The sequence below is a fragment of the Nelumbo nucifera genome, chromosome 2 (assembly GCF_055504915.1).
Source record: "Nelumbo nucifera cultivar China Antique chromosome 2, China Antique-T2T, whole genome shotgun sequence".
Lineage (NCBI taxonomy): Eukaryota > Viridiplantae > Streptophyta > Magnoliopsida > Proteales > Nelumbonaceae > Nelumbo > Nelumbo nucifera.
Genome location: NC_142650.1, coordinates 54,455,378 through 54,527,466, shown reverse-complemented (window position 1 = coordinate 54,527,466; position 72,089 = coordinate 54,455,378). Strand labels below are relative to the sequence as shown.

At 37.5% G+C, this 72,089-nt stretch overlaps 2 protein-coding genes and 1 pseudogene across 9 annotated transcripts; all 3 read right to left on the bottom strand.

Moving 5' to 3' along the window:
- Positions 1 to 20,727: 20,727 nt before the first annotated feature.
- On the bottom strand, positions 20,728 to 21,264 carry LOC104601336 (ethylene receptor 2 pseudogene; annotated as a pseudogene).
- Positions 21,265 to 26,851: 5,587 nt separating this feature from the next.
- On the bottom strand, positions 26,852 to 49,502 carry LOC104601274 (ethylene-insensitive protein 2.1-like). 5 transcript variants are annotated; one of them, XM_010264561.3, is made up of 10 exons: positions 49,184 to 49,502; positions 48,717 to 49,047; positions 47,113 to 47,938; positions 45,156 to 45,242; positions 44,870 to 44,980; positions 44,559 to 44,771; positions 35,018 to 35,209; positions 32,183 to 34,870; positions 27,505 to 31,714; positions 26,852 to 27,200 (listed from the first exon to the last, which is right to left on the bottom strand). In XM_010264561.3, the coding sequence occupies exons 3-9, from the start codon at positions 47,359 to 47,361 to the stop codon at positions 31,343 to 31,345; spliced, it is 3,912 nt and encodes a 1,303-aa protein (XP_010262863.1). In that variant the 5' UTR covers positions 47,362 to 47,938; positions 48,717 to 49,047; positions 49,184 to 49,502; the 3' UTR covers positions 26,852 to 27,200; positions 27,505 to 31,342. The 5 variants fall into 5 exon arrangements, with proteins under 5 accessions (XP_010262863.1, XP_010262864.1, XP_010262865.1 ...); XM_010264562.3 differs by having other exon boundaries at positions 48,721 to 49,047; XM_010264563.3 differs by having other exon boundaries at positions 48,717 to 49,044.
- Positions 49,503 to 53,264: 3,762 nt separating this feature from the next.
- Positions 53,265 to 55,778, bottom strand: LOC104601273 (F-box protein At1g67340-like). 4 transcript variants are annotated; one of them, XR_016082865.1, is made up of 4 exons: positions 55,675 to 55,755; positions 55,177 to 55,573; positions 54,802 to 54,964; positions 53,265 to 54,690 (listed from the first exon to the last, which is right to left on the bottom strand). XR_016082865.1 is itself a non-coding variant. In XM_019198401.2 (4 exons), exons 2-4 carry the CDS (start codon positions 55,468 to 55,470, stop codon positions 54,424 to 54,426), a joined length of 513 nt encoding a protein of 170 aa, XP_019053946.1. In that variant the 5' UTR covers positions 55,471 to 55,573; positions 55,675 to 55,755; the 3' UTR covers positions 53,267 to 54,423. The 4 variants fall into 4 exon arrangements, 2 of the variants coding, with proteins under 2 accessions (XP_019053946.1, XP_088755055.1); XR_016082866.1 differs by having other exon boundaries at positions 53,266 to 54,690; positions 55,408 to 55,573; XM_019198401.2 differs by having other exon boundaries at positions 53,267 to 54,690; positions 55,388 to 55,573.
- Positions 55,779 to 72,089: the final 16,311 nt, after the last annotated feature.

The window sequence follows — 72,089 nt, the reverse complement described above, 5'->3', positions numbered from 1 at the left end:
CCCTCAAAATAGGAAGTGTGGAATCAAACTCATTGACGCACAGACCTTTCATGATATGGCCAGTGGGCCTCACGTGAGCCCTACCATCCCTTAGCGTCGATTACCTTGTAATGTGGCCAATTGCATTTATGTAATTTAAAAAAAAAAAAAAAGTATCGATCCACTCATGGTTGCTGATTGCCCCTTCGACTCAGTGGGGCTGATTAGGGCATCCTTATATTGTCCTATTTTAGTTCAATGAAACAACTAAAATAAATAATAGCCCCTCCCCCACCCCCCTAAATTGCATCTTGACCGTAGATTTAACATCAATCCACGTTTAAGATTCATCTTTCCTGTATATAGGGCTAAAAAATTCTGACTTGGACAGATCAGTCATTCTTCCAATAAATAATGGCATCTTTATGAGAGAGAGAGAGAGAGAGAGAGAGGGCCCTCTGATAATGGCTGGAATTAAACTAAGAAGCCTATTCGATTTGTCTTTTATGCTGTGTTTGGTTTCAGTACAAATAAATTCATACTGATGCAAAATCATGACAGTGTAAATCATTTGAGTGTAAATTCTGACCTATTTTTATTTTAAATTTTAATTTATTTTATTTGATTGTAGTACAAATGAAATAAATTAAGTTATTCAGCAAAATAAAATAAAATCTAAAACAAAAATAAACAAGAATTTACATTTTTTTATATTTTCACTTCCATTCATTTGTATTAATACAAATAAATTTATACTGCAATCAAATACAACGCATCAAGCTCAGTTTAGAAGGAGTACAAATACAAATATTAGACATAGCCTTAAATATTTATTATTTTATTATTTTATTCAAAGCAAAATAATAAGCCATTCAGTTCAGCAACTTCAGCTGTTATTGCACGGCTCGATTCTGCCGAAATTGATTATGTGACCATCGATCAATGTGCCGCACCTTGTATTGGACTCTTCAACTAATGCTCTCATTTGCCACGTGATCAGATAGGTTGCTACCTGATCCACAAGAACGTGTGAAGAAGCTATTGTCCAATTAAATAAAATGTCAAGTTTAAGTAGCGCAAGTCCATTAGTGACTAACGAAGAAAATTAAAACAAATTAAACTGTTTTTATTATTATTGTTATTGTTATTATTTTTGAAAGATTTGACTGAGAGAGAGAGCATCCAGATTGAGACCAGATGAGGGAGTCAATTAATTAAACGAAAAAACAAAGTAGAATAAGATATGAATAGGTGTTGTTGAGCTAACACGGATTGATGCTTACTCCTACCGACCCCCTCGTTGTGAACTTGTGATTCAGGGTAGGTAGAAAAACGGCTGGTCTGGTCAGGAGTCAGGACTCAGGACTCAAAAGCTACGAGACTTTTCAAGAAATATTTCGTGGGGCACGAGGTGGTTTCTATTTGTTAATTATCAAGTTAGTTTTGCTATGACTTAAAACCATTGATGGATTGACCACCTACCTATTCGTCAACCGTGTTTGGGTGAACCGTCATTGGCCCTGGATGGTTGGACCATGCGGCGCATGAACTATTCAGGTACTCGGTTCCATTTCACTCTTTAACTTGTTATTTGACAAAAAAACTGTTGATTCGATCAACAATTTACTAGCTCGGGTGGTTGAATAATCGATTTATTCAACCTAAACAACGGTTTTGGCTGTTATTTTGTTTTAATTATTTTTTAATTTATAATAGATCATCCATTTGAACCAGACGATTAAACCATTAATCCAAAAACTAATAACCAAAATGGTTCTGATTCTAGATAGGTTTTTAAAACATTGGTTTGGGAGTGCATTTGCATCTATATATGCATTTAAAGAAATCCTTTTTTTTTTTTGAAAAAGGCACTTTTTTGGTATTTGAATAGATGTTTTTCACAATATACATTTTAAAATGAGACTCAATTTGAGAAAAATATAAATACAAATATATACAGTAAAATATATATAAAATAATATAAAATATAAAAATTTGTGTTTGTACACCTTCCAAACTGAGCCTAAATAATTTTTTATTAGTTTTCACTTCTTCAATGTAAGAAGGTACAAAAAAATTGGAGATATATCCCAACGTGTGTACGTAAATGAAAACAAGTGATGGCAAGAAAGAACCAAATACACGTGGCTGTCCACAGCCCACAGAAATATCTACTGAAAGATTGAATGGATTTGACCCCTAGGAATGACAATTTCCACCCAATGGAATGGTTTTCCTTTTGTTGAGAAAATAAAAAAAAAAAAAAAGAATTTTGGGATGGGGATGTGGGATTTTAAAACCTGTACGGACATAAATAGGTACAAGTTTTAGGTTAATCCAACCCTCCCTAATCTGTATATTGAATTTACTAAAATGCCTCTAATATTTAAAATAATTAAAAATTATTTTAATTATTGGATGTTTATTTTGATTTTTTTATAAACTTATGTTATTTTGATTGTTTATTTGTTTATTGCTAAATTGTTATTAAGTTTAGTAACTTTATTAATTCTTACTAATTTAAGTTTTTTAGTAATTTTACTAATTTTATTAGATATGGGTTCTGGACCAGAGCTATCAATCTAATCCACCTCACCCTCAAATGTGATGAGCGTATGGCCAGGGAGAAATGTTTTAAAAAATCAACCCAAAACCAAAATTGCTTTTGGCCATTGGTTTTCAAGTTAACGGTTTGATTGTTCAGCTTGAACAAACAATTCATTTCAATTTTAAAAATAAAAATAACTAAAATAAAAACGGTCAAAAATCATTGTTCGGATTGAAGAGGCCAACAGTTTCACTGCCCAGGTCAGCGAGTTGTGACCAAGTCAACAGTTTCCTTGTCAAAGAACTGGTTAAGGGTGAAACAGAACCAATTGCATACCTGGAGGGTTCTTAGGCCAAATGGTCTAACCGTCTAGGTCGATGATGGTTTAAAAACACTACCGGGAGAATTGTGCATTTCCATGTGTAAAGAGAGTTTGGGTTTTAAAAGTCCAACCCATTTTAGATTTTGAATAGAATAGAGGTTGCAAAGTTTGTGGAGGTGGGGACGGTTTGGAATTTACAAAACACTTATGGAATATGTCCCATTGCTAACCTTACCCCGTTTTAATGCTTCTTTTTTAGTGCTCATTGGAAAAAGTTTTTAAAAGATTCGAAAAGCACCCAAAAAAACATACTTTTGAGCATTTGGTAAAAAATATATATCCAATAAGTGTTTTTTCAAGAGAATAAACCTATTTTGGTGAACTTTTAATAAGCATTTTTTAAAATTAAAAACACTTATTGTGTTTCTGACCCATCTTGGCCTGCCACCTAATTATCAAAATACCTATATAGCCCCCATTTGAATAAAAACACTTTTTTCACCAAACACTCATAAACTACTTATTTAATAAGCACTTAGTTAGTTAAACAATAATCACTCTCAAACATTACCTTAATTAGTTGTCCATAACCTAGTAGTCAAGCTCAATATAATCGCACTACACCCTTTAATTTTACTTTAGATCTCCTGCCCACAAAAACTCAATCCACGCTTATCCACGAAACACTACCTCTTTGAATTAAATTTTGAAAACATCAAACATCTCCCTGTATGTAATAACATATAAGAGGATGGGATGTTTCGCATGTGTGGTTGCGATGCTACATGAGGCGTGGGTAAGGTAGTCGTGAGGCGCAAGATTAAGCCCATAACAAAAAAAAAAAAAAATTAGTAATTAATTTTCCTCGAATAAAAGAGTTCACATCTCCGCCCCCACAAAGTATCCGCGGGGCTCGTTGTGGGGCGGAGATGTGATCTCCGAATAAAATAAACCTGTAGAAGGTAAGAAAGAAATTATTGGTGAGTCTAGCCGCCAGTCCATTATAAATCCGACTCGGTCCCTGTCCTCCTGGGCCCGGCTTTCTTTTAAGACCACGCCCACTGCTTTTTCAAAACAGTGACTCGGTTTTTTTTAAGGACGACCCAATTTCAATCATCCCACGAGAAGTTGGAGACAACAGCTGAGGAGGCCACCAAGTATGTATACGAACTTGTTTGGTATTACAGTTTTACTCAAAGAGATTAAATTAATGCCAAAACAAACACTCTCCATCTCCTTTCCCACAGCTTTTTTCTTGGCTGTTTTTTGTAGTTTTATGTGGAATTTCTTTCACCAACCCACTTCAACAACCAAAGAAAAAAACAAGTTTCTTCTTTTATCTGCCCATCAATATTCAATACCAAACTTGTATCTAATTTTAGGTGCAGAAAACTTTGGGCGATCTCCACCAATGAAGTGGGAAGATTCTTATACTTTGCTGATATTTATGTTATTCCAAAAATATGGTCAGATTTTATTAAATTAATCATCTTCTAATGTTTTAAATTAATTTAAATGCTAATGAGCTAATAATTGAGATGGTCAGTTGGCATCCCTCCAAAATGGGAAGCAAGATATCAAACCCATGGGCCTGCATGTTACACTGCAGATGCTGGCCGGCCCACCCGGCACTTATTTTTATGACAAAGTGGTTGATAGTAATAATTATATGTAATTTACAAGTAATGCAAGGGGACTTCACATGAAAGGCCCACAGCATAATCCAATCATGTATTGGGAATATCTCTTCATCATAAGAAAATATGAAGGCATTGTTTCTCTAAATTAGGTAAACAAAAGTTTATTCTGTACCTTGGCATTGTTCTTTATGCCACCCTCGTGGACGTTTTTCTGTTTTTGGGATAAAATAATAAGGGTTATTTATTAAAACATCCCCCGTAGTTTAATGGTTTAACTAAAACCTATCCTATAGTTTATAACTGAATTATTTAATCGATCTTTCATTAGATTGAAATAAAAAGTGACAATTTTGACTTTAACATCTGTTATGATGACCAGTTTAATATAAATGGGAATATCATTCTTGCCCCTAGTAAAACATGGGCAACAACTCTTTTCAATCAATTTTATTTTATATTTGAAAAAGGAAGACATGCTGTGGCAAACTAATAACCTAGGATGCATTCTTCTGTCTTCTTCTTCATTTTATCGAAACCAAACATGTTGTGGTAGATCTGAAAATCAAACATTGGTTAATTTTAAAAGCTCATTATAAATTGTTAGGGCTACTATCGAAATAAGATTCTATAGATTCATGCCTTCCAACATTTTCCACTCAATATAGGTGGTCAAGTTACTATTTTCAGACAACAATATAAAAGATTCTTGATAGAAGGTCAATTAAGTAAATCGGTTGCATGGGACTTTTAGTAAAACTTAAACTATAGCATGGGTTTTAATAAATCCAAGAAATGATACGGATTGCTTTAGCAAATGACCCATAAAATAATTAGTTGCATCGTCATTTTAGCACAGATGAGCAAAAGTTATGTTTGTCTATGCCTCTTTATCTTTACCATATATTGTCAATATTTACCTTGGCTTTATCATTATCATGCAAAAAATCTAATCCATTTATTATCCCCTCTTTCTCTCTCTCTCTCTCTTAATCTGACACATTAGAAAGCAAAGAAGAAAACCACTTTTATGATTTATACAGTACCAAAATTAAAGTTAGCCATCAGTAACAAAACATCTTCCAAACAAAGCAGCTAATCACAAGGGAGGGGGCCACAACTATTTGTCGTAATACAAGAAGAACTGGCCAGGAATTAAGGGGGTGTTGGACAACGTGGATGATTTTCGAAAACAAAACAGGCGATGTTGTAAAACCCCCCTAAATGCACTATATAGTTTTCAATCCTAAAAATATACAATTTCAACTGTTTGATTGGGTGGAATCAGAATTCAATTCCGATTCTTGATGAAATGACATTTTCCCATTTGAGGAATGACCATTCCCTCCTCACCCCATAGGAGTTGGGAGTGAAAATCTCATTCTAACTGATTCCAATTCCAATTCCCATCTGAACCAAACAGGCGGGAAAATAAGGCATTTCGTTTCCAATTCTAACTGCAAACAAACAGACCCAATATGTTTTTACTGATGTGGCAGTTGTTTTTGGAGAAAAAAAAAAAAAAAAACATATTGTGGGACACCCCCTAAAATATCCACTCTAATGCCTAGATTAAACCCAAACAATCTCACAATCAATGCATGGGCCATAGATTCATCACTAGAAGGCTATAATCACAAGATTTCCATGGGAAAGCCTTGATCTTGGGCATTACTCTGAACTACCATAAGTGCTTCCAAAGGATTTTTAGCTTCATCAGCAATACATCCACTAGCTGAGGATCCACAACAATCTTTCTCTTCAACTGCCAAAAGTAATAAGCAATTCTAACAGAAAGAATTTGCAAAAGTTGCTTTAAAACCATATCATGCTATCATTTTGCTTACTATAAGCATATAGATTCTTTTAACTTCCTTGGCTATGCCTTGACGAAATAAGCTAGCTGTTAAAGAAGACTGCTATTCCAAATATGATCATGGTGATTGATGAAACCACTAACTGAGATCACTAGACAAGGAGATGGTTTATCAATCTGGACTTTTAACTCTTGGGATTGTGGGAATCCGGGGATCATGTCAAATTTTTATCTTTTCTCCATTACCGACTTGCCACATAATACCTACCTTTCAATAATAGGTGTCTCCCCAAGCTTTCCCACCCCTAAGAGGCTGTTTTTGGGCTCTTTGTATGAAGCACATCCTCCTTTGGACAATATTTTGCCTTCAAAACCATAGCCAGGCCCAACAATGTAATAGGCGATTCAATGGAAGGGCGTTTTGGTTATTGATGGGATTTGGTCCAATTTGATCTGGTCCATTGTGGATTCATTACATATGGATCAGGTCCAATCCAATCTGATGAATTAGATTATTTTGGACCAGTCCAATTCATTGTCTGAATTCTCCAATTTGTTCAAATTGGTTCCAACCCAAACCTGGTCTATTGACACCCCTACCTCTTTTTGCCATTTTGCATTTTTCAGGCCCGTTAAAGATGATGAATTTTCTAATAAGTCTCGAACAAAATTACAAAGTTGTGTTTTAAGAAGCTTGAGGATTTGTGCTTTTAAAACCCAAACCGCATAACGCCAATTTTAGACTTTGTACTTCTTGGCTAACTTTAAATTAACTTTTTTTCAAAAGAAATACTTATCAAAGGCTTAAAACACTTTTTATCACAGCAGCCCAAAGCTCAAAAGCAGAAGTTTATCCAAACATAATATATCTATACTATATATAAAAGTGTGAATGTAGTGTGGAAGTTTTTTTGGACTAAAATTATCCTCTATTGTATAAAAGTCATTTCATTATAGCTTTAATGGCTATTAAAATGCCCATATTTGTGTATTTAATCCATCTCTAATAGTAAGGGTTGAAAATATAATTTCAATTATTACTTTCCACCTCATTTAATCTCCTCTAATTAAATTAAGTCTTATACTTAAGGTATTAAATCCCATATATATATATATATATATATATATATATATATATATATATATATATATATATATATATATATCACGAGCCAAGCTCTATTAGAATTATAATAAATAATAAAAATTAATAAAATATAAACATAAAAAATAAAAAATACATATGTTTTGCAAAAAAAGCATTCAGGCACATGTGTAATATCATATATTTACCATATTAAACAAAAAGTAGGTGTAAAATATCAAAATTAATTTTACACATAAAAATACCAAAAAAAACTATAGTAAAAATTGAACACATCTATAATTCTATATTTACACTATTGTAAAAAGTATGAATAAAATTGTGGAAGTTTCCTTTGACAAAAATACTCATTTTTGAATTTAGTCCCTATTTAATTGTGAGGTTTAAGTTGTAAATTGAACTACTACTTTTCACCACATTCAATTTACTTTATTTAAATCTTACATTTTTTTTTATAAATGAACAAAAGAATACACCAAAAGAATAAAATTTACAAAATGAAGAATCTAGCCAAACAGGTAGACATGTAAATGATGCTTAAAACTTCACAACCCAATCCGATTATCACATATTTGGATGAGATGTTTATATAATCAGATTTGGATTTTACAATCTACATCCGATTAATGATAGAAAATATAAAATATAAAAACAAAAAAAAATCATAAAGGTTTATAGAAAATTTTAGATATATTATTATTATCATTACCCTCTACTTCTTTGTTTGAAAAATGGTATAAAAGCCATTTTATTGCATCTTTATGCTTGTTTTAATGGTTATTAAAATGCTCATAATTGTGTATTTAATCCATCTCTAATGGTAAGGGTTGAAAATGTAAATTCAATTATTACATCGCACCTCATTTAATCCCCTCTCATTAAGTCTTATACTTAAATTATTAACTCCTATTTTCTCTTATTAAATTAGATCTATGACAATGTTTTTAACAATATAAACTCATATGTTTAATTCGAGTAGTGGTTAAGCAATTCAACCCTCCAAATCAAATTGATCAACCTACGAAGTCATTGTTAGGTAATAAAATTTTTAAAATAGAAATAAAGATAGAAATTTACAAAAATGTACACATTTATGATATTTTTATTAATCAAATTAAAAAAATAAGTGTAACAAAGAAGAATTATTTTAATTGGTAATGAAAATGAAATACATAATTTATAACCGACTAAAAAAGAAATTGTTTTATTGTTTTGCAAAGATCAATAGTTCAAAATTTGGGTCAAACATGTTAAACCTTTAATGTCATAAATAAAAAATAAAAGTTAATAAAATATGAAAATGAAAAAATACATAAATTTTGCAAAAAAAACATTTAGGCACATGTATAATATCATATATTTATCATATTAAACAAAAAGTAAGTGTGACATATTAAAATTATTTTTACACACAAAAATACAAAAAAAATGCTAAAAAAAAGTGAATAGATCTATAATTCTATGTTTACACTACTATTAATAATACAAATAAGACTGTTGAACTTTCTTTTGATTAAAATATTCATTTTTGAATTTAGTCCCTATTTAATTATGAGGCTTAAATTGTAAATTGAACTACCACTTTTCACTCCATTCAATTCCCTATATTTAAATCTTACATTTTTTTGATAAATGAAAAAAAAAAGATACACCAAAAAGATTAAATATTACAAAAAAGAAAAATCTAGCCAAGCAAGTAGGCCTATCAATGATACTTGAAACTTCACAACTCCGTCCGATTATCACATATTTGTATGAAGTGTTATATGTAATTTGATTTGGATCTGCAATCCCCATCCAATTAATAATAAAAAATAAAAAAATAAAAGAAAATAAAAAATGCATAAAGTTTATAAAAATATTGGATATATTATTACTATCATTATCATCATCTAGAAGTACCATGTTCAAAGCAAATGCACACTTACTAGTATAAATAAATAAATAAATAAATAGAAAGAGATTTGATGTAAGAGATGTCTGATGACGATGAGTACTTAGAGTTAGTTTTCTTGATTCCAGGCTCAATATTTTGTTAGAAAAGATATACAAATCACATTCTTACACATAGATTAGTTATCCGCCCTAGGATTACATCATTAAACAGATTCCAAATAAATGGTTGATGGCATTCTTTAAGATTCTTTACCGTCCTGAGTAGACCTGTTCATGAGCCAAGTAGCTTGACGGCCCGACCCGGCCTGGCCCGTTATTTTTTGGGCTTGGGCAAAACTTTAGGCCCGTGGGCTCGAGCTCGAGCTTTCTCAAATAAGCCCGACCCGATACTATTACATATAATAAAAAAGCATTTATGTTATATATATAATAAATACTTATTTCTTAAATTATTGATAAATATTAATTTACTATTAGGAAATACAAATTAATTTATTAATTTATTAAACTATTACTAAAATAATATAATATTAGTTTATAAAAATACACTGAAAATAAGACATTTTGTATACAAGTCAGGCTTTGGGCTTTATATAAGGGTCGGGCTCAGACTCATGATCTAAATCTAGGGGTGGATTCGAGTCGAGCCGAGCCGAATAGTATGAGGCTCGAGCTCGGTTCGAGCTAATATATTATAATATATATATATTATTTTCTATATATTATATATTATAATATATATATATATTTTCGAGCCGGCTCACGAGTCGAGCTCTATTAGGCTCAAGCTCGGCTCGTTTATTAATCGAATCTATAATCTGGGCTCAAACTCGAGCTCAAACTCGGTTGAAGCTGAACCAAGCCGAGCTCGAGTAGCTCGTAAAGGATTCGACTCATGGCCACCCCTATCTAAATCTTATGGTTAGACCGGACTCTAACCCACATTTTCTATTGATAAAGAGGCAAAGCCTGGTCCGACCCAGCCATGAACACGTCTAATACTGAAAAAACCAAGAAGAAGAATTAGTCAAAGATTAAAAATTCAGAATTAGATAACAATGGTAGGTATGAAAGTCAAAGATTTGGTAGTAGGTTAGGAAGTCGTCATCCATTCGTGCATGCGCACTCAACCTAATCCTCTCAGAAGCTAATAAAGAGTTAATTGTGGTTTTCGTTAATTGTGACAACCTAGTTTTTTAATTAAGACTTGAGAATGTTCGGTTCCAAGTTCCAACCATTAGTAGTAGGTTTGCATGTCAACCTTATCTAACTTGTGTGGGTTATATTCATATCTTGGTCTTTCTTGATTATCCACTTCTAATGTGAAGTAGTTGAGCTTACATTAAAATTATTAAAACTTGATTTAGACCTATTTTTTGGTATTACATTATTAGACATTGTATGGGGATTAAGAGGTTGACGGACGGGGGATTAAGAAATGGGGAACGGAGCAGGGTGCTTATGAAATACATTAATCCTATTACATAGAGCTTGCAGTTCTACGAGGTATCTAGCCTGCGTCGGGGTATCAAGCCTGCGTCGGGGTCGGGGATGACAATTTTTTCCATCCCTGCTAGTCGAGTGATCATCTCAGCTATTGGGTCAGTGGCCCTTAATTATATTTAAATCATGGTATGACATTTTTTTTCATTCATCCCTGCTAGGTATCTAGCCTGCATCGGGGTCGGGGATGGAGATTGCCTCAAGGAGGCCGGGATAAGGATGGGTAGTGAAGTCTTTGCCCCAACCTGATCCCAATTATATATATTGAATACTTTATCTATAGTAAAATATATTTAAAATGTTATTTATATTTTAAAATTTTTCTTTATTTTAAGTAAATTTATTTTCAAAAAATTAATTAAAATATTCTGGGAGTCCGGTCCCTATGAGGAATCCATCTCCATTGGGGATTAGGGATGGGGGATGATTTTCATCCCCAAAAGGGGTCAAGGTCAAGAATGGGGAATATGATCCCCACTCTGAACCCACTTTGTTCTAATTCCTATTTAAATCACATAGAGCTAGAGCTGTAATGTGGGTAATGCTGCCTGCAAACTAACACTACCCATGGGCCATACTAGACCTAATTCCTACAGCGACTGAGTCATGCCATGCCATGCCAAGTTGGAGTATATATATATATATTAAAATTAGGCAATCCATGTCAGTATGTCTCTCCTTTAAGGGAAGCTATTTATTTATTTTCTTTATTTTTTTGTATGTTTTTCTTATTTTCTTTTGTTTTAAAATATAAAACAATAATCATTGTTTATCTTGATTAGATTAATAAAGCTGCACATTATTAGAGAGAGACCTTTGAGTTTTCTAGAGCCTCTTATTTTAATGCATATCATTATTACATTTAAAAAAGACATTTAAGAGAGAGAGACCTTTGGGTTTTCAAATGCCTCTTATTTTAATGCATATTATTGTTACATTTAAAAGAGAGAGAGAGAGAGAGAATAGTAATAATATGAATCAAGGTTTTTAAAACCGAATTGGTCAGAGGTTTGGTTCCTAAGTTGAACGGTCCAACCGTTCGAATCGAACGGATGGCCCATTCTGACAAAATTTTTAAAAAAGTGGCCAAAACCGTTGGGCGGTTCAAATGGTTTAACCCCCCGGGTCAGCAGTTTGTTGACCAAATCAACGGTTTTTGGCGAACTAATGGTTCTGGGGTAAAACGAAACCGATCACCTAACCGGCTCTTGGTTTTTCCAGTTTGGTCCGGTTTTGAAAACCATGATATAAAACAAATAATATAAGTAGGTTGAGATTAAACAATCAAAAAAATATTAATTTAAAAATCCACTAAACTTTCACTAAAAGTAAATATAAACAAAACATAGTAAATATTAAAAATGTGTTTAAATTCCCCTTAAAAATCCAATTTAATAAACGCTAATAAAAATAAGAAATTTAAATATAAAAATTTTAATTGATAATTTTAATAATCTTATTAGATAACTTATGAGTTAAGACCTTAATAAATGCTAATAAAAAATATTAATTGATAGTTTTAAAATACCAACATTTAATTAAAAATCCAAAAAAATCTAAAAAACATAAACATAATTAAAATACTAAAAATAATTATAAAATATTGAAAATTAACAATATTTTATATTAATAAGGGTATTTGTTGAAAATAATTAAAAGTACAACTAATAGTATTTTATTATTAAAAAATAACCAAGCCAGAAATTATTGAAAAATATTCAAAAATTAGTTGTATTTTTTATTAAATGTGGTATTTATTTAGTTATTTAACTTATTTTAGTGAAAGCAATTGCAAATTAATTTTGTAGTAACTAATATGCAAAAATAAATGATGAAAATACTGCAAATTATTGAAAAATACTCATGCAAAAATTACTGAATAATAATGAAGAAACAAAAAATTAATTAAAAATATGAAAATTCTGAAAAACCTAAAGCTTAATTAAAATACTAAAAATAATTAAAGAAATCAAATTAATTGTATTTTATTGCAAAAATACTGAATAATAATGAAAAAAAATAATGTATTTTAATTATTAATAGTAATATAATTAACAATAATTATTTTTAAACTATAATTAACAGTAATTATAATTTAAGCTATAAATAGTAGAAAATTACATTTAATTACCAAAAAGTTATATTTAATTAATAGAAAATTACATTTAATTAGTTTTAGCCAAGAAATTAGCAATATTTCTGAAATATGATAATTTCTAGAAAATAGCTAACAATATTTTAATAATTAATGCTAAAAAGTAATAAGTCGTTTATAACTTAACCTAACCCAATTAAATCTATAAATTTATAGGCTCAAGCAACTATTTTTTTTTAAGTTAGGTTTAGCTGAGATATGCATCATGCCCACACATTATCAATGATATTAATCATATCCAAAGTCTAATTGGGTATCAAACTTTTGGAGTCTAATGATGGCTTTAGCGGATCGGGCCCAAGTTAAAAAAACCCCTAATAAGCTCAAGTTGGAAATTATATGCATATATGGTAAATATTATTATATAATATTTAAATAATAAATTTTATATTAATATATATATATATATATGTTATATATTTTTTTTTATTTTAGACTAGAATTAAATATAAATTTAAATTTGTAAAAAATCATAGTTTTATAATTAACACAAGCCTCTTTATCAACAGAAAATGTGCAAGTCCGAGCCCAACCCTTATATAAAGCCCAAAGCTCAAGCCCATGTCTTATTTTTAATGTACTTTTATAAACTAATATTATATTAATTTGGTAATAATTTAATAAATTAATAAACCAATTTATATTTCCTAATAGTAAATTGATATTTATTAATAATTTAAGAAGCATAAGTACTTGTTTATATAGCAGGTTGGGCTTATTTGAGGCCTAAAATTTTGTCCAAGCCTGAAAAATAACGAGTCAGGCCAGGCCGGGCCATTGGACTACCTAGCCCATGAATAGGTCTAATTGTATATATAAACAATTGTATACATCAAAAATCATATGAAATAAAAATTTAAACATACTTTTCATTTTTTTTTTAAATGGACCTCTCATAGCTTGGCCCAGTCTGTGGCCTGGCTTGACCCAGCATGACCCGATTTACACCTCTACTTGAACCCGCCCAATATTGGACACAAGGCGGGAAAATTCGAGGATTTCCCATCCTTGATGAGGAGTGGGGTGTTTTGCCCCTGAACTTGCTCGACATTGAGGAGTGGTTGCCTTGCCTTGAACCCACCTAACACTGGGGATGGGGCAGGGATGGGGTAGAATATCTTGACTATGGGGCAGGGACAGGGATGGGGTTCCCTACCCTGAACCCACCCCGTTGTCAGTCATATATAATTGTTAATTACTAGTGAAATTAATAAAAATGTTAGTTTTTGTAGTTATTTTTATTTATTTAAAGTTAATCAAAATTACTATAAATTATTAATAATAATTAATAATTAAAATTACTATAAAATTATTAATAAAACTAAATTTATTAAAAAATATTTATTCATATTAAATTAACAATAATTATTTTTTTATAAATCAACATTAAATGAAAATACAATTATTAAAATTTTAGATATTAACAATAAATTTGAATACTTATTGTTAATTAACAACAATTTTAATTATTAATTTAATATTAAATAAAATTATTAAATCTTTCAGATTTTCATCTACATCGGAAAGGTCCCCGCTAATTATATACATTAAATTAAATTCGAAGGAAATAAAATCCCGCTAGCCGCTACAGTGCGGGCGGCAAAAATGGACCGTCACGACCCGCGTTACCTACTTTAGCTTGGTTATGGATTGATCATTGATCATTGATGGAAGAGGAACAGGAATAGGAAAAAGTGTGCTACAAATTTTAACAATGTTAGTTAATAAAATTTATCTGCCCAAACCAAAATTTCTTTAAATTCTTATTCTTTCCATTTGCTATTTGATACATGTATAGTTTATCAAGAATCGGGCGTGCCCAATTCAGCTCCAAGGCACCATTGCTTGGTTCAATCATAAAATCAAAACCTTTTTTTTTATGATATAAAATCAAAATCTTGGGTTGATAAGTGTAAGGATGCGGATTCGAGTTTACTTGCTGATTGGTAATTGCATTGTCTGGACTTGTAATTTGAGCATTACGGGTGCAATTTACGTGGGTTTGGGTTAGGATTTTAGTAAATTTCCAACGAATTCGAATTGAAAGTTCGGGTACGATGCAGTGTAAAATTTTTAAATCGAATAGCCGGCTTGCAGCCCTATTAAATCTCGGGTCTGATTCACCCCCTCTCGAGACTCTAGATAGTTGGAACTAATTTTGGATAATAATTCTTCATGATTGAACGTAAAATTGTTTTATCACAAGAAAAACCTATGATACCGAAAAGGCTTTGACCAGTTACAACCTTCTATGAATTCTGGTGAAAGCCCAATTGATTGGTTCCTAGTGTTACAATGCGGGTTGATTGGTTGGAATTTTTTTCCATATCATCTCTTTCTATCATCATAGTCGAACCCTCTATGATGTTTTCATGGTATTTAAATACAATTGAACTATTATAATGTGGAAAAAAAAGTCTCTCAAAAAACTGTTTGTCGGTAAATAACTTGGTGTACTGCGTTCATGGTTTTTAAAAATGAATCGGAAATAGAACCGGTCAGGGGACCGGTTAAGTGGTTCAACTGTCCGGGTCAAATAAAAATAAAAAATATATTAAAATTAAATAAAAAACAGAAAAAAATACAGGAAATAAAACTAAATAAAAAATAGGATAAATTATAAAGACCCCTCTGTATTTTGTTTTGCGACAAAGACTCCCTGTACTATGTCCGTGAGACAAAAATCCCCTTCCGTTAACTTTCTGTTGAAATTCGCAGTTGCAATATTTTTTAATCCCCACATTACCCTTGTAATAAGAAAAACATTGTTCATGTTGGATCAGAGGCATCACGCGCCCAAACCCCCTCCAAGCAGTGGCCCCTTACTGTTTTCTCCACCTGTTGGGCCTATTGAGGTATCTCTCCATTTGTTCGGTTCTTCTCATTGATCGGGAAATGGGGAGAGCGACAAGATGGCTGAGGGGCTTGTTAGGGTTGAAGAAAGATAAGGACCATAAAGACAATTCCAACGCCGACGACCGGAAAGATAAGAGAAGGTGGAGTTTTGGGAAGTCTGGGAGGGATGCGGTGTCTATGAGCCAGATCCCAGCTATTATCCCGCCCAATGTACCTTCGGTAGATGCTGCCTGGCTGAGGTCTTATTATAGCCTTACCAAGAAGGAGCAGAACAAGCACGCAATTGTTGTGGTTGCGGCGACGGCTGCCGCAGCTGATGCTGTCGTTGCTGCTGCGCAGGCGGCGGCGGCCGTTGTAAGGCTCACGAGCCAGGGCAAAGGGATGACGTTTGGTGGAAGGCGGGAAAACTTGGCCGCGTGAGTGGGTTTTTGATATATTTTGAGATTTTCCCCTTATCTTTCGATACTTATAATGGGAATTGTTTGCTCTCTCGACTGAGGATTTAGTTTTACTGATCTTATTCTGCTTCATTATTGCTCAGCTGAATCAGGGGCAAGCAATGGTTATTAGTATTTAGGTACACTCTTCTTTGTTTGAATTTGTAAATTGCCCAGTTTGGAAGTTCTCATCTTCTTTGACTTTAATTCCGAGTTTGGAAGTTGTTTATTCAAATTTGGGATGATTGATTTCTGATGAGGGCGGATTTGGCCCTCCAATAATGATATTGTGACATATGACACATCCGAACAACTAGGTGACACTCGGAACTATTTTGGCAACAACTTGTCTTAGCCAAGTTGATGGTGTCCCACCTGGCGGCATGGCCCACGTGCGAACTGGTGGCCAGGCCCAGGCGTGAACTAGCAGCCTGGCAAAGGCGCAACCTGGCGGCCTGGCCCTGGCGCGAACTGGCAGCCTGGCACAGGCGCGAACTTCAGCCTGGTACAGGCGCGAGCTGGAAGCCTGGCACATGCGCGACCTGGCGGCCTGGCCCTGACGCGAACTGGCAGCCTGGCATAGGCGCGAGCTGGCAGCCTGGCACTAGCACGACCTGGCGGCCTGGCCCTGGCGTGACCTGGCGGCCTGGCACAAGCTTCGACCTGGCAACCTGCGAGACGTGCTCGGCGACAAATTCGGCATGCATATCCAAACATTCCCACAATCCTTGGAAGTTGGCCCACGTGCCGAACAATCCGGAGGGTGGTCAATGTGCATGGCGGTTACCTCAGGGAATCTCAAACCACTTAGACAACTTCTCAGAAATCTCGGATATGGTGCGTGAAGCCCCACGCCAAACAATGCCTATAAAGGCACCAACCCCAATGACATGAGGGGGCAAGTAAGCATATTCTAGCTCTCATACTTTGTGATTTTTAGCTCGCAGTCTATTATGAGAGTATTGACATAAGCATCGGAGTGACCTCGCCGGGTTAGCCACCGCGGGTCCTTTGACATTGGTTCCTCGCATATCTCTAAAGAACTACGAAGCTCAACAATCAATCCAGTTCGCCACCAGCCAGCTCGGCACCCAATAGGCAGTTTGGCCCTCTGGTCAGCTTGGCACCAAATAGGCAGCTCGACACTCTAGTCAGCTCGTCACCTAACCTGCCTAGCTCGGCCCAGTCAGTTCGGCACCTAACCTGCCCAGCTCGGCCCAGTTAACTCGGCACCTAATCTACCCCCAGCTCGGCCTGGTCAGCTCGGCACCCAATAGGCAGCTTGGCCCTCTGGTCAACTTGGCACCAAATAGGCAGCTCGGCACTCTGGTCAGCTCGTCACCTAACCTGCCTAGCTCGGCCCAGTTAGTTCGGCACCTAACCTGCCCAGCTCAGCCCAGTTAACTCGGCACCTAATCTACCCCCAGCTCGGCCTGGTCAGCTCGGCATCCAGGTCCTCATCCAGCAAAAGTTCACTTCGGCCTCTGAGTCATCGACCACTTGGAAGCAAACCAAATGACAAGGTACTTAGCACAAAAAAATTGATACATCACCAAAAAATTGATTCATCAATTTCCTTTTCGTGTATTACTTTCGTTGCTCACTTGGTTGCAAACTCGTAACTAATCCGACCATATTCGACTGATCTTCATTCCTTTATTTTGTTAAAGCACTCATGGCTAATTCTATAGTTATTTTTCTCCTTGCCTACTTCAGTAATTAGATTTCATCAGAGTTCATCATTTCTTTCTGTTCGAAATTGTTTCAGGCAAGAAAGGCTCTTCGAGCTTTAAAGGGTCTAGTTAAGTTACAGGCACTTGTTAGAGGTTATATCGTTAGTAAGAGCTAGGAGAGAGAAAGAATGAGAGAGGATGGTGAGCAGGGGTCGATTCGAGCCGAGCCGAGCCGAGCTGAATAGTGTTAGGTTCGAGCTTGGCTCAACACTATTCTACAAGGCTCGAGCTTAGCTCGAGTCAAAAGTTCATAAGCTCGAGCTTGGCTCGGCTCGACTCGTTTTATATTTTACAAAAATATTTTATTATATATTTTATAAATATTTTATAAAAATAAAAATCATATATAATTTTTTTATTTTATATTTAAAATATTAAGAATTATAATAATTAATAATTATAATATTTTTATTATATATATTTTGTTCTATAATTATATATATATATATATATATATATATATATTCGAGCTGGCTCGCGAGCCAAGTTCTAATAGGCTCAAGCTCGAGCTCAGCTGAAACTAAGCCGAACCGAGCTCGAGCAGCTCATGAAAAGCTCGGCTCGTTGCCACTCCTAACAGTGGAGGGGAAAAGAAGAGAATAAAGGAAAAACAATAGGTTTTAAGAGAAAAAGGGCAAAAAAAGAAAATAGGAAAAGTTTAGTGGAGTATTTTGGTAATTTAATGCATTTTGTCATCTGACTTAATAGTCAAGGGGGGTCTTTGCCACAAAACAAAGTACGGGGGGGTCTTTATCACAGACCCTATAGTACAGGGAGGTCTTTGTAATTTACCCTAAAAAATAATACATTACAAAACACATAGAAAATATAAAAATAAAATACAGAAATTTTCTAAAAAATATAGAAAAAACACAAAAAAAAATTCAGAAAATACAGAAAAATAAAACTATCTAAATACAAAAATAACAAATTACATAACAAATAGAAAATACAAAAAAAAAGTACAAAAAATACTGAAAAAATATAAAAACAATTAATCTCGTGACCATACTAATACACCTCGCGCATATTAGCATAGCTTCTTAGATACAATTGCTTTTCAACCAGCGAGTAGTGAAAACTAAAAACTAAAAAGGAGTGAAGGAAGGTTAATGATTAACGAATGAAACTCAACACAACTCCAAGTGTTTTTCAACCTCCGACTGCAAATTCCCCGCCTGCTGTTGCAAATTTGTCGAATAGCCATTGCAAACTCGCCACCCGCCGCCACAAATTCGCCTGCCACAACTGTTACTATTGGAGTCTGGAAGTGCTGCAAAATACGATGGCCGCCGCTACGAACTCGTCGTTGCCGATCGCCACTAATCGCAGTCAGTAGCTGTGTCACCATCGGACGCCGTAAGTGCTGGCCGTCGCAGGTGGTCAATTGGGTGTGAGGGCTGAGAGGAGGGAAGGGTTAGAATGAAAATGGGGTTCTAACCCTAAAAGGCCTAAACATTCGATTTGGGATAGGGATATTGAAGTTATTTTGTTTTTTGTTTTTTTTTTATTTTATTTAAAACAGTAAAAATAGAAAGATAACCCGTGAATCGCTGCCTGGATCAAATGGTTTAGCGGTTCAACCCCAGGTCAGTGGTTTTCTGATTTTTTCAACATTTTTAAAGAATTTCTAATTTATAGTATAACCGGACCCGGGGGCTGACTAGTTACCGATTTTTCTTGTCCGACCCGGTTTTGAAAACCATGATTGCGTTAAGTACCACCAAACCGCACCATGGCAAAGAAACATCCGTGAGACAATGTTATCCGGGTTGGGCTTAGACCAGACAGAAAACGGAAACTAATAAAAGTTATCCTAATCCCAATATCCATTATAATGGCTTATAATGGGATTCCGTCAGATACAAGAGTTCAAATCAGGGCCCCCACAAGGGAAACTGAAACATTTGTCCTCAATACTAGGAGAATATTTGTTTTGTGGAAAAAATAGATGCAAGAAAGTATTCTAAAATAGAAGACTAAAGAATGATCACCCCATACTAAGTATGGGGCCAGTATTTTGATCGATTTTGTGTGATACCCATTATTTATATTATATTGTAAATTTAGGTTAGCTTTTTTTTTTTTTTTTAATTTCTGGACTTGTTATTTGATTTAAAAGATTAAATCAAATTTTATTTGTTAATAATAACCCATTTTTAGGTAACTATCATTTAAAGTTCATGCTTTTTTCTCTTGAAATTGAGTGGGCTATATCTAAAAATAATGCTTCTATTTGAGAGTGGAAATAACCATTTTTTTATTTTATTTATTAAAAAAAAGGAAAATTCTCGACATATATTTTGAGTGCTAATTTAATATCCAAACTTTAGGTTGTGCCAATTTAATACCCTAACTTTTATTTTGCCACAATCTAGTACCTATACTCCTCATGTGGTATTTAAGATTTTTGAAAATATCAAAATTACCGTACTGTTCATTATCTTCTGAAAGAGAATCCAAAGAGCTCGCCGCTGGATGCGTCGGATCCCGTATAACAAGCAAACTTTTTACCAAAAAGTTCATGTGGGCGCAAAATGCTCTCCTGTTCTATTGTTGCGTAGCAATAGAAGCCTGCTCAATTGCTCATGCTGCTTCGGCGGCGCTTTTTCGCATTCTCTTCGCTCTGGACAGGAGCGCTAATGGACACGGGGAGGGAGCAGGCGAAGCGTGTCGTTCGTAATGGAAGCACATGTTTTGATAATATCTGCAAGAAAAAACTAATCAGCAACCACCTTAATTATCTCCGATTCATTGTCACTCCAAATTCTAATATCAGATGCTGGAAGAACAAAACTAGTAGTGCATAACATTGCTGTATTAACTCAGGTGTTCCTCCTTTGAAGTTTGACACCCGCAACATGGGCATCCGTATTGCAGCCACCGCACCCGGCTCACTAGAACCACCGCTGCTTGCAAGACCGAGAGCTGAGCCCGGCATCAAGATCTTCACTTCCTTGTAATCCTTAATCTCCCTTATATCTGGATCATTTATGAGGACGGTAGGACGAGAACTCCTCCCTATCAACTCGTGGGTCAAGTTCATCTCTGTTCTGATCTCATTGGGTATACAAGATGGTATTAGATAGCTCAACCAGAGTGGTATTAGATAGCTCAAGATGGTATTTGAAGTTTGACACCCGCAACAGTTCCGCAGTCCCAAAGTATTAGATAGCTCAACCAGAGTGGTATACAAGATGGTATGCCTATCCAATGACTTCCGAATCTCTTGCGTCAGCATTCGGACATGGTGGCCAGCTTCCTTCTGTCTGATCATCCTATCAACCTCTCTGTCAAGCTCCCAAACCTTCTTCTTCAAGAAAAGCTCTCTCACAACCTTAACTTTAAGGGTGATCGCAGTTGAAAAAAAAAAGGATAATAAGAAATGAAGAGAACAGTAGGAGAATCTGATATTATCGGTTCATCTGCTCTGCTATGAACTACAGAAAGAACCCAGAACCCAAAACCGCTTTTCTCCTCCTCCTCTGCTGGGTTTCAGCGGCCTACACGGCGCAACATGGCCGGTTTTATGTCCAGAGAACCAGGCTGGTGGAGAGTGGTGTTCACGACACTGGTTTTGTAGGTTGTGCTCCGACACTGGGTTTGGTTTTCTTGGAGGAAGGAGGTGGAGGAGGAGGGGGAGGGGTCTTGAGTCTTCTTATCGTTGTTGTCTCTGTTTCTGCTGCTCTTATTGGAGATTGGTGGTTTCTATGTTCTATACGTTGCATGATTGGATACGGCGGCAGGTGGCGAAGCTACTACTGAAAACCGTCAAAATCAATCAGTGTTTTAAAAGCTTAAAGGTTGGCTCGTGAAGAAGAGGAAAGAAAGAAAGAAAGATCCGAAGGTGTTTACATTGAAATCGTACTGCTTTTAGTTGCCTTGCATTTCTGGTGTTGGTATCTGGGCTTTTAAAGGTCGGTATTAGTGGTCCTTCTTGACATTCTTTTTGTTAGTGGTGTCGTGAGTTGTAGAGATCTCGTGCTCTTCAACTCCGCTATCATACGCAAACACTGAAGATGGAAAAATATATATATCTTGCAAGTAGATAAACAGAATTTAACAAAAGAGGAAAAACAGAGGAAGCAGAAATTTACAATTTTGGTCTTTGAAGGCTTTGGGATTCTGGGTATTTTAGATCTTGAGACCTGGCAAATGGGTTTCTTTTAACTTTGGTTTTTCCCTTTTTTTTTTTTTTCCTTTTCGGGGTTTCATTGATTTCCTTACCGCTGTAGCCTATTTTTCAATCCCGATCGAACTCCTTTACTTCGTTAGCTGCTCCAACGTCCCATTCAAATGGGTCCTGGTTCAGTTCATCGCCTTTATAGTCCTTTGTGGGATTCGTACCCAGAAAAAGAGATATTATTATTTATCTTTTCTTTTCTTTTTTTTGTCGTAAATGAGCATTTTTCTTATTCTGTCATGGCTCAACGAATAGTGATAACTGATAATTCTGAACAGTGCATTCAGAGACGGTGAACAGTGTTGCCTTCTCGTTTCGAGATGTCCATTGCCTTGAGGGGGAGTTGCGTACAGTGAAAGGCAGTTTTATAGCCGGCCATCAATTTTGATATCGTTGCGTACGTCGATTGCTCTTTTGAAAGTACAAGTTTTGGGATTCATTTGATAAAGAAAATTAGATCAAATTTAAGGGGCATTTGTGTTTTTTTCCATGTTACCGTCCGGTATCGCAAAATAAAAATTCGAATATTAGATTATCGCAAGTTCGAGTATTAAATTGACACTTGGCCTAAAATATAAGGTAACTATCCGAAATTTTCCCTAAAAAAATGATGCTATTTGTATAAAGGAGAAGCCCTCTGGTCGAATCAAACAGGGCAAAATAAATACCCAATGCACAAAACAGGATGCAAAATCATAACATCATGATATTTCATATCGAGTCATAACATCATGATGGGAAGTAAAATCAAAGGGCAAAATAAAATAAAAATTATTAATTTTAATAATTACTATTTATTATCATAATTAATATTTATTATAAGATAAATTATTATACTGTTCTGTATACTATATTGTAATTTAATCATTCAATTTACACTAGACCATCCGTTTCGTCTACCTTATCAAACATTAAAAGCTTTTTTTATTAAAATTTACGATGGAGGTAGGACCATAAATATTCAAGATTCAAGATTGTCATTCTCTGACTCTAATATTAGAACTTAGAAGATATCTCAACCACCCTCTCATAGTTTCTTAACCCATATTTGTTATAACTATTACTGTAATATTTTCTATGGAAAGAATTCAATAAGAAGTTATCAACAAAGTAATAACTTGGGTAAAACTTTTTCAAGTTACTGATTTGTTAGAAAGCACAAAGGCTAATAAAACTTCTCTTCAAGTTGTGAGCGCCCAAAATTGCCACATATTAATAAGTTTCATTTCATAAGCACTCAAGACCATTGTCGTCATTGTAATGGCTGGAGTTAATGGCATTAAGAAAAAAACGAAAATTAAAAAAACAGAAAGAAAGAATTATGCTTGGACAACCTAGCCTTTAAAATACAAATATAGATTTGGGATTTAATGAGACAAGGAACATGTTACAAACATTGATTATTGAGGGTGGCAAAGAGAGAGAGGGCGAGAGAGACCTAAGAGGGTTTTATTTGAGAAGTGGACGGATTTTATTAGAGACAATTAAGGCTAGAGAGAGTTTTATTTTGACTTCTCATATTTTTGATGATTTGATTTAAAAATAACTGACCACATGTAAGAAATGAGAGGAGAAGGAGGTTTGTGTGGTGAAAGCTGCAATGATCAAAATTTTGCAAGGTATCAGCTTGTATCGTATCGGTGCATCATCGATACATGAAATCCTTGTTGTTTTGGGGTTTACCCTATTTTAGGGGGTAGGCATTCCTTATACTGACCCCTGATTATATTACAAAGTCAAGAGTAGAAAGTAACCAAGAGGATTGTGAAGAGAAGGAATAATAAAAATAAGTAACCAAGAGAAGGCAAGACTAGAAAGTAGGTTAATAGGAACCCAACAAAGAGAAGGAACAATAAAAATAAGGATAAATTTCTTAAACTACCCCTACTGTTTAGCTAATTGACTAACTATACCCTTACTGTTAATCTATTGTCTTGCACCACCCCTACTTTTTCTAACAATTGGCATCGTCGTTAAGTGCTAATGGAAAAAATGAAATGTCAAATTTTCCCTCCACTATTCCTTGATTTCTGTCTCCACTTCCATTTTCCATTTCCATCTCCATCTTCCACTCTTTTAATGAACCCTAGATGTGAAATGCTGAGGGTTTTCTGTCTCGTCTCTGTTCCGTCTTCCACTCTTTGATAAATCCTCAGTTGCGAAATGTTATCCCCCAAACACAAAGCCTGGGATGTCTCAAAATTATAGATCGCTAGCTTGTTTATGCCAAAACTTTCAAAGTCGAATTTTCTCTTCAACATATTTGATTATTTGGATGGTATTGAATTGTATAGAGGTTTGACACGGCGACAATCTATGAAATCTATGAGAGGAAATCGAAAGTTGAAGATTGGAATAAGAGTAGAATCTAAGAAGCATGAAAATGCAAATCATGATCGAGAAGAGATGGTGCCGATCATGTAGATTGTAATTGGCTCGATAGTGTACCGTACACTGAGTTCCTGCTGGTGCTGATCCCACCATTTAGATCTATTTTGGTCAAAGAAGTATCGCTCGCTCCTCTATTGCTTCCGATTACTATCTACTCCTGCCATTTAGATCTACTTTCGTCGGAGATCTTTCTCCTCCTCCCTCCTCAACACCCCTATACAATAGTGTACCGTACACAGAGTTCCCGCCGACACCAATCATGTAGATAATAATCGGATTGATAGGGTTGTCATCTAGATCTACTCTCATTGGAGAAGTATCACTCGCTCCTCTGTTGCTTCTAGTTACTATCAACTCCCGTCGTAGGGTTCTGTTGCAGGACTTCACATGGAGCCTCTATTGTTGTTGCTTTCTCATAGAGGGAATAAAATCAAGACCATGAAATACAATCATGGTTACCAAATTATTTTAATAAACTTTTTGATTTTGATAACTACTTTCTTAGGAGCCTCTACACCTCCTAGCCCTGCTTCAAGACTTCCCCACTATCTCCCTGTCAACAAACACCTTCGTTCATAATGATGACACCATTGTCTACCTTTTAAATTCTAGAGGATGACTTCAGGTCTCTCGTGCCACACTTCCAATACCCCTCACCATTTGGATTCCGCAAGACTACCCTATTGTTCCTCTGATTGTCTTCCTCTCACCGACTTCCGATCACCCAATTGTTCTCAACCACCCTTTTGTCTATCCATTTGGTTTAACACATTCCCTTACCTCAACAATTGGAACCGCTCTCGCTCCAACCTCTCTGACCTTGCATACAACCTTGTCCAAATCTTCACCTAGGTTCAGTAACCCCTTTGTTGCCTCTAAGGTAGAGCTTTGACATTGGAAGTTGACGAGCTGTAAAGTTGGTTGAAAGCTTACCACTTCAATTCTACTGTTGCAGCTCAGAGAGGGCAAACAAACGAAAAGGGCATTTTGGACCATAAAAGGGTAAATTAGAAATTTTTTATAAGTATAACAATCACGTGATGTCACATGTGAACTTTTTATGACAGAGCATTAATGGTAAAGGATGTTTTAGGCAATTGTGTCAAAAACACTAGGGGTGGTGCAAGACAATAATTAAATAGTAAGGATATAATAAGTCAGTTAACTAAATAATAGGGGTTATTTAAGAAATTTATTCTAAAAATAAATTTTGATACATCTCTAAATACAAATGGTATGTGCTCAAATGGATGCATAGTTAGGAACCAAAAGGATTTTTGAGTTGCTCATGGAGAAATGTTGTACATCCCTAGAAAACTTTACTTGATGCGAAGACCCACCATGGAGATCTGAAGACTGAAGACTAAATCAAAGAGTGTCAAAGGCTAAAAGAAGAGAATAGGTTACAGGTGACAGATTCTCATATTTGGAGGGAAGGCAACCAGTTCGTAGCTTGGCTCACTAACAGGTAGGGATCTGCTACCAACAAAATGCTCCCAACAGGCCACTGCAGTGCAGTGACTGTAACAGCTAGTTGGGACTAGACCTATTTACGAACCAAGCTTCGGGTCTGACTTATACTGTGTTGGGTTCGGGTTTCAGACTGGGCCTCATTCAAGTTTTGGTAAAAATCAAGCCCGAGCCCAGCCCATAAACAGCAGAACTGAACTCCACGGGTGCTCAATGAATCTTCATTGCAACAACCTGTGGGATCAATCCTATATTTGTGCTAATTGGGTCTGTTGGAGTAGAACTGTTCCAATTTGGATTCGCTCCTCACGTAGCGATACTCACACTAATTTTACTGCAAACTGTGCATCGTAAACATCTCACGTATTATGTTGTTCCCAATCCACAGCTGAATGTGTTGAAGGTTGGTATGAGGAGCAGATCCGGATTCAAACTTTTTTGCCAGGTGTTTATTTTTTTTTGAAACATTGGTATGTTGACTCGTATTTGAGTAACCTGGTTTAACGAGAAGCAGATCTCAACTCCCAATAGGGTGGGCTATTCTTGGGGTATGCAGAATTGGCCCATAATATTGACAGTCTATTGATGATTTTGCCATGTTAACGTGGCAAATAGCTGAGATGGTCACTCAATGTTCCTCCACAAACAAAGACACAGGATCAAACCCGCATCCTGGTAAGGTCAGCAGATCTCACTTTGCCCTATTGTATTCCTAACCTTTAAGTCCTATTTGTTTGTCGGGACAACTTTTATTGGAAAACACAAGCTCCCTTACTCAAATACATACAAAGGAATGGAGCCTTAAAGTCCAGAAGCAAGCTACGAGTAAAGAAATACTGAAATACCCAAACAATCCCTACAAAAGTACAAATGCTTATAATACAACCATCACGGTAAACTCGTGTAATACAGCACAGTATACACTATAAACCTCTAAGCTTGTGGTTTTTCATGGTCATGGGCCTGCGGTGGCACCGGAAGAACAGGTGGAGGCCCATAATACTGTGGTGGAGCAGGCCTTGCCAGAGTCTGACCCCGGGCCCTTCCAAGAAGGTAACAAGCAATGGCTAGTATCAAGATGAATAGAATCACTGGTAACGATATTACCACCACGAATCCCATCTTTCAATTTCCCTTGATCCCCACTTGATTAATTTGAACGCCTTCCCCTGAATTAATCGACACCGAATGAATGATCAAAAAACTGATTTTCTCACAGTAAGCAACAAAGAAAGTAGCTTCAACGATTAATTGAGCGAGTATTGGAACTTCTGACTGAATAACCCCATGAACCCAGAAACTACCCAATCATACGTTGAAGAAGAAGTTGTTTAATTTCAAGATCAACCAGGATAGAACAGAGATCCACTCCACGCAGTCACAGAAAATTGAAAGAAAAGTTTCTCCGTCGTCACAGAAAAATCATAAACCATCCACCCACCACTAATTCAAGAAAAGAGGAATACCACGTACCTCTTCCGTCCCCAACTGAGATTGACCTTCAGAACTTGATCGGAATTCGGAAAGACCTGAAACAGTTGTCGAGCGAGCGAGCAAACGGGTGATCTGGTGTGAGAGAGAGAGCGAAAGCGAACATATTAGATGAGGACGAGCGACGTGTCATGTTCAAGCTCAACCAACACTCCATCGAGGAAACTCGCTTGCGTCCTAACATTTTATTGGCCCACGTCGTTTCTTATATCATATCAGATTAACGAATGACGTTAATTTTCAAACACCATTATTTATTAGGTTGTTAATCGACTAAGACTATAACCATGGGCCTTGGTTTTGCCGACTAATCAGGCAGTTTGCTGATTTAGCCTGTAAAAAAGAAAACCCACAAAAACCGTCATTTTAATGAGACCCAAAAATGAATTTAGGGTCCGTTTGGTTTGTAGTCAAAATCGAAATTGTCTATTCTTATAATTTATTTGGGTCAAAATGATAATAAGAAATGAAATCTGTAGGAATAGGAGGGGCAGAGAATGGTCATTCCCTCAAATGAAAGAATATCATTCCAACAGGAAGGAGAATGGAATTTTAATTCCGCCCAACCAAACAGTTGGAATCGGAATGGCCCATTTTCCGAACCCTATTCTAGTGAACCAAACGGAGCTTCGGATCTCCTGCCCATATGACGCTACAGTTATACATTGGGAACATCTCCTGTTCTCAATGTACAGCTGTAGCCTATAGTGAGGCGTGGGTTTTCAGAGTCCGACCATTTGGACTAGACCTGTTCATGGGTCGGGTGGCCCGACGGGCCGGCCCAGCCCGGCCCCCGGACGGACTTGGGCATGTGTTTTAGCCCGCGGGCTTGACCTCGGGCCTAAAAGCCCGAACCCGACTATTTTACGGGCCAGGCTCGGGATTTGTTAAAAAAGCCCGGCCCGAGCTGGGCCCGAGCCCGGCCCGGCCTGACTTTTCCTAAACTACCTAACCCTAACCCTAAATATTTAAAATTTTTCTTTTCATTCTCCTTTCTCACTCTCACTCTCAGAAGTGGCGGCTCTCATTTCTCCCTCTCAACTCTTAGAACCGGTGAACCCAACTACACTTGTGAACTCAGTCACCGACGGCCGACTCCACTAGAACTAGTCATCTCTCTCTTTGGCGGCGGTGATCTCTCTCTCTCTCTCTCTCTCTCTCTAGCTGGCACCGTTTTCATCTTCTTTCTTCTCATTATCAGTTCTCTCTCCAACCAGTGCCACCAGAACCCAGGCGCACCATTTTCATTTTGCGAACTCAGGCACCGGTGACTAGCACCACCAGATCTAGATCGTCTCTCTCGCGGTGAGCTCTCTTTCTCTCTCTCTCTCTCTAACCGGCATTGTTTTCATCTTCTATTTTCTCACTTTCTGGGTTTCTATTCTCACTCTCAGACTCCCGGGAATCGGCGAACTCAACAGCACCATTCTCTCAATCCTCAGAGGGCACCGGCGCTCAGACTCCCAAGTCGGGCTTCGGGCTTTTTATGAGGGCTGGGCTCGGGCCCAAGTTTTAGGTCCATTGGTCGGGCTGGGCTCGGGCTCGGGCCTGAAAAGTTTATGTTAATAAAGAGTAAAAGCCTGGCCCGAGCCCAACCCGGCCCGGCCCGGCCCATGAACAGGTCTAATTTGGACCAGGCTGAGTCTTACAACACTGCTTTTACCCATTTCTACCGACTTTTCAAAACCTCCAAAAGATTCCCTTGTTAGAAAATTTTTGTTGTCTAAATCTAAAACCCCCATTTTGGGTTGTCCAGTAGCTACAGCATTAATTATTTTTAATGACCAAACTAACCGGGTTGCTGTTAAATGGTGGTAAAAAAATAAGTAAAAAAAAAAATTGTCCTCCAACCCAAAGGTCCCAACCACATTTGGTTGAGGAGATAAGCCCCCAAGTCTTAAATGCAGGGATAATAAATTTCATCATCGCACACCCGGATTTTCTACACTGGCTTTGGTGTGGGATGTGGTGCACTTCCAATCAAATTCAATAATGTCGCACGTCACATGCCTCCCCATCTCACATGTGTGGATTAAGTAAAACGATAAATTTGGGGTGTTGTGCCTCCAAAATTTATTTTTTAAAACTTAAAAAAAGAAAAAAAAGAAAAAGTGAAAAAAGGGGATTTTGACTATGGACTACACAAAACAAAACAGGAAACTCAAGCCATGGGGTTTCTTTCCAAACCCTAGATGAACAGTCGGTCAAGGGGCAAAATTTGTTTTTTAAGATTCTTCACTGTTTTGTTTTGTTTTCTTCTTATTTTGGTGTCATTTACAAGAGATTTGCAGACTTCTCTTTCTTCTTCAGATTTCAGCCAAAGGCAAAAGCCATTTACGAGAAACCATTTGATTTCATCTGTGTTTCTTCTTCTTTTTCCTGCAAGAGTATTCTGCAACATCAAGCTACAGAAAAGTTCTCTTTGCATATTACTGAGTTGCTGCATCAATTTAGGAATTTTCCTTTAGTTTGTTCTTGTTATTAGGGCTAAAATGCGAGAGAGCAATGAGTTAGTTTCTCTCTGTTTGAGGTGACTAAAACTTTTAAAAGAACTTTCGTGGAAAGAAAGCATAAGCTGTCTTTGCAAAACTCACACCCTTGCAAAATGATTTCTAACACTTGGATCTATTTGCAAAACAATTTCCTAAAACAAAACAATGAATAACAAACCCTATTTCCTACAAACTGATTTCCACCACTTGACCGAAGAACGATCTGTTCTGCAAATCAGTTGTTAATGGTGTCTTCTTTGGGTTGAGTTTCTCCTGTGAGATGAGGAGACGTGAAGTGTGACGTGATTGAATCTAATTAGAAGTGCATAACATCCCACACTAAAACGAGTGCAGGAAATCTGGGTTCCAATTTTGATTCATGGCAAACTTAAATGCAGGAACAACATAGTAAACTTACAATTTACAAAGACCCAACCCAAAAAGTCAGATTGGATTAGGGATAGGGTTGGGGCCTTCGGTTCCGATTTGCACGCTTACCTGGCCCATAATCACTACCATTATACCATATGAAATACTGGCAAAACAAAATCCATCCCCATAAATTATCAAGAAAAGAAAAAATCTCACCCAACTTCGGTGGACGTTCCAACTTTTATATACCTATGAAACCTCTTTTACTTACACATCCAACTTCTATATACGAGAGAGCATCATCCGACTCTTGCAACAACTAGAGAGTATTTAATAATACTAACAAAGTAACAGTATATAACTGCGTACTACGAAAGAAAATCATTAAAATCCGTTTATAAAGCTCAGCTATTATGAGTTATGACAAATGAACGTCCAACTCACTTCACAAACAAAGATTATGCAAATTTGCAGCAGATTAAAGCATCAGTAGTATCAGAAGCTTGATTGGAAGTACTCGTTTTCCAGAAGCAATGCGACGAACAAACTGCTTTCGGTCGATTGAAGTTATGACCAAACGAACTAACCCCAACAAGATCTTTTTTTTTTTCTTTTTTTTTTCACTTTCCATGTAACTGTGATTGACATATCACCATCTGGTAAATAAAAGAAAAAAAATGGTGACAAAAACTACAGTCACAGCGGAAACAACAGCTACATAATACGCTTTTCACCTTTTTTCTACCCATTTTTTCGCTGCAATCACAGTTCCAGTAACTTTTGGTATACGTATACATAGTATACATGGAAATGAAATTTGCAGCGAAGACTTGTACATACATCGACACAACCAAGCAACGGTGATGCACTGTCTGGCAGGAGCCTCATGAAACCAATTTTCAAAAGCAAACAGCCCAATCTCCCTGATGCAAGTTTGCTCAAAAAACATTGGAACACTACGAGGCATATGATGCAAGTATAGGAACTTTACGTGAAGCAGAACCACCTTCCACTGCCCCAACGGGTTTGTTGGAAAGCCTACGCTTGTAGCGCTTGAGGACTGAAGCCAGATTCTCCTTACCTTTGGGGAAAGCCACATCGCCTGCTGCAGTGCCCGTTCGACCCTTACGGCAGGAAACTGCTGTCTCAACATCCCTGATTAAATCAAGAAGCATGGATGCACTGGTGCATTTCCCCCTTCCTGGTTTTCCAGACGGGGCATTACAAAGTGGTGGGCTTGACCTTCTTGCATGTGCCGCCAGTACTTGGAGACAGAAACAGGGAGGCAAGGGAGTCCTAGGCTTGGAAAATGCCATATCGAGAACTCCCTGTTGGGGAAAAGTGACAATAAGAAACTTCCAATGTTCCAATTGTAATCATTATCAGCAGAAAATAAATAAATGCAATCTCCAACAAAAGTGCATTAGGGGAGCCACCACTCAATAAGATCTCCTATGCCAAATTCAACTTGGCCTGAACAATACAATCACTTTTTTTTTTGTGGCAGATCTTATTAGAACAGTTGGCCCTAACCTATTGCAGGGTTGTTGGAACATGTCTTCGAAAGACGGTCCATTTTGCCATCAGTTGGCAGCTTGGTAATTTCATCTTCTTCCACCAGTGACAATTTTTAATAATTTAGATTTTGCTATCTTTGAGTTCTCTTAAATTTATAAATGTCTTAGGGATAGGGTTGATCATCTTAAAATGTCAAATAAGGATCCTTTCTAGAGTTAAATATATGGTCATTGAGTATTTTCTTTTTTACACAGCAAGTCATTAATAACTAGACATACCTGAAGGCGATTAAGAACGTAAGTATATTTTCCCCAAAGCTCTGGCCGGCTTTCCATCAATGACAACTCCAGTATTCGATGAATGCACCACACTCCAAAGCTCACTATCAGATCCACTCGCCAAACACAACCCTCCCCACAATGTGGAACTGAGGAAACAAGAAACCGGGAAAGACTGGCATCCTCATTCTTGAGCCCTGGACTGATCTTCTTGTCAGTAGATAGATACTGAGACTCACCCATGTAAACTATTTGATTAACCTCTCTACTTTCAGCTTCATAAAAGAAGCTCTCCCTAGTGGCAACACGGCCAACCAGATCCTCATCAACCCCGTTATTCTGCCTAAATAACCAATCAGATCCCTCCAACTTCAAGAGCTTCGCAACACAACATCTGAACGACTGAAGCAGCTTAGCCTCCAAGTCTACTTGAGAAGGCGTTTCTCGCATAACCAAATTCTGTCGGGTTCCGGTTCCATCTCCCACACACCGAGTTCGACCTGCAACTCCAAATAATTGTTCAGAAGGCTGTCTAGACCAGAGTGAGGTGTCTGAATTTGGAGTCAACTGTACAGAGAGGGCTTCTCTGTACAACTTACTAGGAGAGAGTTCATCAAACGGCAAAGGAACTTCTGCCCTGGATCCAGTATTTGAATATAGGGATTGTTCATATGCTGTGTTTCCAATAGGAGTGCCCCACTGAGCACTCCTATCAGACAAATATGAATCCCGAAGAGGAACTGCAAGGCCAGAAATGTCAGGTAAGCTGTGGTACTTCTTTGTTGACCCAGGATTTTCGACAGGCCCATAAGAACAGGAATCATAGTAAGGTCTTTCAGCTTGTAATGTGCTATTTCTAGATGCCACTGGGTTATGCATGGTGGATGAATTTAAGGAGGTAATCTCATTTTGTAGTTTTTGACCCAGAGCATAAGTGGTTGAGTCTCTGTAGTTGGTAGGGACAAAAGATGAGGTTTTAGGGGTCAGTGGGTCCAATGAAGTGCTCAAAGCATCGGCATTTCTGTCTAAAGCCATCTTAGCAAGATAGGATGCCATCTGATAACCATGCACTGTTGTAGGCTGATAATCCCAGCCATCAGAAGACTGTGGCAGTCGCAAACTAGAGTACCTCCTCTCACTGGCATCAGCAACACTGCAGCTGGAACTTTGTGCATATGCATCCAACAACTGCATGTGAGTAGACCACGATGCAGAAGAACCTGTTTGAAGCCCATAAGACAATCCTACATTGCTTGGCATCCGCTGTTTCTTTGGGGAATCATATATACTAGAGTTTATCAGAAAATCAGATCCTCTTTCTGCTACCAAAGGAAAGAATCCAGAAGATTGATTCCCAGTAGGGTCTATTTTTTGTGAAACAGAAGGTTTGGGATCCACTCCCAACAAAACATCTAATTTCTTGGACTTTGCTTCTTGAGTTATCTGCCCATGAAAATCATACAACTGACCCCAGAACTCATCAAGAATAGCAGCTAATTGACGTCTGGCAGCACGACCCAGCCCAGATAATCTTGAAAGACTTCCACCACCACTGGTACCTTCATCAGTTTTCCCACTAAGACTCCTAAAAGATCCTGAACCCTCAGAGGTTGAAGTGAGTGCACCTGCAAAAACAGATCTAGATGATTCTTCTGGTGCCCATGTTTCCCCCTCGTCATCATCCTTGTCAGTTTGCAGGTCTCCTTTCACCCCCTCAGTCTTTCCAACTGGATCAACAAGTTCAATCTTCTGTACAGAATCAGAATCAAGAGATCCATTATCAGAAACCTCATTACCTAAATTTGCAACTGGAACCGACTCAGTTGTGGACACTGATTCTTCTGATTGGCGTTTTGGGGAGCTAGGAGCTTCAGTGGTAGCAGTAGTATGTTTCTCCTCACTCAAAGTAGCAGGAGCTTCTTGGTCAGAATCCATAATTGTTTCAGGCAAGTCAACATCAAACTCAGCAGCTAGACCATCAGAACAACTCTCCAAAGACTTCTCACATGCTGGTTCTTCTGCTGCAGTCCCCTCCCCATGATAACTAGTCCTAACTAAACCAAACTCTTCTCCCTCCATAGATAACTTGGGTCGAGTGTTTTGTATATCCCAGTTCCATGTCTGTGCATCTTGATTGATGCTTGCAGATTTCAGTGGAGTGGTTGCCAACCAAAGCATCATACAGAGTGATGTAGAGGCAATGATGAGAACAACAACATATGGGAGTGCCACACTACTTCCCATGTTCCATCGCAAACTACCCACCCAGTCACTTTCCCCGAATAAGACCTCCACAAAAAAGACAAATTCTAAACCAAGTATTCCAATAAAGGCAGTCAAAGCTAAGAATTCCAGAAGCTGAGAGATTCTGAAGGCACCCATTATTGAACTTGATGAGGCCACCCGAAAAAGTGGGATTACAGAAGGTGGAAGTAGCATAGCCACCACAACTTGAGCAAAAACAAGCAGCCGGTATACTCCTTCAGCTCCAGAATTCCATGCACAGTAAAGAGCTGGAACAATGGCAATCATTCTGATTGTTGCACGATGAATCCAAGCAGGTAGGTCCACCGCAAATAAATTATTCAGTACTACTTGCCCACCAATATTCCAAGTTAATGTTGTAATCTGACTAGAAATGAGAAGGACCAGAAAAAAGGCAAAAGTTGCCATAGGACTCCTAAATACCTGTAAAATGATAAAAGAAACAAGTATGCACCACAATAACTCCTAAAAACTTGTAAAGAAAATACATTGTAGGTGTATAATTCAACAAAACCCTTAAATGGCAACAGAAAATCAGAAACTGGTTTCTTGCAGAACTAAGAAAAATACCTGGTCCATAAGTAAAAGTGCATCCTGTAAAGTAAGCACAACGAGGCCAGCACTGTGGAAGACGGTTGCTGCTGAGTTCATTAATACAGAATTCACCAAGAAAATGCCACTGAATATACATAATATGGCAAAAAAATGGTCATGACATAAGGCAACCTTAGATACATATGGTGGTCTGTGTTGCTGCTGCAGCTGCATAAAGGTAGTCAAGTTAGACCATAACAAAAGTTTAGGTTGACAAACAAAACTATTATTTTATGGTAGACAAAGATATATGCAATTTTGTACAAACAAAACTTTTTTGAGGATGGCCTTTTTTTGAGGTCCTTCATTTTGTACAGCTTCTCTTTGTACACACGACCGTATATTAATACAATCATACTTTACCTTCTTTCGAAAAAAGATATATGCACTTTTTGTTTATAAGCATGCCCATATGCAATTACAAACTAAAATAAATTGATACATATGGTGGTCTTTGCTGCATACTGCTCCTGCTGCTGCTACATAAAGGTGGTCAAGTTAGACCCTAAAAAATTTTAGGTTGACAAACAATATTAATTTATGGTAGAAATGGATATATGTGTTTTTTTCGTTAACAAACATGCCCATGTTAAAATAAGATGTGCAACTGCATAGAGAGTGTTGGAATGTTAACTTTATTTATTATGTTTGTATTCTGCTGAGTTAGGGTCCGTTGGACAGATTAAAGCAGTTTTTTCTTTTGTTTTTTATGCTGTAACTTAAGTAGGGGGCATAAGGGTCCCTTCCCTTCTGATTATGGTCGCCCTATATATATTAATATAAGCTGGCGCCGCCAGCACTGTAGCAGACTCCAAATCTCTCTCTTCTCTTCTCTCCTCTCTCCTCTCTTCTCTTCTCTTCTCTCCTCTCTCCTCTCTTCTCTTCTCTTCCTCTTCTCTTCTCTTCTCCTACCTCTCTTCTCCTCTGTTTGGCTGTTAATATGGTATCAGAGCTGTTCCGCTAGGCCTGTGAGCAGATCGAACAAGCTTCAACCTGCTGTCTTCTTCAACTGAGATCAACAAAGTGCAGACCTATGACTGGTACAGATTTTTTTTAGTGTTTTTTTCCTTTTCCTTGGTCGTGTACCAAGAAGAAACTATATGACTCCAGACTGCTGAATGTTTTCTGAGAAGCTGAGGTTCGAACCTCTTTTTTTTATGGATCGTGTGATCCCATGTCTGAGAATGCAGATCTGTAGGTTGTGGATGACCTGACCTTTTAACCCTTGTGGTGTAACCATACTGGTTTATGACCCCTCCTAGCAGTTGATGTGTTTGGGGTGTCTGGAAGTTGGTGGAGTGTGACTGCTAGGTCAGATCAGCTCTGAGATCACCCTAAAATCTTGCCTTTTTTGGACAATCTAAGCTGGTTTGTGGTCAGATTGTGTCCAGATTGCAGTGTGTGCATGTGGGCTTCATCCTTGGTGTTTCTAGGACTATTTGTTTGGTGATAGGAGGGATCATAAGGTGTGTGTAAGGTCTGAAAGGTGTTTGAATCATGTCCTCTAAGAATTCTGCAACTTCAGGAATTTCAGGAGGTCAAAATGGAATGAGTGGGGGGATGGATATGAGTTTCCTCATGGCTGTAACCCCCTTTGATGGACTGAACTATCTTGAATGGTCTAGGGAAATTAAACTTTATATTACTGCTAGAGGAAAAATTGGGTATATTAATGGTAAAATCAAGGAACCAAAGATTGATAGTGTTGAACATGACAAATGGGACCAAGAAAATAGCATGGTGATGTCATGGCTCTTGGTTTCTATGCTGCCATAAGTAAGGAATACCTTTATGTGGGTTGAAACAGCTTGTGAAATATGGGAACAAGCAAAATCTACCTATTTAGAACAGAGACACTATGCAAAGATATATCAATTACAAGCAGAATCCTCCACTTGCAAGTTAGGGGAGAGGAGTCTCTCAGTGTACTATTCAGACTTGACATCCATTTGGAAGGAACTGGATCATTATCAAAATGTGAATTGGAAGTGCGATGAGGACGCAAAGGCCTACAAATCGCTTGTTTCCCTGCAACGGGTATTTGCCTTTCTTTTGAGGCTGAATCCTACATATGAATCCATGAGGGTACAAATCTTAGGAAGTAAGAACCTACCTTCAGTCCAAGAAGTTTATGCCCTAGTTCAATCTGAAGAGAGCAGAAGAAGTGTAATGAATTGTATAGAAGGGGAACCGATTGCACTAGCTGTCTGAGGGGGTACAAGTTCAAATGTTGGAGGTTCTTTTAAAAAGGGAGATTCACAAAAGAGAGTGGATGACAAAGACAAACTTTGGTGCACTCACTGTCAAAAGTCCAGGCACGCTAGAGACACATGTTGGGATCTTCATGGCAAGCCGAAATGGCTCAGGAATTGAGTAAGAAGTCTGATCCGAGTAAAAAGCCAACCCAGCAGAGTCAGAAGAAATATAACTCAGCAAATGTGGCATCTCAAGAGACTAGTCCCATGGTACCCCAAGAGCGACACTTTGGTTCTGACTCCAAGGAAGAGATCATCAACTCTTTTCGTGACCACTTGGAATTATATGGTAGGACACTTTGCCAAATGGATTCTGGCCCTACTCCTTCTACCTCCTTTGCGTCTACATCAGGTAACACTGCCACTGCCTTCCATGTGTCATCTCATACATCTGGTTCCCCTTGGATAGTTGACTCTAGAGCCTCAAACCACATGACTGATAAGTCAAATTTATTTTAGGCATATAACCTCATCTGATTCCCCTTGGAGAAATAAGGTGAGACTGGCTGATGGGTCTTATTCCACCATAGCCGGTCAAGGAACCATCTCCCTTCCTCTTGGTCTTACCCTCTCTAATGTGTTGCATGTTTCTAAATTACCTATCAATTTACTTTCCATTAGTAGTATTACTCATTCCTTGAATTGTTCAGTGACCTTCTTTCCTTTTTCGTGTGTATTTCAGGATTTGACCTCAGGGAAGACAATTGGTAGAAGAAGCATGGTGGATGGCCTCTACGTGTTGGAGAATAAAGTTGGTCTTGTGGCTACAGAGTCTTTAAGTTCTTCTGGTGAGAGTCATGCCTACTTGTGGCATAATCGTCTTGGTCACCTTTCGTTTGAGTCTTTAAAACTTATGTTTCTTGAGTTGTTTAAGTCTTTATTAGTTAGTAAATTGCAGTGTCATACATGCCAATTGAGCAAACATTGTAGAAATTCCTTTCCTTTAAGAAATAAAATATCTGAATTTCCTTTTCATATTGTCTATTCTTATGTTTGGAGCCCTATTTCTCTACCTACTGAGACTGGATATAAATATTTCCCTATTTTGATCGATGACTACTCTAGATATACTTGGGTGTATCCTATGCGATCTAGAGATGAAGTGCCAAAGATTGTGAAAAACTTTCAACAAATGGTTTTCACTCAATTTCAAACTGAAATTCACATTTTCCAATCGGACAATGCAAAAGAGTACTTCCATAGTGATCTCACGGAGTTCTTTGCTTCGTGTGGATCTCTTCATCAAAGCTCTTGTGCCAGGACACCTTAACAAAACGGTGTTGCTAAAAGGAAAAATCGTCATTTACTTGAGGTAGCTCATGGTTTATTACTTCATATGAATGTTTCGAAACGTTTTTGGATGGATGTTGTTATGTGTGCTGCATATACCATCAATCGTATGCCATCTCGGTTACTAGAGTATAAGGCCCCACATCAACTCTTGTTTCCTACAACTCTGTTGTCCCCTATTCCAATGCATGTCTTTGGGTGTCGTTGCTTCGTTCATGACTTGTCTCCTACTCGCAGTAAACTCGATCCCCGTGCCACTCCTTGTGTTTTTCTTGGTTATCCATTATATCAAAAGGGTTACCGCTGCTATGATCCTGCTTCACGCAAGTACTATGTCTCCATGGATGTATCATTCTTTGAGAGTCAACCCTTCTTCTCGGTTTCTCCTTAGGGAGAGAGTAGGGTTGAAGGGAAACACACTCAGGTTCAACTACCTCCTCTTCCCGACCCTTCTCCATTTCGGGTCTTTCTTCGCCGCCATAAGAACCAACAGAGTTCAAGAGCCGTGGAACCTAAAACTATGCAACCAATATCATTGGACTCTCCGGAGGTAGATCCTCCTCATCAACCAAGTACACTTGTTCCCATTGATATACCTGAATCTCTTAACATTGATCCTCCTGTTGTTAATGATCTTGATGTTCCTATTGCTAAGAGAAATGGTGTTAGGTCTTGTACTACTAATCATCCTATCTCTCACTTTGTGTCCTATGATCATATTTCACCTTCATACCGTGCATTCCTTTCCTCTATTGACAGTGTCTCTGTTCCTAAAAATGTGGCAGAAGCTTTATCCAAACCTGAATGGACAAATGCAATGAAGGAAGAAATTAATGCCTTACACAAAAATGGCACCTAGGAGTTAGTGGATCTTCCTAAAGGGAAGGAACCAGTGGGTTGCAAGTGGGTATTCGCAGTAAAGCATAGAGTTGATGGTTCAGTAGAAAGATACAAAGCTAGATTGTTGGCCAAAGGGTTTACACAAGTGTATGGAGTAGACTATGCAGAGATCTTTGCTCCAGTAGCCAAGATGAATTCAATCAGAATCCTCTTCTCACTGGCAGCTAACCTTGATTGGGAACCTCATCAGTTGGATATCAAGAATGCATTCTTGAATGGTGACCCAAAGGAAGAGGTTTACATGACTCAACCTCCAAGTTTTTGTGCCAAAGGTAGTGGAGCAGAAGGTGTGCAAGTTAAAAAAAAAAAATCTTTATATGGGTTGAAGCAATCACCTCGGGCCAAGTTTAGTAGGTTTCATTTAGCAGTGCAACAGATGGGATTCAAACAATGCCAATCAGATCATACTTTATTTGTGAAAAAAGGTGAAGGAAAAATTACAGCTTTAATTGTCTATGTTGATGACATAGTAATCACAGGAGACTAAAAGACTGAAATACATAAGCTGAAGAAATTCCTAGCCACTCAATTTGAGGTGAAAGATCTAGGCCCCTTACGCTATTTTCTTGGAATTGAAGTTGTCTACTCAAAAAGGGGCATCTTTATTTTCCAAAGAAAATATATACTAGATATATTAGAGGATACAAGCAAGTTGGGAGTGAAACCAATTGATTCACCCATTGAACCCAACCATCAGCTAAGAAACAGTCAGGGGGAGTGTTTGAAAGATGTAAGGAAGTTCTAGAGACTTGTAGGGAGACTCTTATATTTGTCTATGACCAGACCTGAGATTGCCTATGTAGTGGGTGTTCTTAGTCAGTTCATGCATAATCCTAAGACAACTCACTTTGAAGTTGCAAAAAGAATCCTTAGATACCTCAAGAAGTTCCCAAGAGTTGGTTTGCTTTTCCAGAAACATGAGCATTTTAAAGTGGAGGTGTATGCAGATGCTAATTGGGTAGGGGAAATCGATGACAAAAAATCTACCAGTGGGTATTGTACCTTTGTGGGAGGAAACCTAGTCACCTGAAGAAGTAAGAAGCAAAGTGTGATGGCTAGATCCAGTGCTAAGGCAGAATATAGAGCCATGTCTCATGGAGTTGTTGAAATGATGTAGATAAAAAATTTGCTAGGAGAGTTGGGTTTTGCAGTTAACAAACCTATGTCACTCTACTATGACAACAAGGCTGCTATCACCATTGCTGCTAACTCAGTCCTCCATGATAGAACAAAACATATTGAAATGGACAAGCATTTTATTAGAAAAAAACTTGTGAGCAGAGAAGTGTGCACTCCTTATGTTAATTCAGAGGAACAACTAGCAGATATCTTCACCAAGGGCCTTCAACACGTGCGGCATAATAATTTGTGTGACAAGTTGGGCATGATTGACATCCATGTCCCAACTTGAGGGGGAGTGTTGGAATGTTAACTTTATTTATTACGTGTGTATTCTGCTGAGTTAGGGTCCGTTTGGACAAATTAAAGCAGTTTTTCTTTTGTTTTTTATGTTGTAACTTAAGTAGGGGCATAAAGGTCCTTTCCCTTCTGATTATGGTTGCCCTATATATACTAATATAAGCTGGCGCCGCCAGCACTGTGGCGGCACTGTAGCAGACTCCAAATCTCTCTCTTCTCTTCGCTCCTCTCTCCTCTCCTCTCTCTTCTCTTCCTCTTCTCTTCTCCTACCTCTCTTCTCCTCTGTTCGGCTGTTAATAGAATGTGCAGACACTCTTGTATGTAAGTAGAGGCCCTAGAGGGTGATTCTAAAGTGGGGATGGGTTGGTTAAAAAAGAAAGGAAAGGTATCTTTGCAACTCTGCAGCGAGATGAGGAAGATAAGAGATATGGAAGGGAAAATGTAATATAAATATATAGAAATCAATTTAATGAGGGAAATAGTGGTAAAGCAAGGTTATGGTAGTCAGGTAGGCACACTTGGTGAATACACCAAGCATGCACCAAGTAAATTTTCTGATACCTGTCCCATAAATACCCCCAGTCTACCCTTGAAATGATTCAGTGAAATTTTTTAAGGCTGCTATGAAAATATCTATTGAGTGCTCACAAGGGTGTGCCCACTAGATCTAGTCTCCTATATGGGGTAGGCTACATGAATCCTGTTTTGTCATTCTATTCTGTTTAATGTCATATCCTGTTTTGCCATATTCATTGTTTAATGCTTGGCATCATTTTTTTTTTTTTGATGAATAATGCTTGGCATCATTGTAGATATCATTATTTATTTATTCTCTATTAATCAATAAATTTCAGTTACCAATAAAAAATAAATGAAGAACTCAAGGGTATGGGATAAGATTTTCAGGTGCATACTAGAAGCCATTGTACAAGGCCTCTATGTACCCATGGACTTGTTTCATTTTTTTTTTTGAAGATAAAGAAAAATTTTATTAAACAAAAAGCAAGGTGCCAACTAGCTGGTTGGTAAGGTCTCCTGCTGGTCGTAGCTAAGACTTGGGGTCGAATCCCGCCTGCACCTGGGTTGGGGGGTTATGGGTTTGGGGATGGGCTACCCCCCCCCCCCCCCGTTGTGTAGACCTTCAAAAGAAATCAAAAAAAAAAATATTAAACAAAAAGAAGATATAAGGGAAGGTGATACGCAATCACCCCAAGAGAAGAAACGACCCAAAGGAAACCCAACTGAGGCTGACAAAAAACCCAGACAAACAGGACCATCCCAACTAAATCAGAACCCCTTACAAAAGCAAAAAAAAAAAAAAAAAAAGATATGAAATAAAACAATAACAAACAAATAAAACCCAAACCATCAAAACACCAAACCGACACCCATAAGAGACCCAAAGCAAGCACCCAGCCCCCCAAGGGACTCCTCCCCTCAGTCCCAGAATTCTGCTGACTTACACTTCCCTATTCACCACTTTTTCTATGATCACTAGCCATAGGAAAGTGAAGTCAGTGTTTTAAAAACGCAAAGCACAAAAAAGCACAAGGGGCATTTTGCACCTGAGGTGCAGGGGAAGGATAAGGCACGTGCCTTTTCAAAGCAAGGTGCAAAATTACAAAAAAATGCCAAAAAAAGTTAAAATATTAAATATTATATTAATCAAAAATATAAACTTAAGTTTTAAAATAAATGTTTTAAAGAAACCTATTATCTCAAATTAAAACACATAAACATAACATGTAAAACATATTCAAAATGAAATTTTAAAAATAAAATCAAACTTAACATATAAAACATATTTAAGCCAACAAATAAATGCTTTTATAATTCTAATTGTCTTTTAAAAATATCTTCTACTAAGATGAATGAATGAATGAATGAATGAACAACATTAGCAAATAGGGGGTTCTCAGAGGTTAGGTGAGCAAGCAAATTATTTTGTAGGGGGTTAAGAATTTAAGACCCTAACAATAACATGGACTTGTTTGGGCTTCATGGGGTCCACGGGCACCATCCTGGCCCAATCACTAGGCCTGAAAAAGAGCAAAATGTGCAAATTTCAAAAAGGTGCATGCCTAGGCATGTGCCTTTTGAAGGTGTTGTGCATAGGGCCTAGGCGATGTGCATACCTTAAATGCACCTTGTTGTGTGCCTAAGCGCACCTTTTAAATCACTGTGGAGTAACCTTATGAATTGGCATTGCATTTAGAAAAAGTAACGAAGAGATTTTTTGCTACTTTTTTTTTTTTGATGCAGTCTCTAGTGATTCAGTAAGAGTTGACCCTGGCCTTTATTCATAAATACAAGACTGTTTTCCCATGGGTCTTACAAGGATGGTGGTGGAAAGGGACTCCCACATCAGTCATCAAAACCTTAAAATTTACAATACAGTTTACAACTCAAATCATGAACCCCAAGGGTTCCAATTTGCTTACGTCCAAGTTTTTCTCTACAGAAGTCTTACAATTACCATCTCAACACTACAATTTAATTCATGAATCTTATGGCTTATAATGATACATATGAATCAAATAAATTAAGATTTAATTCTCCACTTTGTCCAACTCTTTGGCTTGAATCCACCCCTAGTGGTGGCCATGTATTCGGGACCTATTAGAGTGGGAGACTCTCTGAGAGCTGAATTGGTGGCCTTGCTACAAGGCCTAAGATTAGAAAAGCAATCTTGTTCCTACTTGGAAGTAGAGGGGGACTCAAAACTGATGATCACTTGGGCAGAAGGCCTAAGCCAAACCCCTTGGATTTACACGTATATCTTCAAGGAGACAGATAGTCTATCAAGAGAGTTATACACCTCCTGCATTTGGGTTAGAAGGACTGCAAATAGCATGGTGGATTCATTAGCAAAACATGAGGTAAATAGACATCAGCTCTTTTGGACGCTAGTGTGAATCCTTTGTATATTGGATGGTTGAAATATCTCAACCTCATATACTAAACATCTTTCATATAATTAATAATATCTTCTTTACTAATAAAAAAAGCTCAAAAACCAAATTAGAAATACTTATGCAGTTAGCTGCTCAGCTTGCCTGTACATAAATATATGGAAAAGATACAGCACTACAAATTTATAATTGCTGCGGACTAACCAATAAATGTCAATGCAACATATATAGACAATCACACAACATAGCATAAAGCTCAATATTTGCATCTATGCAGCTGTTCTTTGGTAAACCATAACATGGGCAAAAGCAGTGCCCAGGAGGTCTGAATATTCAAACACGAATTTTCACTCTCACATCAGAAAGGAGGAAGAATAAATCCAAAGATTCAACACTACCATTAGAAGCAAAATCCAAAGCCCAAACACATTCAATCCAAAAATGAACTCTCATCATTAATTTGGTGATGAGCAAATCATGTTACAGTCAGGATATGAACAAAGTCAAGTGGACATGCAATCAAATGCCCCAATCAAATTAGATTTTTTTTTTCTGAAGAAGGATAGAATCTTTAGCTACTCCCATGCCCCCCCCCCCCACAAAATTGATTTTTTATGTAGCATGTGAGATTCTTAATTTAATAAATATATCAATGCAAAATTCTGACCATGTTTAGAAAGGAAGGAGGTGCAGAATGAATAGAAAAAGAAAAATAATAAACAATAAGAAAAATGGAAATACCTGCACAATAGAAGAATGGAGGTAGAAATTGTGAGGCATAATAGCTGCTCCAAGAAGACTCATCAGGGTAAATGCACTCTCCCCATTTAACCTTGTAAGCATCCCATTTATGCCAAGTGGGATTTCAGGTTGATTTATAAGTATTCCAAGAATATAAAAAAGAAATATAACTGCTGCCATGATCGAAAACGGGACTTCTGCCTTGAATTTCTCCTGAAAATTGAAGATCAAGTAAAAAAACAGGTTGGTGTCAGAGTAAGAGATTATCCATTGGCAGTGATAATGGAAGATAAAATAACTAAAAAGCTTACCAAGAAGGTGGTAAAAAGAGGAAATAAAACAGCATCAAGTGCAGTCAAAAAGATACAGATAAACAGGTCCACCCCAAAAAGGAGATTAAGTGCATGTGCAACACCCAGAATCTAGCATAATCCAGGAAAACATGCATTAGAGATGATTCATATATAGTGGTAAATAACGTATTTCACCACTTTCGTATTGTTTTTCCATTTCAAAACATTCTTAGAGAAACATGAAATAAAAAAGGGTAATGCAATGGAAAAATTAAATGGTTAATAGATAAAGCAGAAGAGATACCTTAGTCAGGTCCAAAGCAATCACAGAAAGCTCTGCTTGAACTCCAAGTAATATGCATATGGACTTATTGTACTCCTCACTGCAAATCTTTTGCATTAGAAGGTAAAAAAAGTAATTAGTTATCAATGAATGATAAATAACAAGATAAAAATGCAAGTGACCATAGAGGCATAGAAAGAGAAAAGAGAACTGAAACACCCACAATCATCAATAGCTAGAATGAGGAACTCGTAGGTTGCACATGTGAATCCAAAAATAATAGCACAGTTAAATTTCAATACAAGGGTAACCAAAATCACCAACGTACCAAAGTTTCTGTCAAAAGAAAAAGATAACCAGACTTATATAGCCATGACCGCGAAGAAATATCCTTTGCACTTTCAAAGATTTCATGGTATCTTCTGAGCATAGTTGTCAAGGCATTGCCTAGGCAACTAGGCACTGTTGGTTCGGTGCCTCACCTAAACACCTTGAATAATAGTAACTAGGTGCCTGCCTAGGCAACCAGGCATCCACCTAGGTGACAAAAAGCACAAGATGGGCGCCTTACTATAATATCATTATTACAGCTGCATGACATCTTCTTACCAAAATGTGTGCCAATATATTCCATTATCTACTATATATTATTTATACTTTGCTTTAAAGTTTTACTATTGAAATTCAAAATACTCAATGGTTTTGGGTAGAGAAAAAGAAATAAAGAGAAGGAGAAGGAGGTATCTTTTTCTTTTTCTTCTGTTTTTTCCATTCACTCTCTCCTCTTAACATTAAATGAAACAGTAGCACCATCCATGTTCTTTTTCTCTTTTACTTACTCTGCATCTTAAATTTTTATTTATTTATACTTTGCTTTAAAGTTTTACTATTGAAATTCAAAATACTCAATGGATTTGGGTAGAGAAAAAGAAATAAAGAGAAGAAGAAGGAGGTATCTTTTTCTTTTTCTTCTGTTTTTTCCATTCACTCTCTCCTCTTAACATTAAAATGAAACAGTAGCACCATCCATGTTCTTTTTCTCTTTTACTTACTCTGCATCTTAAATTTTTATTATATAAAATTACAGTTTTCTTCATTTGCTAATTTGATATGAAATTTCTCTATTAAACACTTATTATGTTAGTATTAACTTTGAAAATATTAAAGTTAACATATTGAAAATGCTATTGTTTCTGGATCTTTTTGGAGAAGGTAAGTATAATTGTATGTTGCCAAATAATGCCCGCAGTTAAAACATCACCAAGCCTGTTGAGTTAAGACATAAAATTATCATGCGTTCTAGTTTTTCCACTCATCCATCTTAGGATTCGCATTTCTATCACATTCATTTTCTAGACATGTTATTTCTTGACTACCCAACAGTCCAACACTCTGCTCCGTACAACATAGTTGGCCTTACAACTATTTTATAGAATTTTCCTTTTAATTTAAGTGGTATTCACCTATCACAGAAAAGTCCAGATGCACCCTCTGTTTTGCTCAACCTACTCTAATTCTTTGGGTGACATCCTCTTCAATCTCTCCCTTGTCATGAATTATTGAACCAAGGTACTAGAAATGGTCACGTTGAGTTATCCATTAGTCTCCAATCCCAAGTGTATCCTGATTTACACTCCTAGTATTACTAAATGTACATGTCATATACCCTGTTTTGGTCCTACTTATTTTAAAACCTCTTGTTTCTAAGGCATTTGTCCATAACTTAATTTTGTGTTTAATCCTTTATTAGTTTCATCAATTAAAACAATATCTTCTACAAACAACATGCACCATGGAACTTCTTCCTGAATATGTTTAGTCAATTCATCTATGACCAGTGCAAATAGATAAGGGCTAAGTGATGAACCTTGGTTAAGACATAAAATGACAATAAAAAATTCAGAAAAAAAAAAAAAACATCTTCTTAAGTACACTGAAGTTATCTGGATAACCTAAAGCTGCAGAAAATAAATGATACCTGTGCAAGATTCTTTCCAGTAACCAAACCAATATGAACTGCAAGGTACTGACACAGAATTGCAGAAGAATTGAAAACAAACATCAGTAATATGAGATCAGAACCAAAATGGGCACCTCCTTCAATAGCTGAAGCCCACTTTCCTGGGTCAATATATCCCATTGATATCAGAAACATGGGTCCAACAGCTGGAAATAGCCGAGAAGCAATACCCTTCTTCTGGTAAATACAGGTAGTCACAGATTCCATATCTCCAATTTGGTTCTAGGCGTGATCGGTGCAACAATATACAAGTATGGATATTTTATTAAGCTTCAAACAATAACCAAGCTGACTGAATTATGTGCTCTTATGTAAAAACAATTCGTACAGCATCCCCTTACAAGTTACCCAACATGATATTTGAGAGTTCTGTGGTTGACCATGTGGATGTAAAGGAAAGAATGAAATATCTTATCTTCAGCAAGAAGCCATTACAGATGCATACATTTCAAATTGACAGTAATAAAGCAAGTCCTATGGACCTCTGTGGTGTACTAGCAGAACTCAAACCCCACTGCCTCTCCTTTAAATACATTTACATGTTAGTGAAACATTCTAATGGCCATCTTTTTTGTCTCTTGATTTTTACATAACTAGGAGGATCATCCAGAAAGATGCAAGATTCCTAACCATAACATAAATCTTAAGATCTCTTAGTAAACCAGTTTCCAGTGAGAAGTGTAGCAAGGACAAACAAGTCTAAGTATCAATTTATTTCCCCATTAACCGTGAAAGAGTCTCCTATTCATAGTTGTAGCAACAATTGCTTCCCACCTAGGATAACCTGTAACACCAGATTGTCGGTCAATAAACCATACCAATTATTATTAAAAATGATGGGAAATGCATAAAATAGGGAAGGCATGATCATCATCATCATCATCATCTAAGCCTTATCTCAACTATACATCTTGCAAATATAGGATCCCAACTCAATAAGAACAGCATGGAATCTTAAAAACAGTCAAAGACGTACTAGGGGTAATAAATTTAAAAAAGAAAAAAAAAGTAAGAACCATAAAGCAGAAAATATCTTTTGAATTTATGCCTACTAGGTCTGTCCAATACCAAAAAAAAAATCCACATCTTCATAAAAATTAGAATTCAGAATTGAGCAAAAACAAAAGGATGCCATGAATTCCATGGCATCGCTTGTTATCAATTAAAGTTTCATCAAGGTTGTGCATGGAGAGGTCAGTATTAGACAGAAGTATCAAGGTCGCCAGTGCATTTATCCCAGTATTCTTCTCTTACGAAATGACAGTTCTTAGTACCCAAGAGGAAGAAAATTGAGCTCACATACTTAATCATGTACAAATAGAGATCTTATGTGTATTGAGTGCGATGAACATCGAAAGTATCGATAATAAATAGGTAAAACCAACAAAAAATTACAAGGATGAACGCATTCAAACATCCAAGCGACACTTGTGGACATTTTAAAACCCCCTATTGGAATAAGACAGTTAAAAAAGAATTCTATAACAATTGTTACACCTCAACAAGATCAGTTGCCCATTTACGATAGCAATTGCTGACAAGAACCAAGAAATCGAAGATACCTACGTAAAACCTCAAAACCCAAGCTCACAAATCTGAATTGAAGAAAATTTTTATAGTACAAGTGCCGAACTAAATCCTGCAACTTCCGCAATCCGGAATATCGCTCACGTAACATCGAAGAAGCCAAAAATACAATTCCAACTCCTTTTGCCAAACAAGAAACCCTAACTCCAAGAAGAGGGAAACAGAAAACCCCCCGACAAACCCTAGAAGGTTGGAATGAGAGCAGCAGAGAGTCCAACTCCAGGCGACCAGAAAAGATCCGAGCTTGAGGCCATTAATAGCAAAAGAGAAAACACGACTGACATATCTACTCTCATGGATCTGCTGCTGAAGATGAAATTAATAAATGAATATAAGGAAAAGAGAGGGACCAATAATAGACGTAAGAGTCATAATTCTCGTGGTTTTTATTGATTCTTCCATTGAAAAAAAACTGTTCAAGTCAGGGTTGCAAATGCCTTACCTTTTTAATGTTCCCCTTTTCCTTCCTCTGCAATTTCTACTGTAAATAGAAGCAGAGGCTTTAAAGAACGAGAGACAGAGAGAGAGAGAGAGAGAGAGAGTTTGTCTGTTTTGATAGCTCGGGGAGAGTAAAAGGAGAGAGCGGTTGAAAATGGAAGATAAAAAATTCACATGGTAAAATCCCAGAAGCTTTAAATGACAGTTAACGCTTTCTCTACTTTTCTTCTTGTTTTCATTTCCTTTTTTTTTTCTGCTCTCTCTCTCTCTCTCCTCGGCGGCTCTGCCACTCTGCCCACTCCTCTCTCTCTCTCTCTTCTCACTCTGTTTTGTTGACGATGACGACTTGACGACTGACAAGGAGATAATTGTTGAGAAATGCTCTGAAAACGAAAACGCTACGGTGACCAAAGGCAGGTTCGGTTCGGTTCGGAATTCCACCTCCCACCGGGTAACCGGCCAAACCTATTATATAGGTTCTGCTTCAAAGGTTTATGTCCCAATTAATTAATTGGGTTTGGGACTGGTTCTTTCTGTTTCGAACTGTTGATTATATTGTTAATAATGTATGGAGGTCTACTGATTTTTAAATTTGTTATATTTATGTTAATAAGGGTAAATTTTATAATTTTGATTTTTATCAATATTAATCGAAATCCGATTTTAATTTATGGTGGAATAGCATTCTCCCATTTAGGGTATATTCCTTGTTTGGATTTTGAGGGAGAGGGGGAGGGAAGTTGGTCAATGGAATCCAAGAAATTCTTTTTTTTTTTTTTGGATTTTATGTGAAGTTCATAGAAATTTTATTTTTCTTGAAAAAGTGATATGCATCTTCTAGTTAGATAAATAACTTTTCCACCTAAGGGGAAAGTTGCCAATACTTGGATGGGACAAAATTACTCCTTTAATATGGTTTTTTATGGCTAAAACGGTCATTATGTTATTCAAAATTGCCCATTTTAATAGTGATTTCTATGGCTAAAGCAGTGGTTGTTTTATTTACTTGAAAAATAAAAGAATATGGGTGAATGCACTTACCCAAGTAAGTGGTAAACTAGAGAAAAACAAATAGGGCCTTAAGAGAATGTTCATTCCCTCCCCTTCCTTAGGAATGAGATTTATTCTAACTAATTCCAATTTCTGTCTAAACCAAACAGGTGGAAGGAATAAACCATTATGATTCTAATTCCAATGGGATTTTAATTCCAATTCCAACTATGGATCAAATAGACCCTAAGGTAATACTATAAAAAATGATGTCCCAAGTTGTTACATTGAAATATTGATACAATAAGCCTTGTATCAGATATAATGTTGTATCTATATCGGTGTATTCATATACTAGTGGGGGCCCATGTGATGCACAGAGATGCAGTACCCCTTCTTGTCCCTCACCTCAAGGTTGGTGGGTTCAAGGTGAGGCACACATTCACCGCCAGGGATGGGGAATCCCAAAATTTTCCCCACCTAGAGGCAACCACCTAAAAAAGTCTAATTTATGGATATTTTACAAATAGGATTATGGGAATTTGGGGGTACTTTAGGAATTGGATTATGATAGTTTGGGGGTATTTTATAAATTAAATAATTATTTAGTTGAATAATAATAATTGATTATTATTTAGATAGTTTTGGAGAATATTTTTTATAGATTAATTTATTAAATTTTAACTACTTATTTAAAAAATAATTATGGATTATTAGTTAAAGAGTTTCCCTAAATTATTTGATAATTGTTAACTATAATTATTGATATTATAAAAATTAGTAAATTACGCTAATTACAATTATTAATGTAAATTACACTAAATGTTGAAATTTTGAACATTTATTAATAACCAAAGATTATTAGATAGTGGATTGTTTATTAATTTTTGTAGATTATTTATTTAATTAATATTTGTGAAATAATTTATTATTTATTAAATAATTATTTCATAATTTTTGGTATAATATTTTCCATAAAACTTTAATAATTTTCATAACTAATGGATTATTTAACAATAGATTTATTTAATAATAGATTATTTAACAATAATGGAAGATGCCATGAATATATAGGAAGCATCAAATTCCCCTTATTGTTAGAGAGAATAGAGGGGAATTAGATATAGAAGTGAATAAGAGGATAAAACACATAATGAACTAATTAAGTGGAGAAGTTAGGTTGTAATAGAAGATGAGAGACGTGACTTGTTGGGAGAGAGAGAACCCAATGGGAAGGGAAATGAATGGATGGAGAGATAGGGTGCTGAGATGGCAAATTAAAAGTGGTGGAAAGGGGGAAAGGAGAGAGTCAAAGAGAATGTAAGATTAGGTGATGTGGATTGTCTTACTATATATATATATATATATATAAATAGAAAGTGAGATGCCTTAATACATCGTCAAATAGCAAAATAGACAAGAGTTTTAAAGGTTTTATTGCTTTGGCAAGACAAATTGCATCCTCTTATCCTAATCAAATAAAACATAAAAAAAATAAAAACAAAATAGAGTATTGATCATATTGGGTATTATCTGTATTTTATAAAAAAGTAAAAAATAAAAATAAAAACAAAATAGAGTATCGATCATATCGGGTATATCTGTATTTTAATGCTCAAAATCCGGTTATTCCAATTAATAATTGGTTCAGTTCTAAACTTTTATAGATTAATAATTGGTGTGGAACTGGTCCATTAGCTCTACCTTCCGGTTTTGCCGAAGGGTGAAAGCCGGTCGGAACAAGAACCTAGTTGTGGTTGAGCCAGACAGCCGGTTGTCCATCTCTGACATTCCACGTGGTGTATTTTGACCATAGAAGGACGAAACTTTTGTCATCGCCTTAGATCACCAATCCAGCTTATGTACTTGGATGAGGATGACCTGACATCTCATGATCTCTTCATGGATCGTTCGTTTCTGTCAACGCTGTATGTACGGTGGTGATCCCCTCTGTTGTTTTGTTGATGGTGATGAGAGATTTGGATCTGTTTTGCGTCTGAACGAGGCACACGACACGAGGGGTAGTATTGGCACTTGGTACTCCCGCTGAAGTACGCTAGCAGAGCCGTCATCCTTCACTCCCCTCGTTTTCTTTTTCGCTTTTCTTTCTGCTTTTTAATCTAAAAAATTTGATGCTTCTTGTGACACCAATCACCAAGTATTACACGCATCTCATCACCCCATCTATTTGACCAAAAACTTGACCACTTGTTATTTTTGATTCATCGAGACTTTTAACCGTAAGATTGGAATCTACTCTTTTCTGAAAGTGAACGAAAAAGCTTCTCATTTTATTTATTTTCTTTTTTTTTTATTGCAGCTCATTTTTCACCGCAAAACAGGAATCACGATGCCAACTACCCATTCTGGAGGCGAGTTCCTTTTTGACTCGGGATATTTATTCTCGTGAGTCGTGACTGACATCCTTTTGCTTGTCACACGTGCACCATTAACACCTGACTGCTCTTACTCCAACTTCGGGGCTTAAGAGGGGGAACGGGTCCGGATCTCATCACAACATAAAAACGTACCCACATAACATCTCATATCATAGATGGTGGGCCACCGTGGGTAGATTAGCATCTTTTTGTTTGGGACTAGTTTTACTTCGGTCTCCGAATTTCAAAACATATCAATCTAGTTGAAAACGTGTCAATTTGGGCCTAGTTTCACTTTGGTATCCGAATTTTAAAATATATCAATTTAGTATTTAAACTTTCAAAATGTGTTAGTTTAGTCCATGTCGTTAGTAGTTCGACAAGTATTTCTATCACATGATAACATGTAATTTAAAACTTTTGAAAATGTTAAAATTATCATCTAATATTGTTCATCATATTCTTCCTCAAAAATCAAGATCAAGGTTTTTAAAATCGATATGGGGAATGAACCGGTTAGGGGTCTAATTCTTGGGTCGAATGATAGGCCCATGAAATATGAATTTATATGAAAAATGAGTTCATTCTTAAAGCTAAAAGATGACTAATTTCAAGAAAATTGACATGAGTTTTCTAAAATTGAGGGGTTTCATAAAATAAGCTCAAAGTAATCACCTTGGAGAAACAAAGACTGAAGTGGATAGATTTTCCTTTAATACAAAATCATACACATTGACAAACACCTCTTAAATGTTTAATAGGTACTCCAGTGGTTTATAGTGGTGTCAATGGTTGCACTCTTCTCAAATTGAGCCCGGTGCAAATACAAATATGTATAATTCTACTTCTAAGTTCTAACCTTATATTTGCATTGTACATATTTGTATCTGCATTATTCTGATCAAACTAAGCTTAAACATTATTGAGATAATCGGGTTTGATCCCAAAAAAGTTAAAGTCTTGTGTACACTTTACAGTCAAAAATAAAAAAATGGGTTTTTATAGTTCAATCCACCCTTACAAATCTTAGCCCCACCGTATAGGTAAGGCGAATCCTGACCACGGATTGATGTGGAGTGCAGTCTAATTATAGGGGGCTATTAGTAGATGAAGAGGGGGCCATGATTTCAGATTTCTGAGGTGGAGTGCAGTCTAATTATCCTAAAAGTTTAATATTAGTATAAAATACAATTTCCCCTGAAGATTTTGACAATCATAAAAACCTCCTCTATAGTTTTATTTTAGCAAAAACCTCCTCTCTATTTTTGAAAAATTCAACAAATACTTCCCTTCCGACTCAACAACTCCATAATCCACTTGAATACTGTTCATCTTCTTCCTCACGAGTCACAACAGCAGATGGTGGGCACTCCCCCTCCAACCCTGCCTCTTCTTTAATTTCCCTCCGATTCTCTCTCTCTCCCCACAAATATTGAAGTGGCAATTGAATTCGATCTCCATGCCATCTGAACTGTCAGTCGTCCAATGATAGTACTGGGAGTCTGGGATGGTGGACTAGCTGTTAGTGAGGGGAACACATTTGAGAATTCTTCACTAACAACCAGTCTTTGTTTCAAGGAAAATGAGATGGATGACAATGTCAAACATCCAACGATGGTACTGGGAATTTAGTTCATCAATGGGAACGATACTCTATTTTTTAGTTTATTACAAGAGGAAGCATGGCATCGTCCTCGTCAACCTCGACGATTCCTCCGTTAGCTTCGACATCGCCACCGAGCCACCGCTCCATGGGTACGCACTCCACCTTATGGCCTAACTTCCAATCGAGCGCCTGACACGCCCGAGAAAAGTAGTTCACGGTGCCACACGCCAAGCAACGACAAAATTCATGTCGCCTCGCATGGACGAGGAATCAGCGCCCCTCGGCGATGTTTTGGCGGACGCCATAGCCATCTTGCAGACAGTGGTCGAGTTCCCGGAGGGCATCGATGTGGCTGAGGAAAGTGGCTCGTGCACAGAGAGCGATGTCGGCTCGGAGGTCCTTGTCGTTCTTGGACCCACCGCTGCCATTGAACTGGATAACGGCAAGTGAATAAAGCGCTGGAGCGTGAGAGCTGATGGCCGCTTTAGCCATCAGCGACGCCCCACTTCCTCGGTTTTGTAGACAATAGAAATGGATCTGCAATCAATAAGAAAGGCTAATTAGATGATCATTTGCGAGGCTCAGTAACGAAATAAATATTTATACAATTTTTCTTTCATCTGTAAATTTAGGTAATAATGTACTGACCATGCTAAAAGTATAACAAGCTTCGATGTTTCCAGCATCTGCACACTGCTTCAAGAAGCGATGAGACGATTCAGACCAGTTCTTAGCTTTCACGGCGAAGGCTATAGGAGATGCTTTCGACAACACGAGGGGATGAAAGCCTAAACCATTCAGTCTCTTACACCTGTTTAGGAGACAAAACGAGAAGCAATTGAGAAGGCAGAAAAATAGTTATTTTCATTACACAACGAAAATAGAGCTCTTTTTTTTCATAGCACTAATTTCAAAAGAAAGCTTTATTTGAAGTTGAAGAAACGCCGATCCATGGAAATTGAAAACTTGTTATCAACAACTGAAAACAGAATATTTCCGACTAATGTTCGATAACGGAATCACCTCTTCGGCGATAAATCAATTATTTTGTTGCATTTCTGCAGAACGACAAAATCAAAGCGAAAACCACCCAGAGCAAATCTTCATTACCAAAAAGGAAATGAAAGAGAATCGATATAAAACAACGGTTAGAGAGAGAGGGGTGTTTTATGAGAACGTTAATGAAATCGGAAGGGCAACGAGCGGTGGAGCTGAGCTTGGAGAGGATACAGACGATAAGGTTGTCAGGCAAACCATCAAAAAATCCGATTCTCTAACGTTTCCCGGAACCGTTCTCATCCTTTTCCAGTCAAGCATCACTTCTCCACGGGGAAATCCCTCTTTCTCTTGAGAGGTGTTTCATCCTTGAAAAACTGGAGCTTACGATTACCAAGCTTGGTTCTCATATCGATCCTTTGCACTAGAGAAACAGAAGCAGGAAACGTCGTGTTTATATAAGAAAGAAGAAAAAAAAAGCTCTCCTCCAAGAGAGATATGACAGCAACAACGAAGTTCCCATACCATCTTTGGACGTCTGACATTGCCATCCATCTACCGTCATGGTTGCCCACCCATTAAAGAAGAGGGAAGGTTGGAGGGGGAGTATTCAACAGTATTTGAGCGTATTATGGAGTTGAGACAGGGTTATTTTAGTAAAAATATATGCATATTAATTCGTAAAAGGGTGAAATAGATATTTTGAAAAAATTGCTCATCTTTCTAATGTTTTCCGTCTTGATCATTAACGAAAGGGTGGTATTTGTTAATTTTTTAAAAAGTAGAAGAAAGATTTTTGCTAAAATAAAACTATAAGGGTGGTTTTTATGATTGTTAGAAACTTTAAGATAGGGGTTTTTGTATTTTACCCTTAATATTATTTTTGTCAAGTAAAAGGTAAAATTTGACCAAAATTGTGGTACATTAGACAAAATTAAACTGGAGTGATAAATTAAAGGGAAGCCCATGCTTTGCCAAAATAATGTGACAGCATATTCAGTCAACCCATTTTGACTTCTTTCTTGTCCTACAGTGCATAAGGGAGTCGGATCTGCTCCTCACAGGGCGCATCTCACACGGACCTCATAGCCCTATTCCGTATTGGGAATATTTTCTATCCTTTGTGTTGTTATTCATGAGAATATTCTTAATACATAGGAGACGGATTTTCTCCACACAGGGAATCACACACCGACTTCACACTCACATCCTACCATGCATTGAAAATATTTCTGGTACTTAGAAGTTATTATTCACGGGAGATATTCCCAATGCACGATGGATGTACCTGTGAGGCGCTCATGTATGAGGAGTAAATCCCGTTCCAATACACAATTGAGTGAAGCTGTGAGGTCCATGTAAGGCGTGCTCTGTAAGGAGCAGATTTCAATTCTCGATAAGGACCAGAAATATCGGCATACTATAATAAAACCAGGGCCATTAAAATGAGGCCAACTAATGTGGCCTGGAAGGTGGAATTCCCAATATGTTTTTTCATACTGAATAAGTGAGTAACAAGGTTGTGAGTGGACTAGATATTGGTCTAACCTGTCCTGGTCCAATGAGTCCATTATAGGTGGACTAGGTCCAGTCCAATTTGGTGAAATACTTTGGACCAAGGTTTTTAAAACAGACCAGATAGAGAATCATTTTGGGGACCGGTTCCCAGGTCAAGTGGTCCGACCATCTAGTCCGAATGGATGGCTCACCCTGACAAAAAATAGTAAAAAAATAATAAAAACCATTGTCTGGGTCACCAATTTGACTGCTCGAATCAGTGGTTCGCTGACCAAATGAATAGTTTTTAGCAAAAAAGTGGTTTAGGAGTAAAACGGAATTGGTCAAATGACCAGTTCTCGATTTTCTGATCCAACCATCTGACCTGATCCGGTTTTGGAAACACTGCTTTGGACCATTAAGTCTTCACTGGTCCACTTCAATATGTCATATTGGACCATCCAATCTATTCAAATTGGTTTTAACTCAGATTGGGTCCAATCCAAACCTGATTAACTGACACCCATACTCTTATCTTCTATTAATGGACCGGTTCAATCTGACCCAATACAATATAAATGCCTTACAGATGGATCACGTCTAACTCAATCCAATAAATACTTTGAATCATTAAATCTAAACGGGTCGAATTCAATATGTCTTTATCGGACCATCCAACCCGTTCGAAAATGATTTTGTTTTTAAAGGGATCAACCCAAATCCGGTCCATTGACAGCCGTGTTGAGTAGGAATCTCTTTTAACGTATTAAAACTAAAAAATACAGAGTCCAATCTGTACAGGTTTGTGGTTGATCACAAACCGCTAAATGTAGGACCTACTTAAATGATCATGGCCTATTATCGATGTACGTTTTTCATGATTTTACTGCTGTGGCCCATCATTCACGTCCATTCAAAAAAGTACCCTTTCATTTTCCATCAAGTAAATCATTTTCCCCCGCTTTTCTCAAGAAAACTCAGGAAAACCCAACTGTAAAATTGAATTCGGAAAAGATCCGAGGAGTGATAGAAATCGGAGAGACGTGGATGAACTGATGATTGAACAATTTGTCAACGGGTCTCTCTCTCTCACTTTCCTTAGCACCCTCTGGGCCGCTGGTATTACCCCGTACCCACGCCACACAGTGGCCCACAGCTTTCCACATCAGCCTATCAAAACTGGAGACTGAATCTGCTCCTAACACAGGGCGCCTCACACGCATATCCTACCATACATTGGAAACATTTCCCGTTATAGGAGATGTTTCCAATGCACGGTGAATGTGCATGTAAGACGCCCCTGTGTGAGGAGCAGATCCCGTTCCTCAAAACTGTAATCGTGTTTCACTTTCACATAATCACATTCACTCACTGCCTTATGATGTATGATATTGATATCCGCTCGGGCCGGACAGTTACGGACACTGGAACTCCAACCACAAACACTAAGAGTTTAGACAGCTATAGTGGGGAGTGGGGACGGGCAGGGTAAAATGATAACCGGGGTTGTCGCCCATTGGACCAGGTATCGGGTTCGAGTTGGAGGGGCCACAAATAGACCACATAGTGCAAAACCAAGGCGGTTTTGGCAGAAAGGCTCGTGGGTGTGTTGAGTAGGATCCATTATGTTTCAAATGCGCTGGGGCGGTGGAAGGCCCACATTAACGTGGGAGGCAGGGAGAAACAAGCAGAGAAGTCAAGAATGGTAGAACCGAAAAGATGAAGAGAACATAAACAAGTGACCAAAATGTGAGGGGAGCACCGAACACATGAACAACAATGGTATTCAACTTACTTCATTATTGAAATCTACTAATCCGGTCAGAGCCTCTATACAGATTGTTTGATGCATGCTGAAATCTGGACTATTACATGGGGATGTCAATACGTCGGGATTGATACGGGTTTGTTCAACCCGACCCGAACATGACCCAACAACATAAAGACGGGGTATTATTATATATATCAGAGTTGCAATGTCAATTGATGGGGTTTTACGTCATTATGCCGTGTTTTTTTTTTATTTTTTTTTTATTTTGAGAGGGGAAAGTTAGTCAATGGGATTTTGATTCTCATTGATCAAGAAAACTTATGTTCTTTTTCCAAATTTATATGGGGATCAAGTAATGTTTATTTTCCTGGTATCATCCATCTTTTAGGTGGATAAATAATTTTTTCACCTAGAGAGAAAGTTGTCAATACTTGGATGGGACAAAAATACCCCTTCTAATAATGATTTTTTATGGTTAAAATGGTCACTGCCTTATTTATATGGGAAATAAAAGAACATGGGTAAATGCACTTACTCATTTACTCGGATAAGTAACTTACCGAAAAACGAATGAGGCCTTAAGGCCAAGGCTGTCAATGGATCGAGTCGGACTTGACCGACTCAAACCAATTTGGGTTGGTTCTGGTTTCTGATACATTGTCATGACTATTATCAATTCGGAACTAGTTCCACTGAGTCCAGAACCAATTCAGACCCAACTTGAGCCCCAAGAACTGATCGGTTCACTTATGGGTCTAAAATTACAAACCATATTGGGTCTGGTTCGATTTTGGTCCTTAATATTTCTTGTCAGATCAGGTCCGGTTCTACCTAAACCCAACCCCAACCCTGACCCATTGACAATCCTAGTTAAGGCCAACTTGATGCTGATAGTAAGGGTGCAATTGAATCGAGCTCTAATTGAATAATTCGAGCTTGAATTCAATTAGACTCGGTTCAAGTTCAATTCTAATGAAGATCAAACTCAAGCTCATCAAATATTCAATCTCTCAAGCTAAAGCTAATAATCTTTCAATCGAACCAAAATATATCAAAATTAAGCTCGGCTTGGTTCGAGTGTTCGACTGCACCCCAATCTAATAGGTTGGGTAAGTGCGGATTTACCACTTAACCCAACTCAACCCAATCTACTCACATTCCTTAAAAGTACAAAGAGTGTTGATTAATGGTGCTCAATTTTTTTGTTTTCACACAGTCTATTTAAGGTTGAAAATTGGTAACGTGTAGCAAACCTTGCTTCTCATATGAATCAAATGCATGTCATATGACTATTAAAGTATATGCAACCACTCAAGGACAGATATTAATTAAATTAAATGTTTTCTAAATAATGTCGTGAAGGGAAATCAGAACTAACAAATAATTAAGAGAGTGCTAATTTTTGTACTTATGCCTCCAAAGTTCCCTGCAAAATTTATTAATCTCAATTCGAATATTGTACAATCAAGACAAACAGATCATTGAATTAGGTTTCTTAGGCCCATTTTGTTTTCTTAATTATTAAGGGGAAAATTGGTTAATAGATTTTAGGTGGATATTGAATAGATAAAATTGTCATTGTCTCACTTACTTGAGAAATAAAAAAAACATAGGTAGACACACTTATCTAAGTACTCTAAGTAAGTACATTTAATTACCCAGGTAAATCGCCACAAGGAAAACGAATGAGGCCATAGGGTTTTCCTGTTTATCTACAATGACAATAACTAAATACCAAAAACACCAACATGCCGATGATATGTAAAGATGAATTTTGCAGATGAAACCCTTTCCTGTTGATGATGACGCAATAGTCAAATTAGGTGTTTGGCATTGGTGCTGGGAACAAGCACCGCTTTCTCGGTAAATGGTGCTTATTTTTTGTTTGGAATCTGTATAATATTGTCACATAGGCTTTTTTTTGGAAAAACAACACTGATTTTATTTGGTACTAGTGCTAATAGAACCGTTTTCAGCATTGGTCATATTATCCAACGTCTAAGATGATGCTACATCATTGCACCGCTGGCAATAACAGGCTGTTTTCTGAGAAAACATTGAATTTGGCATTTTTCTTCAGAGTTTAGACCACACTTTCCTGATTTCCAAGATGTGGTTTAAAGCAATGTTTTTTCTAGAAAAATGGTACTAAATAAAAGGCCATTTTCTGAAACACCGTTTTTTCTAATGTAATGCCTACATGGCGCCATTTTCTCAGAAAATGGCATCAATGCCAAACACCGCCGAAATGGTCCCCGATTTAACTGTAATGTGTAGTATGTAATACCCAAAGAGTTAAAAAAAAGAAAGAAAGAAAGAAAGAAGCTTTGCTTTTTTAATACAAGACATGTGCATTTTAATTTGAGCCCATTAAATTAACTTCCATACATTGGCCTAAAAACTTAATAAATGAAGCTGATGATAAGATTAAATGCATGAAGAAAGTAGGCGTTGCTTTCTATAAATGTTAGAGAATCTATTCTTGTATATCTTGAGAAGTTCAAAATTCTGTCTAAGGTGCCAATGCACCACATTAATGGGGGATCATGTATGTTTTACTTGCAAGTGTTCATTGTATTCAGATGATGGATACCTTCTCTCTGACTTCAATTAAATTTAATCCTATTACTAAGTACTTATTGTATCAAATAATGATTCTTCGGTAATGACAATTAGCAACTTGAGAATTAATTTCCCAATTTCCGTAGTTACAGTTACGGAAACCAAACCACTAATGCCCCATTTGTATGAGTCTTCATGCATCTTTGGTTTCTGTTAAGGGTAGCAGATTGAACACAGGCTGAGTCTGGTTCGGGTCGGATAAATGCCCATTATAAACCTGACCCAATTAGTGGGGTTTCAACATTCAACAAGGGAGCAGGTGTATGTCAGGGAAGTGAAAGTGTTTAAATAAGGGTCTCATTTGGATTGAGAGAATAAGGGTTTAAAATCAGAATCACAATGTTTCATGCCGTTTGATTGGGTAGAATTGAAAACCGATTCCGGCAAAATGACATTTCTCCATCATTTGGGGAATGATCATTCTTGGTCCCCATCTCCCATAGGAATGAGAATCTCATCACACTCGTTCCAGCCAACTTACAAAAAAGGACGAGTGACTCTCCCAAAGCCTATTTCTTATTAATACGACCCTAAACCTCTTCTCCATCATTGTTGAGGGGAATAAGCGAGGAGGGATCTGCTACTAATAAAACGCTACCAATCCTGTCCCAACAGGCCACTGCAGCCTCATATTAGGAATATCCCCTTTTTCATTCATGAGAGATGTTTCGGATATATGGCTGCAATGATCGGTTGGAAAATTATTAGCACCATGTATTGGTAGTTGATCCAAACTGGAATGAACCATTCCAATTCTGATTCCTGTTTAAATCATCAAACAGGTGGAAACGTAAGGCATTCCAATTCTAATCATAAATCAAACAGACCCTAAAATTACTTGATCAGACTGAGCATAAATCCAATCCCCATCACCATTAAGGTTATAATCGGGTTAATGGGTAGGTCAACAATTTTATGAAGGGGAGTTGATAGGAATATATGAGATTCGTGAACATGGAACATGGCACAAACAACCAAGCTGTCAAGAATGCAGATGCTTTCTTTGTTTACTAGGTTGCTCTAATGGGCGGGTCCAAGAGATCTCGAAGCACGGATAGATTCAGATCTCTGGGGTAATGCAACTTATCGGTAAAGAGATAGATTCAGTGAACCCAGTAAGGCGATTAATTATTTTAGATGTGAATGAATGAATAATGGAGGCAGGAACAAGCAGAGACACGGTTTGCTCTTCTGTGGTTTCCTGTTCCCCATGACTAGGACACATGATTCCATAATTCCTTCCTGATATTAAACAAGAAGTTGGTGAACACTGAAAACTTCGCTTTATTCCTAATGACTTGTTTTGATGTAAATGGCAACGAAAACAAAGTTACTTGTATTCAAAAAATGGCAAAATAATACCTCAGAGATTTCAGCCTGAAAAAAAAAAAAAATTATCCATATATGTAAATTATATTAAAACATAAAGAACCTTACTGAATTTTGTTGGGTAGAACCCAAAGAAAGGTTCCTTCTAACTCCCATGTAATTGAAATTTAGGCTCAGATAGGAGTTGTCAATGGGCCGGGACTAGGTGTCACAGTCCCGAGGACAAAATCATAGGCCCACAACCATCCAGATCGATTAATAATTGGGATAAATCAGTTAGAGCAGATTACTGACAGTAATAAAAACGATAGTAAAATAGTAAATTATTTATATGTTAATAAGTCAAGCTATCAAATTGATTCAGGTTTGAATCATTTTGGAATAAACAAAAATCAGAAACAACCCAATCATTAATCGGATAAGATCTCAAAACCAGAGCCGATGTAATCAGTTTGGTTTGGTTCTGTCAATCGGGTAAAACTGACCCGTTTACAGTTTTAAGCAGGGCGGAGTCAGAAATTTTTTATGAGGGGGGGGGGCAAAACTTATGAATAAACCATAAGAGGGCCAACTGTTGGGTGAGAAGTGAGGGGAGAAAAGAAACTTACATAAAAAAATGTACTTAGTGTGTGGATTTCTGGACCATAAAGGGCCATAACTCCTCTGGGTCCCCCCTAGCTCCGCCCCTAGTCCTAGGCCCAGACTACCCCTAGATAAACGTCGTGTTTAAAGCAACAGATGATGGAATGCACATCATTGCACTTCATTGCCCATGACAAGTAAACCTACATAGATAAATACTAGGGCATGAAACTTAGGTCGGGTTGGGTTCAACACTTAATTAAGTTTTTTGATTGGTTCGAGTAGAAATCTGAAACTTGTATGGTTGAAATTCTTCAAATAGGACAACCATATCTGCTTAAACAAAGGACTTGCGTGATTTCATGGAACATAATAGAAGTTAAAATTTCAAGGCCCATTCATGAGACATTTAGTGCTTGATTCAAGGATTTTTCAATTGAAATACTTGTTTATAAATATTTGTAGATTATTAGATCATAATGTTTGAAAATCTTAAATTCACTTGAGTAATAAAAAACATCTGAATTTTAATCCACAATTCTCTTTGAAAACAAGAGAGTCAAAAAGTAGGGTGAAAGTTCTTTTAGATATTTTGTGAAATTCCTCAAGAACTTGTGCAGTCTGATATGCTATAATACTTCACTTTCCTTAATTTAATAATTCCTGTGAACTTTGGGAACAAATTATAAAAATAAAAAATCTAACAAAGAAACTAAAAAAATACTTAAAATACTTGACAAAATACAAAATGGACAATAAATTGGAAAAAATAGGATTTTTATTTCTTGAATTTGAAAAGTACAATGGTCAATGGACAATGGATGAATGAAATATAGAAAATGGAGTAAAATATAAAAAATATAATACAATTATAAATTGAAAATAAAAAATTATATTGTTGAAAAAATAAGAACTAATATAAATAAAATTGAAAAAAATGAAAAATTATAATAATTGAAATAATTAAATATTGAATATACAAAAGAATAAAAATATTGACTTCACCAATTTTCTTCAAGGTCCACCTCCACTTGCATTTTCATCTAATCATCTCCTTGATTGTCATCATCTACTTCAAGTGAGACATCAAGTGTAATGCTATGCCCTCATTTGTCTTGTAATTTATCTTTAGCATCCAACCAATCTTTAAGGCAGATGCATATCCCTGACTTTCATCATTCATACAACTTTTCTTGTCGTCCAACACCCTATTAGCTACACTAAAACAAGACTCCAATAGAACTGTAGACATTGGAGGGGTTAGTAGATTATATGCCATGGTGGCAAGGACTGAATAGTTTCTTTCATGTTCTTTCCACTAGGATAGGGGTGGCAATGAGCCGAGCTTTTCATGAGTTGCTTGAGCTCAGCTCAGCTTGGTTTCAATTGAGCTCGACTCGAGCTTGAGCCCAATTCACTGGCTCGATTATTAAACGAGCTGAGCTCGAGCCTACTAGAGTTCAGCTCGTGAGGCTTGCGAGCCGGCTCGAATATATATATATATATATAATAAAATTATAGAAAATAATATATATATATATATAATAATAATAACTTTATAATTATTAATTATTATAATTCTTAATTTTTAAATATCAAATAAAAAATATTTTTATATATAATTTTTTATTTTTATAAAATATTTTTTCTCAAAATCGAGCTTGAGCTAAAGGTTCTGGCTCAAACCGAGCTTGAGCTCAAGCCTTGTAGAACAATCTCGAGTCGAGCTTGAGCCTGGTACTATTCGGCTCAGCTCGGCTTGAATCCACCCCTACACTAGGTTAAAATATCAAAATTATCCCATCCCTCATTGTCGCATGAATCAATTAAAGTAAAAACACTTGCTTGTAAATAAAAATTAAGTTCAGTAAATGAATTTGCTAATGAACTGGTAGTAGATTTCTACCTCTTATGTAGTAGAGACTGAGTTTAGTTTCTACTACTGGAAATAAAATTAGCTGTTTCAGAAGTGGAACTTTCACATGTGCAATATTTCTTATGCTCAACCACTTGAGATTCATATAAACTATACATTTCAAATAATAAATTATTAACTTCTTCTATTTTATTTCCAACTTCAATATTCATATTTTCACAATATGATTCAAGTAAAATTTCTAAACCATCTTTCCTAATCCTAGTATCTAATATTATAGCTAAGCAATAAAGAGGAGAAATTTCTATTATTTCAATAATATTTTGAAATTGTGGATTTTTTCTATATTTTGCAAAACATTCACTAGTTATAAATAATTGATTAACTAAAAAGCATCTAGTTGAGTAATAAATACCTAAAAATTCATTAGTTGCATTATAAAAAAAATTGTAAAAAATCATTTATATAAATTGCCATTTCCTAATCTTCCTCAAGTAGAGGATCATGCGACATTTTTGCATTATAAAAATCACTAAGAATTTGTTTGTATGCAATACAACTTTCTAACATAGAATAGGTAAAATTCCATCTATGTTGAACATCTAATACAAAATGTTTATATTTTAAACCATAATTTTGACATAAATATTTAAATTCATGTTTTCTTGCTCCAAAACTTTTAATATATATTATACAATTTCTAATTTTAGAAATATGATGAGAAATAATATTTAAAGCATCTTGAATACATAAATTTAAAATGTGACATGCACATCTAATATGAAATAATTTATCATCTGAAAATGGTTTTAATTGAGATTTTAAAATATTTATTACTAGCATTATCAAAACTAATAAAAAAGTTTATTTTCAATTCCATAAATATGTAAAGTATTTAAAATACTTGCAACAATAATTGGGTCAGTATATGGCCATTCAAGCCTATAAAACTTAAAATTCTTTTATGTAAAAGCTAATTTTCATCAATAAAATGACCGGTAACACAAATATAACTTATGTTAAATCTAGATTTCCAAATATTAAAAGTAATTGCAATTTTAGAATTAAGATTTGATAACATAGAAATTAAAATTTGTTTATATGAATAAAAAATTTTAAAAGCATTTGTTCTAAGTTCTAATAATATTTCTAGAAAATTTTTTAAATTGTGGATTTATAGATCTACGTAAAAATTTTTCAAGTTTAGTATCTTCACTTAATAAAAATGGATGTTCAACATATACAATATATTTTGCTAATTCTTGCCTAATTTTTTCTTGAAAATATTTAAAAGTATAAAAAATCTTACTTCTTATTTGCGCTTGTGATGTTTCTTTCCCTTCTTCTTTCATCAAATGTCATTTCAAATGTCTGCTAAAGTGGCTAGTACCACCACTACTATTATATCTAAAGTTACTCCTACATTTTTGACAAACGACTCTCTTTCCCTTCCCCTCAACCTCCTCTATTTTAAATATTGTCCAAATAGGGCTAATCAACCTTGTCTTCTCCTTTTTCTTTCCCCTACATCTAGTTGTAGTAGTAAGGGTGAGAACGTCGACAATATCAACAACAACATCTATATCGTTGCTAACACTATCATATTGCGATTGAACATTGACATCGTCGACATTGACTACGTTGGGGAAGTGGTGTCGAGAGTGAGAGGAGGGGCCAATAATTTCTTTTAATTATAAAAAAATAAAAATTAATTTAATTGCACTTATCTAGATTGACGTTTCGGAATTTCAACTTGATTTCAATGATTGAAGCCTTTAAGTCTCCCAAATTGCTAACTTGAGATACCCGAGCAAGTATTCTTCTTGTTGAAACTTGAATCAAGTTGAGAATTGGAGAGTAGAGAGTATGAGAGAATATGTGAGAGAATGATGTATGAGAGAGACTAAGAGAGTATGAGAATTGGTGTGATGAGAATGGTGGAGGATAAAGCTACTTATAGAAATTGAAAATAATTTAATTCCTCAAAATACCCTAAAAACTACATGCTTTTTAGTTGTTGGGAGGGGTATTTTGGTTATTATAAAGTCACTTATCACTTTACCTAAATACCCTCTAAACTAGCTATTATATAATTGTTGGGGGGCATTATTGTCATTTTATCCCCCAAAGCCAAAATACATAAATACCCCTCTATATAGTTATTTATAGTTGTTGGGGGGGATCTCCAATGGCTAGTTCTTTGGATGGGTCGAGCACGGCATGCTACGGGCCTGTAGGCCAAGTCGTGCTAGCCTATGGGCAACACGACATGACAGTGCAGGCTGTGCCGGCCCAGCCTGTCGACTTGAAACTGAAGCCCAACACGGCCCATTGACCCCTACAATCGTGCCAGGCCGTGGCATAGCCCATGAACCATCAGGTCAGGCCAGGTCAAAATGGTGCCGGGCTGCCAGCCAGATTTACACCTCTAACTATATACCCACAAAACAAAACAGATGTACATCATGAACATATCCCCACTAGTATATCATCATTCATGGGGAATCCCAATGTGCAATGCCTTATGGGTAGAAGATAAAGACTTAGAACAAACCCTCAGCTAGCTTTCTATTTCTCTCTTGTTTTCTATCAAACCAAACATAGGCTTATGGTATGAGTAAGATTTTTTTCATTAATTTTGTGAATAATCAATCAATTGCACCTTTATTCTCCATGTTTTGGCTTAGTCATTCTTGAGTTCTATATATAATTCATTCATCTATCTTCTCTATGGACCACTGTGCTAATAATTCAAACCAATACATATTAAAAATGGAATTGTGGTCTGGTTTAATTGGCCATCTGACTTTAAATTATTTTCTGATAGTGAAATATATATTCAATCTTGGCAGAAAATAAACAAATACCATGTAATTTGTTGTCAACTGGATTTTCTCCAATATTTTCTTCTGACCATACGGTAAATTAAACATCAACATGCTAGCAACCCAATTATTGACTTTTATCAATTAGTTCCAGTAGACCCAATAATGAATCCAACCGTGTTGGTTCGGTTGACACAAATAGGTAAAACCAAACTGAGTCGATCCATGTCCAGTCTTAAGGGTAAGTTAAACAAGAAAATGAGATAGGGAGTAAAAGAGGTAAGGTTTAGAGAGAAATGGGGTGAAAAGGTTTAGGTATATTATAGATTTTTAAGAAAAATATATATATATATATATATATATATATATATATTTAATTTTGAGAGTCGAAGGAGTATTAGAGAGTGATCCTTAACATTTTAGTTCAAGTTTTGAAGGGAAAGGGGGCAAAGACCCACTTTATTACATTTTTGATTTTGCCTCCACTTACTAACTATATAAATAATGGTTTTAACAAATGGGAGGGGGCAAGAACCCCCTGCCAATATACTTGCTCCACCCTTCCATGGATGTATTCATGTTGAGAGAGGTGAATACCAGTAGCACTGCACTTCAATTCAACACAAGAAAATAGTGTGTAGGGCCCATAGTAGAAATAAGCTGAGAACCAACAATAGGAGGTGCACTATTAGAAATGGTAGGCTTAGAAGCCGAGACATCAGTAATAAAGAAACATATATCTGTGCAAATGGGAAGTGATTATTGTTAAATATAATATTATTGCACGAAATAAATGAAGATCCGACCAAATGCTCGATGAAGGCAAACATAGCCTTAATGATGATCAGAATACCCTATAAAAACACAACTAAGAGAGTGAGATTGAAGCTTATTGGTGTCATAAGGTCATAAATGTGGAAAGCATTCGCAACCAAAGGTGCAAAGAGCAACATAATTATTCAAGTTGTCGTCCATACCACATCACTTTCAAAATGAGTCCGGATCTCCTGCCCACACAAACTTTGCTCACATCTATTCACATAATATCGCAGCCACATAAGGAGAACATTTCATTCTCCTACATAGTATTATGAAGATGTTCCCAATTCACGGGAATAGTGTATTGTGGGTAGACGTGGGTAGGAGATCCGGAGTCTTTCAAAATATTTAATCTTAAAGAGTAATTCAATGTTGGCCTTAAACTTAAGAAACACATCTGATGTAACCGTTTTTGGTCACATACCAATTTTTTTATTTTTTGGCTAAGTACCTCGTCATTTGACCTACTCCTAGGTGACCTATGACTCAAAGGATGGTGGCGCTCCCTGGTGGTAAACTGACTGGGGGAGAGCTATGTTGAGCTCCCTGATGGCGAATTGCCTGGGGGAGAGCTACGTCGAGCTCCCTGATGGCGAACTGCTTGGGGGAGAGCTATGCCGAGTTCCCTGATGGCGAACTGCCTGGGGGAGAGCTATGCCGAGCTCCTTGATGGCGAACTGCCTAGGGGAGAGCTATGCCGAGCTCCCTGATGGTGAGCTACCTTGGTGGACTCGTCATTTGACATGCTCCTAGGCGGCCTGTGGCTCAGAGAATGGTGGAGCTCCCTGGTGTAGTGCAACCCGACTGCCCTCTGCATGAGGTGATCTTCTCTCCTTTGTAGGCGGCGGGAGCTGAGGAACCTGCGAGAACTCCATCTTTTCCTCCTCTTTGTAGGCAGCGGGAGCTAAGGGACCTGCGAGAACTGAATCAGGGGACCCGAGGATATTTACCCGACGAGGACTCTCCGATGCTTAAGTTAGCACTCTGATTGTAGAGAGCTTGAAGATGATATTAGAGAAATGAGAGAGCTAGAGAGTAGGGATTACCTCTATTTTTCTTCTTCTCCCTTGTCTTTGGGGGTCGGAGTCCTTATATAGCAATGTCCAGTCAAATCAGGCGTAACCGCCTCTGTCAAGTCAGGCATAACCGCCTCTGTCTCTCTGCCGCAGCCGTTACTGCCGGAACTGAGGTGGCGGGTGCAGACAGCTGTTGCAGGGTACGGCTATGCCAGGCAAGGGACAGTTCTCAGGGCTGGCAGGCACGGCGCTGCCTGGCGAGAGACGGGGGAGCAGGTCTTCGGATCTGTCAGGTACGGTTATCAGGCAAGAGATCTTCCTGCGATACGCCGAGCTGCCCCTAAGTGGCGAGCTACCTATGCCATGGAATGTGGCTTCGATGCCTAGCCGAATGGTTCCTACTTGGAAGGTGGTTGGTGACAAGCTGGAGAGGTGGTTCTAATGCCTAACTGAATGGTGACGAGATGGAGAGGTGACTTTGATGCCTGGCTGTATGGTGACGAGCTATAAAGGTGGCTCTGATGCCTAGATGAATGGTGATGAGTTGGAGAGGTGACTCTGACGCCTGGCTATAGGGTGATGAGCTGGAGAGGTGACGAGCTGGAGAGGTGGCTCTGATGCGATCTGTAAGGAAAAAGTGTCAAGAGTGCTCGAATTGCTTTACCTGGGGTGGGCACTCCGATGCTTAAATCAACGAATGTGGAGATTTTGTGAGAGAGCTAAAAGTAAGAGAGCTAGAGAGCTGCAAGAACTAAATTGCGCATGTACCTTCTGAGGTTAGAGGTAAGGCCTTTATATAGGCATTGTTTGACGTGAGCATCACGCAACGTGTTCGGGATCTCTGGGAAGACGTGCCTAATTGCTCCGAAGTTCTTGGAGGTAGTCATGCACGTAGGCCAATCTTTGCGCCTTACTCGGTTTCCTCCAAAACATTTGGGGTGAAAGCTGACCTTTGCGAGACCTAGGAGTGATGGAGTGCATGTAGAATTCGTCGGCGAGCACGTCTCGCAGGTCGCCACCTGGACCTCAATCAGGTCAGCAAGCCCTCGAGGGAGGTCGCTCCTCATGTCGAGGTCCCTTCGGCCGATACTGACGAAGTACCGCAGGTCGGCCCTAGACAAGGTACTGCTAGCAGCCCTGAGTTGTGGACAAGTTTACCAGCTAGGTTTCCACCAGGTCAGTGGAGGAGGCAGGTCGCCAGGTTGGCAGTGGAGGCAGGTCGCCATGTCAGCAGCAGAGGCAGGTCGTCAGGTTGGCGGTGGAGGTAGGTCGCCAGGTCAGTGGCGGAGGTAGGTCACCAGGTTGGCAACAAAGGCAGGTCACCGGGTCACCAAGTTGGCGGCGGGGTAGGTCGCCAAGTCGGCGACAGAGGCAAGTTGCTAGGTCACCTAGGTGGTTCTAAGGTGTCCCCCAGTTGTTTCGAGAAGCCATGTGTCATGAAGTCAGTGGAGGGCCAAATCTACCCTCATCAATTGCCCCCCACTCCTGAGCTGAGATCAGCTCAACAAAGGAAGTAGATTTGTGCTTCGTCGTAAGTCCTTTGGCCTGTTACCAACATATTTCGAGGTTGGCTTAGGGGTCCTTGATGCTGAAAGTGGTTTGGCTTCCCCTTGTGATTTGTGTGTCGATGTTGGCATTTGAATAGCGGGCCAATGTCATGGTTGCACTGTGTTAGTCCTCTAAGGCGTTGGTCATCTACTCCTACGATAAGCCATGAGGAGCTCAACCTGCAGGGCCCATGATAAGCCATGAGGAGCACAACCTGCGGGGGCAACTTTACTAACTACAGGTTGCCAGCTCACATGGGAACCTTGAAAGGCTCAACCCGCATGGGCGACCGCAGTCTGTTGGTCACCGACTCCCGCGGGAGCCATAGAGGGCTTGACCTGTAGGGGCGACCTTGCGAACAGGGCTGATTACGTGTTTTGCCAGGTCAGTAGAGGTAGATCACCAGGTCGGAGGTAGGTCTCTAGGTCACCAGGTCGGAGGCAAGTCTCCAGGTCGCCAAGTAGCCAAGTCGCAAGGTCGGTAGAGGCAGGTCTCCAAGTTGCCAGGTCGACGGAATTTTGATAGTCCAGTTTTGCTCTCAACACCTCGGCCTGCAGACTCCTCGTCACCTTGGAAAGACTGACCTACGAGGGCGGCTCCACAACCTACTGGCCATCAACTCTCACATAAAGCATGAAGGGCTCAATCTCCGGTGCGACCTCACAGTTTGTTGGCTATCAACTCCCGCGGGAACCACGGAGGGCTCGACCTGTGGGGTGGCCTCACATTCTGTTGGCCGTAAACTCTTGCAGAGAGCACGTAGGGCTCAACATATGGGGGTGGCCTCATAGTTAGGGAGATTCTGTCTGGGCAAGACTACGAGAACTCGCTTAGGCTAATCATTTTGCTTCTGCCCCCCCTAGGGGGTTCTTTCGATCAAGCGTTGTTGTTGTTTATTGAATATGTTATTACTTGAGGCTCAGAGAATCGGGTGAGAACATAGCCTTTCGTGGCGTTTCCCATACACAATGCCAATTGATGATGGGCGTTTTGGCAGTTCCCGACTAGCTAGTGACTTAGATGCTTAGCTGAATAATCCCTACCTGGAATGTGGC

Coding starts and splice junctions, on each gene's coding strand:
- LOC104601274 (XM_010264561.3), bottom strand. CDS start 47,361: ATGGAATCTGTGACTACCTGTATTTACCAGAAGAAGGGTATTGCTTCT. Junction 35,210..44,558: donor TCCATTCTTCTATTGTGCAG/GTATTTCCATTT, acceptor ACCTTTATGCAG/CTGCAGCAGCAACACAGACC. Junction 31,715..32,182: donor ACGTTCTTAATCGCCTTCAG/GTATGTCTAGTT, acceptor TTTCCCCAACAG/GGAGTTCTCGATATGGCATT.
- LOC104601273 (XM_019198401.2), bottom strand. CDS start 55,470: ATGCTTGACTGGAAAAGGATGAGAACGGTTCCGGGAAACGTTAGAGAA. Junction 54,965..55,387: donor GTTTGCCTGACAACCTTATC/GTCTGTATCCTC, acceptor TCTCCTAAACAG/GTGTAAGAGACTGAATGGTT. Junction 54,691..54,801: donor CTTGTTATACTTTTAGCATG/GTCAGTACATTA, acceptor TATTGATTGCAG/ATCCATTTCTATTGTCTACA.